A 72089-nucleotide genomic window follows, 5' to 3' on the forward strand; every position below is an offset into this window, starting at 1 on the left:
ATATGCATATGAAACGTTTTACTTTCTTGCCTCTATGAGCTGAGACAGGACTAAAACTAATAAGATAATTTATATTTGAAACAGTGAAGTTCTTGGTTTGAGCTTTATATCAGTCCATATCAGAATCCAGGCCTGTCCGGCTTTGTTTAGTAGACTAATAGGGCAGCCCACCAGGAGTCTATTTGCATAGGGACCAGAAGGTGCTAGGGTGCAGGAATCAGTCAGGAGAATGAATAAAATGGAATACATTCAAGCAATGGATTATAATTCCAGTTAAAATAAACAATATGTATCAACGTGGATGCATCTCAAAAATTCAACACTGAGCATAAAAAGGCACGTTGAAAAAGGACAGAGCAGAAGTATGATGCTAGTTGTTTAAAATTTAAAAACAAAATACTACATATTGTTTATGGACTTTACTAAACAGTAATACATGTTGTTTATATTTTTTAAAATTATGGCCTAGTAAAGTAAATACCCATTTTAAGAGAGTGATTTTCTCTAAGCACAAGTGCAAACTGGATGGGAGGAATGAGATATCAAATGTATCTATAGTTATCCCAGCCATTAGGAAAAAAAAACCTGGAAAAAAGTCATAGTTTTTTTAAAATCACAGATTTAAAGCATATCATTTCCTCAGTGAGTACTAACAATCTTAATAATGTAGGTCTCTAAACAGTCAGGCAAAGTACAATAATTAAGGTCATTGGCTGTTTGGCACAACAGCTTAAAGGTCTAAAGGCAAAGCAAATGCAATGAAAGCAAAATACATGTTTGAAAGGAAAATATCTTGGGCCCTCAAAATCACTAAGGAAAATTCAATCTGGAAACTTCTTAGGGCAAACCTGCCCCCCATTCTATTCAAAGCTGTCCCTCTGCTCACTGAGATACAGGCATATCTGATTGCCTCCTTTGGAAAGGCTAATCAGAAACTCAAAAGAATACAACCCTTTTTGTCTCACCCATCTGTGACCTGGAAGCTCCCTCCCTACTTCCAGTCTTCCTGCCTTTGCTTCAGGTTGTCCCGCCTTTTCAGACCAAACCAATGTACTTCTTACATATATTGTTCGATGTCTCATGTTTCCCTAAAATGTATAAAACCAAGCTGTGCCCCAACCACCTTGGGCACATGTTATCAGGACTTCCTGAGGCTGTGTCACGGGCACGTCCTCAACCTTGGCAAAATAAACTTTCTAAATTAACTGAGACCTTTCTCAGATTTTCTGGGTTCACACATGGGAACCAAAATGTTTTTAACTCTTCTGAACGACTTTGAAAAATACAAAACACTCATTGCTAATATGATTGAATATTGAGGGGTAATTTAAAATTATTGCAGAGGTAGATTAGATAAAATGCCCCTGGGGTTGTTTGTGAATTTTAATAGAATTTAGAGATGAAATAAATGTAGAAATGATCTAGTCCTATGGTGTGCCTTGACACTTAGGAATTTAAAAAGTAAGTAATGGAGATGAGGGTGGGAGAGGAATGAAGCAGTTTATTAATTTTTTGCAACAAACCAAAAAGCTGAACGAAATTTTTCACTTGAAACTGTCTTTGCAAAATTATACCAGTGAGATAAATCTAACATAACTTACTTTATGTTGCTTCTAACTTCACAAGTGTAGAAAGTAGAAAAGTTCCTCTTCAAAGCTCGTCTTGGTTTAACAATAAAATATCAGACACTAGGAATAATAGCTTCTTACTCTAAAGCCTCCTATCAACTATTAGTTCTTACACTTTAGCCCAGTTAATTGCTTTGGCTTACTCAGGCATATCTGGACAGGCCCAGGCAAGTCTTAGCTCATAGCTTATGCCCCTTCCTTATTTGGAAATGTTATTGCTTCCTTAAACTTTTCATAAGCAACTTCCCCTTCTTCTTTGTTCTCCCTTGCACTTACCTATTTAGGAAAGTTTTAGGTTGTTAGCAAATTGGGTATCAGTTTAGACTGTGAGGTCCAGCTCCAGCCAATAGATGCAGAACACAGCAGTAAGGACGACCCAGATGCATAAGGGATAAATATGTTTGTTTTTCATTTGTTCAGTGTACTCTTGTGGCAAGACTGCTCTGAGTGTACCCTTTCTGCAGAAAGTAAAAATGGCCTCACTGAGAAAATTAAATTCATGTTCAAGTGCCATTTCTTTGCGGCACTGGGGAACAAGCATTTTGCATTTCTAACAACAAGCTAATGATTTTTGCTCATTTCTGTGATAGGCCAAGTTAACTATGGGAGGAATTTAACTGACAGTTTATCTGAGGAATTTAGTTTATAGTTTAACTGTAAGCCAAGGTGGATAATAGTCATTTTCCAAAGGTAATGCCCTCCTTATTTAGGGACTGAAACTGCCTCTGTAAAACAAATAAAAGCCCACAAGGTTAAAATTATAGTAGTGGCCTGGATGCTGTTAAGATACAGGAATAGTTAAATAGTAACCAGTCATTGTTTCATAGCTTGCTTTAACTTCCCCAGTTGTGAAACCTAAGACTGGTCATTACAATATTTTTCAGACTTTGCATTGTGATGAACCATCTGATTCCACAGGGACTGGCGACTTCTACCCAGGAACTGACTTAGTGCGTGAAGACAGTTTTGGCATCCCTGTGATTTCATCACCAGCCCTGCCAATCAGTAGAACCCCTTTCCTAGCCTTCTGCCCACCAAACAATTCTTAAGAACCCAAGTCTCCAAATTCTAGGGGAGGTGGATTTGAGAAATATCTCCTATGATCCTCACTCACCTGCCTTGCAATTATTAAATTCTTTCTTTGCTGCAACACCTGCTGTCTCCAGGTATTGTTTATTTCTGAGCAGCCAGCAAGAAAACGCCAACGAGGTTGTAATACATTCACCTATGAAAATAAATTTCCACTTTTCTTTGATTTTGCCTGAAATTATAGTAATTCTATGTGGTATTACTGATTAGCTCATGCTAATTAAAAGATCAATTTATTTATATTTGATTAATAAACTTTAAGGAAATGATTGTTCTATAACACAGTGTCTATTGCAATAAAAATTTTCAAAACATTGATTTATGTAAAAAGTAAGAGAAAAGGCTCTTGGTAATAAAAAGGTTGAGAAAGTGTACATAGGGTAGTAACTTTTCAGAAGCTGGAAATCTAGAAGTTTGAATGGTCAGGTCTCATAGCTGGGGAAGAGGAGAGAGTCACTGGTTTTCTAGTCCAGGGCACTTTTCATGCTAATATATTATTGTCTTTGTTGTTGAAAGAGAAAATGAGACAGAAATTTCCTAGACTGACAAGAATTTCAAGTAATAAATAACTGTAAATGCAGTATTTCCAAAAAGAAACAAATTGGTAGAGATGTGGTTACTTATCACCTGGGAAAGGCTATATAAGATAGTTACAGAGAAAGCAAAATTGAAAGGAAAGTAACATTTATTGAGTACTTACTTTGTATACATGATGATTCTTCTAATACTTTTACCTTAACTCTCTCAATTTATTATTATTATTCTCATTTCACAAATGAGAAATATAAAGTTCACCAGGATTAAGCAGTTTGCTTGTTATCATGTGGGAAGTTCTGAGCCAGAATTTGAAGTCAGGTCTCTTTCCATACCTTCGTGGATGGTGAATGAGCCAAGGTTGTTAAGATAACACGGCCTCAATCATTTTTTTTTTTTTTAGCTAATTTGTTCCGTGGACTCTTTTTGAGCAGTCTGATGAAGACTACAGAGTCGTTTTCAGAATTATGCATTTATGTGCATACAATAAGATTATGTTTATATTACTTTATACATCATTTTATGCATACATAATTCCTACAAAGGAATGAGTCCCTAGAAGAAAGAAATGAAAGGAATGGTGGTCTCTATGAGAAGGTAAGAATCAGAATTTCTCCAAAATATTTTAAAAATAAAAGTGAGGAAATGTGAAAGGAAAATAAATCTTGGGGCCCCAAAAATCACTAAGCTGAAGGAAGAAGTCAAGCTGGGAACTGCTTAGGACAAACCTGCCTCCCATTCTATTCAAAGTCATGCCTCTGCTCACCAAAATGAATGCATATCCAATTGCCTCCTTTGGAAAAGCTCATCAGAATCTCAAAAGAATGCAACCATTCGTCTCTCACCTACCTGTGACCTGGAGCCCCCTCCCTGCTTAAGTTGTCCTGCTTTTCCAAGAGGAACCAATGTACATCTTACACATATTGATTGATGTCTCATATCTTCCTGAAATATATAAAACCAAGCTGTGCCCCGGCCACCTTGGGGCACATTTTGCCAGAACTTTCTGAGGCTGTGTCATGGGTCCATGTTTTCTGTGATACCTTACTTTGTTGTAATATGAATAGACTCCCTTAGCTAAGAAAGCCAGACAGACTCCATTTGGCTCCTTCATTTGCAAGACATCAAGGGCTCCTTACCCACCCCCTTCCTCAAGGACTTAACTTGTGCAAGCTGACTCCCAGCACATCAAAGAGCGCAATTAACTGATAAGGTACTGTGGTAAGCTATGTCCACAGTTCCCAGGAATTCGCCTGGGTGATAGTACCCTAACCCTCCACGTTTGTGTCAGGTAGATAGCATCCAGAGCCCCCACACCTATAACCTTGTGATGAATTTAAAGCCCCTGCACCTGGAACTGTTTGTTTTCCTGTAACCATTTGTCTTTTTAACTTTTGTTTTGCCTGTTTTTACTTCTGTGAGATTGCTTCAGCTCGATTCCCCCTCCCCTTTCCAAACCAAAGTATAAAAGAAAACCTAGCCCCTTCTTTGGGGCCGAGAGAATTTTGAGCGCTAGCCAACTCTCAGTCACCGGCTAATAAAGGACTCCTGAGTTAGTCTCAAAGTGTGGCGTTTCCCTATGACTCGCTTGGTTACAACATCTCAATCTTGACAAAATAAACTTTGTAAATTAACTGAGACCTGTCTCAGATATTCAGGTTCATCTTTCTCAGTGACAGGATCTGATGGGGAAACTGAAATATCATAAGCCCCAGAAATGTATGCATATGTGCTGTAGTAAATTAAATCTAGAGTAATCCCCATGAGACCTTCACTCAACTCCCCACCAACTCACTCCCCCAGCTTTCATCCCAATGTTCTACTTTGGTCCTTTTTTGTATCCTGGACATTTTGCCATCAGAACAGTTAACACTTTATATGGAATCTATTTCTTTAAAAATGTGCCTTTCCCACTAAAATGGGAAACTCTCAAGGGCAAAGATGATTATTTATTTGCCTGTGTATCTGGGTGCCTACCACAGTACTTAACCCATATCAGACACACAATACATATATTTTTAATTAGTCTGTATTTGTTCAGTTTATTTTTCCATCAAAACAAACTCCCTGAACAATAATCCTTTAATATTGCCTGTTATATATTTTATACCCACTAAAGACATTACATTAGGAACCCTCAGGGATGGAGTTCAGAGAGTCTACAAGATCCCTGGGTACATGCACAAAATGTACCCAGGTGTATATAAAAGGAAAAGTATCTTTTTCAGCAATGCCCCCTCATGGATAGAGCATTCTGAGCATCTCTTACTCAACTGCTGGTGGGAATGTTACACATATACTTAGACATTGTTGACAAGATGAAGGTTCAAACTCACACGGAGCAGAATAAAAGATGGTAGCAGTTTATTTTCGAGAAGCAATTGGATATCTTAATCATGTCATTCTTGAATGGCCACAGTTACTTTTTCCATAATAAAATGTCTAATTGCTTTGGGTTCCAGTCTCCATTTTCAAGCTGGTCGGGGGCATTAGTGTCTGCCTCCATTAGCCTTTGCTGGAAGTTATTTGTATGATACTTTTGGTGCCAGCTGCATTACAAAAATGTTGATGGCCCGTATTTTGGCCCATGATAATTGCATGCTTTCAATGGTAGAACTGCCAAGCTGTTAATTAGCTTGATGTAAGGACTACATATCCACTTTTTATTCTCATTTTGATCTCCCAGCATTATCTTCTTCGTAAGTAGATCTCTGCAAAAGTGTTTGAAAAGTACTTGTTTTCACAAAATAATCATGCTATATTAGTGAGTTATGAACAGATGCCTGTTAAGAGAGCTGATTTAGTCCATTACTCAAAGCATGAACCAAAACATCATTGGTGCACAGAGAATTTATGGGAAATCCACTTTTGCCACGCTCTGACAACAGCACAGCAAATCAAGGTAGTACTCTGGGACTAAAACAATTTCACTATTCATGGAACTTTGATATCTAACGGTTTCTTGATTAGCAGAGAAAAGCTACACATATCAAAAATCAAGTCTAATAGAGAAAAGGAAGCTAAGCTGCTTATGACCACACTGCAGACTTACTGATTTTTCTTTTGTTTCCATTTGTCTATTTTAAGATGTTGATAGTGTTAGGTAAAAGTTTGACCATACAACCCTGCCTCACATGGGATTAGGATTTCTAATGCATGTCCCTTCTTTTATCACCCATTTTACTGATAGATTGTAAGATTCTGGACTGAGTTTGCCAAGTTGGCTGCTAGGCAAATAATCATTAAAATTGAAAATGGCTCTGACAGAAGAGTCTTTGAGCACATTTGAAACTCAGAGATGGCTGGAGCTGCCACATGGTGTGATAGCCTGTATTCTGAAGGAGACAATCTATACAGCATAATGCCTAAAGTAGGTAACAATGAATGCTATATATTATATTTTATAATATAATCCTCATCAATGATTATGAAAATAGAAATAACAATGATAATATGGTTGTCATTGATTTAAAAAAAGAGAGTGTAATGCCTGATTCTCAGATTTAATTGTTGTTAGATTTCATGGCAGAGAGCGTTGTACAGTATAGTCAAGTGGGTTTGGACATAAAGGATGTCAGTAGTCTTGAGTTATAGACCTGTTTATCACACTCATTTCTATGGCCATTAAGAAAGTCAAATAATTTCTCTGGGTGTCAGTTTTGTCAATCACAAAACAGGGATAGGAATGAGGATTAACTGTAACTGGACACAAGGAAGCTTATGGGAGTGATAGAAATGCTCTAAAAGTGAATTGTGGTCATCATTGTGCAACTTGGTCCATTTACTAAAATGTATTGAATTATACACTTCAAATGGGTAAATTTTATGGCATGTAAATTATCTCAGTGAATTTGTTAAAAAGATGAAGGTGGTTTGTTCATTCTTTCACCAAAGGTACGACATATTCTATTATCAAAAAACTCACAATCTGAAGTAGGAGATAAACAAATCAATTTGCAGTTATTATTAAACAAATACATTTGCAATTATTATTTCTTTCCCCATAATATAACATTTATTTGGTGCCAGGCACAGTTCTTTGTTTGGCCAACTCTTCATTCTTAAGCATATATTTCTAGCTCCTTTGAAAGTCCTTTCCTGAACGTTTGAGGTTGTTGCCTGCCTTTCCTCTGTAACTATCATTAACACCTTGTGTTTTTACGCACATTACCATTGAGAAGCCCCTGATTATCTGCACATCTTCTATGAGAAGGGAAATAGATCATCAGAGGTCACATATCCATTAAGTGGTGGAGCTGAGGTTCAGACCCAAGCCTTTTTGGCTCCAGAGTATGTGTCTTCATAGCCAGTACCCCAGCGTCTTCTCATTTATTAATTATGTTTTATATCATCTCTGTTTTATCAATTCACCTATCTTTTTGGTTCCTATTTCAGGATCATTTGCTTTTACTTTTATTTCACCTTTGTTTCTGTATTTTTGTTGTGCACTTTTCTGAAATTCTTGTATTTAAAAAATATTAATTCCTTAATTCACTTTTTTTCTGATTTGGCAATTAAAGCTTGTAAGGTAATTTACTTATCTTTCAGTGTAGTTTGGCCACAATTTTAAGTTTTAATATAGAGTTAATTGTGATTAATTTGATGAGTAGTATCCACAGTGAGACATAAACATATAGTCACAACTCTCCATTTTGTATCTTTTATTGGCATCATGAGCAGATTTTATATTATTTTGTATTACTAAAATTCAGTTCAGTTTTATATATATTAGGTCATTCTAATGGAAACTTGGTAGGAAGAAGAGTAAAATACATCAACTCAAATAATGATTTTGTGAAAGTGACAGAACATATCAACATAAGGAGAAGAACCTTTCATGGAAAAGGGCATGCAAAACTATTCAAAATAAATTGTGTTTAGTATGTTCTAGCTTGCTGTATGAAATTGATAGGAGTATCTATGAAATAAGATTTTTTTGAGGGAAAACATGCAAGTTATTCAAAATAAATTCTGATCACATTCTAGATCAGTGTTCTGCAGGTGTTTTCTGCAAAGAGACAAATTGTGAATATTTTCAACTTTGTGAGCCATATGGTCTCTGTAGCAGCTACTCAACTCTGCCCTTGTAGCAGGAAAGCAGCTATAGAAAATAAGCAAACAGTTGTGGCTATGTTCCAATATAACATTATTTACCATAATAGGGAAATAAGATTTGACCCGAAGGCATAGTTTAATAGCCTTGTTCTAGATTATTATATATGCAAGTGACATGAATATTAACAAATGAAAGAATATTTGAGGGAGGGGAAGGGCACAAAATTATTCCAAATAAGTGAGTGCTGATTCTGTTCAATTCATTTCCCTTTGAATTGATGGGACTCTAGGACTTTGAATCCACTGACATTGAAAGATTTGCTTCCCACTTAACTCCCTGACCATGAAAGAATACCAGCAATGTCATTTGCATCTTTAGTGAAGCCTGAAAAATTTATGACATTGGGAAAAAAGTACATTCCTTAGAAAAAAGTGGGGCAAACTCAGCTTTGAGCAGAAATAGTACTGACCATTCTGAATGGAAGATAGAACCTAAGAAGGGCAAGTAGGAAATATTGTCTGTATTGAAACTAATAACTGGATTCACAGACAATAGTTGGTTAGTTAGAGGAAAGAAGATTCAAGGATATGAACCCCTGCCTCTCTTGTTTCTGTATTTCTAACCAAATATGGCTTCTGTTTCATCAACTGTCGCGGTGAAGTGCCCATTCCCAAGTAAGCAGGTGACTTTAAAATGTTTGGATATTATCTAAGCTATACCGAATTCATATGGACACCAAGGTAGTCATATGAGGGTAGAGTTCACTGACCCCCATATTTCACATCTTCCATCTATTTTCTTAACAATATATCTTGACACTATTTATGATGCTGCAGAGGTGTAGCCTGATTGAAATGTGGATCCATGCTTGGTTTGATGTCGCTGTTAGTACACTCTGAGCAAGTGTGATAAATAGGTTTTGTGTTTCCTTAGGTGCCTCTCCATGTAAATTGATGACTGCTGCCCAGGGGATTGATCTGGGCCTGAAAACACAAAGAGAGATTAGTTTAAGTGTGACAAGGCCGTAATCTGTAACAAGGAATGTCTATCATACTCACAAAAGAGAACCACAGTGCCAGGAAGACCCTCTCTGCTTGGCAAAGGTCTCCTGCTCTGTGGCTGACAGTTCAGGTCTCCTTAGCTCAACTCCACTTGTTCCCTCCAAAAAACTCTTTTTTATTCAAATTTGACAAAATAATTACTGTTACCATTTGGCTTTGAATGACTCAATTATGGCTGCAGTCACTTGGTTTAGTAATTACTAAAATTATGGTTTGGGCTTAAAGCCAGTTTTATCTTTCCTCTCTTCCCCATGGAAGCAGGGAGAGGCACTTTTATAGGGAAATAGATTGTCATTCAGGAGCCAGGTTGTAACAATTCATTTTAAATGACCTCAGTCTATGGGAAGATAAAACTGAACAGCCTGGCTGAGAGTAGGGCTACATTTTTTTCTTGCTCTTTAAGAAACCTAGCACCCTGAAACTGTATGCTTGATTTTCACGGATAATACCAGTCTCTGTGAAGAAGCAAAAATTCTGTTTTTCCATTTTGCTCTTGCTCTTATGCTAACCATGTTAGAATTTGTTATTCACTGGCTTTTATTTAATCTATGGTGTTTTGGTTTAACTAAAGCAAACATTCTGGGTTCTTAACATGTTCCTAGGTTGGTTTTGGAGAGAAAAAACCTTGGGAGGCATGTAGATTTTAGAAATTTTAAGGGCACAGTTTTATGTGGTTTGGAAGCTTTATCAGAGTTTTATTGATGAGTTTACCGAGTATATGATAGATAATGTTTTGTCATGTAAAGAACACTCACAAGTTTCAAATTCTTGCTGTCATTTTTATTGTATGTAACCTTGGTTACATCACTTTATTTTAATAACATTGGTTTGTTTATCTCTAAATGGGAACCGATCCAAGATATTTCCCTCATGGAGTGTTTGCAAGACTCTGATGAAGTACCAAAAAAGTTAATTAATTAAATGAAATAAGGAAAAGACAAATGCAATAAATAGAAAACAGTTAAAATATGATAGCTATTAATCCAACTATATCAATAATTACTTTAAATGTGAAGGGTCTAAAAACACCAATAAAAGACAGAGACTATCAGAGTAGTCCACATTCTACAAGAAACTCATTTTAAGTATAAAGATTTAAATTAAAAGGAAAAGGATGGAGAATGATATATCATGTTAACACTAATCAAAAGATGGCTGAAGTAGCTATATGAAATTTAAACAATGCAGATTGCAGAACAAGAAAAATTATCAGAGACAAAGAGGGATATTATATAATGATAAAGGGGTAAATTCTTCAATAAGACATGCACTTAACAACAAAGCATCAAACTACATAAAGTAAAAACACATAGAACTGCAAGGAGAAAAAGAAAAATGCACTATTATAGTTGGAAACTTCAATACCACTCTTCTTTCAGTAATTGATAGATCAGGCAGGCAGGAAATCAGTAAGGTTATGGCTGAGCTAAGCCACACTATCAATCAACTTGATCTAATTGATATTTATAGATGCTTCATCCAACAACAGCAGATTGTACATGCTTCTCAAGCTCACATGGAACATTCAACAAGATAAACCACACTCTGACCCATAAAACACATCTTAACAAATCTAGAAGTGTAGAGATCAAAGAATGTATGCTCTCAGACCACAGTGCAATTGAACTAGAAATCAATAACAATAAGATAACTGGAAAATCCCCAAATGTGTGGAAAATGAGAAATCACAAGGAACATAGAACGGGAACAAAGCATTCACCCAGGAAGTTGTAGTCCCTGTTTTCTTTTGTGTGTTGGTAAAGGGGGTAACTTGGTGAGAGAAGCCATATTCTGTTGTTAGATAGAAAGAGGAAAATACCATGTTTGGGTTGAAGTTTCATTAATCTCCCTGAGAAATAAGTTAGTAAGAATTTTCTTGTATTCTTTTGCAGAAGTTGACTTTGTCCACAAATATAGTTAATCCTTATTATTTGTGGATTCTGTATTTACAAATTTGTCCACATCCCAGAATTTATTTGTAACCTCCAAATCAATGATTGTGACATTTTCATGGTCATCTATGGACATGTGCAGAGTGGCAAAAAATTTGACTCACCAGGGTATGTATTTGCAGCTGAAATAGAACAAGGTGACATTCTGCCTTCTTGTTTCAGCTCTCATACTGTAAATAAGTGTCCTGTCCATGGTGTATTCATGCAGTGTGACAGGTCCCCACCAGGTCATTTAAAGGCGTATGTCTGCTGTCTTATCCCTGAAGGCTGAACAGTGAGCCAAGACCGTGGTGCCCAGCCAAGAAGCAGGTGTTTCTGAGAACCCAACATCCCAGAGAGTATCTGAGAACCTATCAAGAAAGACAGTCTCCTCACTCAAACACAGCAGGCAAAGGGCCAGAAAATGAGCTTGAAAGCAGTTTAGAGATGGGTGGTGCCACAGATCTCTTGAGCTGTCCTGCCACCATCCAGGAGTGCCCTGTATGTAAGTCCTATTAAACTCATCTACTCACCAAGCTGGACTTATCCAACTCACTCCGTGGTCTCTCAGCAACTTTCAAGTATGGGGGGAGGAGAGGAAGTTGAGTCCCATGTTTTTCTCATAACAAGTTAGTACCATGTTTTTTGCATTTTTATGCTTTTTTGTTAAAGATTTTGCTCTTTCAAATGGTCTCCAAATATAGTTCTGAAATGTTGTCTGTTTTTCCTAAGTGCAAGAGAAATCATACATAATGTGCCTTCAGAGAAAACACATGTGTTTGATGAAGTTAGTTCAGGCATAAGTTATAGTGCTACTGGCTGTGAGTTCAATGTTAATGTATCAACAACATATATAAGACATAATTCTTCAAACAGACACAGATAAAACCATGTATATATTATTCTATTGATGAAAATGTTACCAGAAGCCCAAGGGAACCCAACCTCATATTTCCCCTAGGAGCAGAGGTTTAGTAGTTGCTTAATTCAGTGTTTGTGATGACATTATAGAACATAACTACCATGAATAATAAGAACCAACTGAAAGTACAGTTGTTGATGCCTACTATGTACTAGACATAGACTTTGTGCTACTTACAGAAAAATTATTAAACACGTACATATGAGGCCTTCCTATATGCCTGACTTATTCTAAGCAATGGGGACACAGTGGTATATAAACCAAAGACTCTACCCTTCTTTCCTCATGAAGCTTGTATTCTAATAAAGGCAGAGAAAAAAATAGACACATAGTTGGTGGTAAGTGCTATGAAGGACCTTCCATATTCTAGTACATAGATGAAGTAAATAAAATACAGAGAAGTTAACTAAGTTGCCTGTGAAAAACAAATACAAATGAAAGATGTCAAAATTCAAGCTTAGATTTTCTGGCTTCAAAGCTCATGCTCTTTCAACTATTTTGCACTTGATCATTCCCATGAATTCATATACCAGAGCTTTGTGGTAGGAGAACTGCTCCAGCTCCGGTAGGGAAAACTATCTCAAAACACAATAATTTTATGCTCTAGAACAGTAGATCTCAACTGGGGGGCAATTCTTTCCTGCCAGGACATTTGACAATCTCTGAAGATATTTTTTGTTGTCATACTGGGGTAGAGGAAGTACTAATGACATCTAGTGGGTGGAGAATAGGGATGGTACTTAACAATCTATTGTACATAGAAAAGAATTATCTGGCCTTAATAGTGCTCGGGTGGAGAAGCCAGTGTATCCCTCTCCCAACAACCCTTTCCCTTCTAAGCTGGTTCATAGTTTGGGGAACTTAGGAATTGAAGAAGTAAAAATAAGAAAAGGAAAGGAAGAAAGTGGTAGAGGGGAAAAAAATGAAGAGACAGACTGAAATATAAGCATCTCAAAGAGAAACTTGGCCAACAGGTGTATGAAAAACTTCTCAACATCACTAATCCTCAAGGAATGCAAATCAAAACCACAATGAGATATCATCTTACCCTAGTTAGAGTGGCTATTACCAAAAAGTCAAAAAATAACAAATGCTAGTGAGGATACAGAGAAAAGGGAACTTTCATATATTATTGGTAGGAATGCAAATTAGTACAGCCATTATGGAAATCAGTATGGGGGTTTTACAAAAAACTAAAAATAGAACTACCACGTGATCCAGCAATCCCACTGCTGGGTATCTATCCAAAGAAAAGGAAATCAGTATCCAAAAAAAGAGGTTTGCACTCCCAAATTTACTGTGGCACTACTCACAATAGACAAGATAATGAATCAACAGATGAATGGATAGAGAAAATGTGGTATATGTACACAAAATGGAATATTACCCAGACATAAAAAAGGAATAAAATCCTGTCATTTACAGCCACATGGATGAAACTAGAGATCATTATGTTAAGTGAAATAATCCAGGCACAGAAAGAAAATATCACATGTGCTCAGTCATATGTGGAAGCTAAAAGAATTGGTTTCATGAAGATAGAGAGTAGAATAATAATTACTAGAGGCTTGGAAGAATGTGGGTGGGGGGTTGGTGAAGAGAGGTTGGTTAATAGTTACAAACATGCAGTTAGAAGGAATAAATCCTAGGATTTGAATAGCACAGTAGGATAACCATAGTTACAACAATATACTGTATATTTCAAAATAAGCAGATTTGAAATGTTCCCAACACAAAGAAATAATAGTTGAGATGATGAATATCCCAAATACTCTGATTTGATCATTACAGATAGTATGCATGTATTAAAATATGACAAGTACCCCATAAGTATTAATTACTATGTATGAATAAAAAAGAGAAACTTTAATGTCCCTCCCTTATGATTTTCCTTTTGTTTTTCCCTCTCATTCTCCTTACAGCTCTACCCACTCCTTCTTTCTTTGACAGATATTTACTGAGTATTTTTTACTGTGCTAGGCACTGTCTACAGGGGACTATCTCCTGAGTGCACTTTATTACTAATGAGTATTGTATTTTACAGAGTATTTACAGTGTATTTTTACCTATTATCTTGTTTAAACCTTTCTTTTTTTTTTTTTTTTTTTTCTTTTTTGAGACGGGTCTCGCTCTGTAGCCCAGGCTGGAGTGCAGTGGCGAGATCTTGGTTCACTGAAACCTCTGCCTCCTGGGTTCAAGCAATTCCCTGCCTCAGCCTCCTGAGTAGCTAGAACTACAGGAGCCCGCCAACACGCGGTCTTTTTTTTTTTTTTAAGTAGAGACGGGGTTTCACTATCTTGGCCAGGCTGGTCTCGAACTCCTGACCTCGTGATCCACCTGCCTCGGTCTCCCAAAGTGCTGGGATTACAGGTGTGAGCCACCGCGCCTGGCCTGAACCTTTCTACAAGCTTCATTTCACAGATAAGTAAGCTAAGGTTCAGGGAGCATATGTGTATGTGCTGGGGGTACTGTTAGAACAAAAACTCACTTCTGTACTGTTCTTTCCTCTACATACTGCTGACATAGGTATGAAGATATGTGGTTCTGTTTTGCCTAAAAGCTACAGGGGTAGCAGAATTGGTATCAATTTTGGGTTAAAAAAAATCACACAAAACACAATTTTTATAAAAGATGATGTACAGTCTTGGGCATTCTCAATGAAGCACACTAAAAATAATATTAAAATGGCTGTTCTATTGAACTGTTGTTAGATGCCAAGCACTAACACACAGTAGCTCATATAATCCCTCCAAATATCCTGTGAGCTAAATTGGTTTTGTTCTGGATCTGAGTGGGGTTGAATAACCTGGGTAAGCATGACTAAACTTCAAGGGAGTTTATCAGTCATAAAAGCAACAGGAAAGAAAAATGTTCTATTTTGAGTGACCTTCCAATTGTGTTTTTTGTATTAACTGGTATTTAGCCATGGATGAGTAAAGGCCCTGAAAAATAATCAACAAATTTGTACCATTTTGAGTCCAAAATGTTGGTACACAAACAACCAAGATGTTGATTAACTCACTTCGCATACATGCTAACAGGTTTATTCGTATCTTTCATTTAAATAGAAAGTGACAATTTTCTTATTAAATAATTTAAATCCAAATATTAATAGGACACCAGCAACTTTTACTTTGGAGAATTCATTCATCAAGAAAAGTGATATTCCACCAAGCACTGTTGCTCTCTTCTGAATCAGACTGCTTGTTAGAACATTGGCTCTGATTGGTCTACTAAAACAAAGAGTTCTGGCAACCTCTAAGTCATGGATTTGAATCCCATTTTATTCAGGATTGCGTCTTAAACACACTTGGGACAGTGCTGGGAAACAAAATATGCCAAGCTTCATGGAAATCTTGGAGCTCTCTTTGCCTAGACCAATAGCAGAACTTGCCCTGTGTTCTAAGTTCTGTCTCTAAGGCAAACGAAACAGAGGTGATCCACTACAACCAAACTAATCCAGCAAGCTAAGGCTCAAATGACTGTGGATACCTCCAAATCCTCCATGAGGTAAATTTGCTAAATAATGTAATTTCTGTCATTTTTACTTTCAAGGTGAACGAAGACTTGGTGAAAGCATTACCTCTGGAAAGGATGGCTTGAAACCTCAACAGAAGGGATGGAAGTTAGGCAATCAGCTTGGCTATATTTGCTTAAAAGTTAATAATTCACTAAAACTGTTTAACTTGGAGGGATCTAGACACAGGCTATTTTTAATCTGGCAACTTAGTATTAGCAGGAATTAGATTAGCTATCATAAAAATGAGCTTGAAGGCAGTAGAAATGAAAAGATTGGAAAATTAAAAGTTTTGAGAGTAGGCTTGCTCTTAATATTTGTGGGGGGTGAGGTAAAAGTACAAATGGAAAACCTCATTATCTGCATCCTGTCCCTTTTATATGTAGCATCATAAGTAGCCTTTTGCACTCCAGTCTCCATTCACAAATTCCATCCACTCACCTCATGTCCACGTCTCTAGTCTAGGTTTGTGTACGTTGACCATGTGGTCTGCCCTTGAGAATGGACCTGGAATGAGGTTAGCACAAGCCCTAGAAGGAGTGTTTAAGCAAGAAATTTAGGAGTTCTAGAAAACAGAAGGATCATCTATGGGGAAGAGGGAGTACAGATAGCCTAAACTTTTGGTTTCATGAGCTCCTCCCCTCTGTGAAAGGGCACAGATGGAAGAGGTCCTAAGGTAGTTTCAAACTGTGGAGGCCAGGACAGAGACCCCAGCTGCTAGGGTCAGAGGGTTGTATTGTGTGGGGCCATAAGCTAACTGCCTTCACATGTGAGAGGCTGTCATAGTTTGGTGGAAGGGATTAGTGTGGCTAGGGAGATGAACGGGAAATTAGAACCAGGACACATTTTGGGCTAATAATTTGGGGTTATGTAACAAAAGATTTTAGCTAGCAGCAAGGAAAAACTTCTTTATCCTTAGACCAAGCTGCAGTGAAACAGAATGAACCATATCTAAGAATATCTAAAATTGTGAGGAAGAATTGGAACAGAAACCAGGTAACAATCTGCCATGGGGTTATATAAGAGATTTCTGCACTAGTTAAATGTGAAGTAGACAAGAGTTTTGTAAACCTAAACTCCACGGTGACCCTAATAATTTAGTGGAGCTATATTGGAGAACCATGCATGGGGTGAGGTGGGCAGTGCTGAGGGAGTTGGGAGGTAGAGATAGGACTGAATTATGTTTAATGTGTTGCACAGTGTGATTTTATTACAAGAGTTCTTTGCCTTCAAAAGTCTTGAAAACTACTACACAATATGATCTCTGAAGTTCTTTCCAACTCTACTATTCTATGAGTTTAAAAAACTAGAAGTTTTCCAGGTGCGGTGGCTCACACTTGTAATCTCAGCACTTTGGGAGGCTAAGGCAGGCAGATCACTTGAGGTCAGGAGTTCGAGACCAGCCTGGCCAACATAGTGAAACCCTGTCTCTACTAAAAATACAAAAATTAGCCGGGCATGGTGGCAGGTGCCTATAACCCCAGCTACTCAGGAGGTGGAGGCAAGAGAATTGCTTGAACCTGGGAGATGGAGGATGCAGTGAGCCAAGATGGTGCCACCACACTCCAGCCTGGGTGAAAGAGTGAGACTCCATCTCAAAAAATAAAAATAAAAATAAAAAAACTAGATTCCGTCATGGAAAAATGTCAAAGATAACGAGAAGTCAGACTAAATGAAAAATATTGACTATTAAAAATGTGAGCAATTTTTCATCAAACATGCCAGCCCAAAATGCTCAAAATGTGTAGACTAAGATTTCAAGATGATTTTATGTGATATATGATTTTATTTTTAGCTAGTTTTTTAATTAGGAAAAGATACATGTGAATGGTTTAAAAGATTACATTGTGAGTATAAATTGGAAACTACTTGTAAGCTTTGTTTTCCTGTCCTTACATCAAATTCAACCACCTATATCTATACTGGCATCTTTTGTATAGCTGTCCAGAAATTTTCTTTGTGTATCCAAACTTTTGCTGTGTATATCTTTCTTGAATTAAAAATTTAATTAAATATTAAATAATATGAAAGATGTGTAACATATATAAGTTTTAAATAGTAACAATAAAGTAAATGCATAATACCCACCCCCTTGGCTAAGGAATAGAACACATCTGCCACCTTTGAAGACCTCTGCATGTCTCTTCTTGATGGCATTTATCTCCCTCTCTAACACCTGGTAGGAAACACTATCTTCATTTCAGGGTTCGTCAATTCCATTGCTTTCTTTACAAATAGTTTTGCCCCATAAGAATGTCCATTTAAATTTTATATTTATTATTTTAAAATTTACATATGAAATTCTATTTTATTCATTATTTGATTTGCTTATTTTATTTTTATATTGAATTTCATTGACGTTTTCCTCTTTAATTCCACTGTCTCTCCTTATTACAAGTTTGAATATAGCCCATTTCTATTATTTTAGTGATTATTGTAGACATTTTAATGTACATATTTAACTGTCTAAATTTAATACATATCTTAAGCTTTCTTCATAATAAAACAAAAACTTTAAAATGTTTTGAGTTCAATTACTCACCTTCCAACTTTTATTTTTTTAATATTAGAGCTTTATTTTCATCTTAATCCCACAATATAGACATTTATAATATTGTTTTATACATGTCTTGCTTAGATTGATCCATATGTTTACCATTTTTGTTTATCATTTTGTATTTCATCTCATCAATTCCTTCTGTAGTCATTTTTGTATAATTTTCCTTCTGAACTACATCTTTCACATGTTCTTTTAGAAAGAGTTGGTTGGTCTTTAACTTTTTATGGGTTTAGTTTCTCACAAATGTCTTTCTCTCAAAATTCAAATTTTGACCTAATCCATGAAAGGCACTTTCACTGGACATATATTTCCAGGATGACAAGTTTGCTTTAATCAGTACTTTGAAGATATATTCTTTTTTTGTTTGATTTATGTAATTACAACTGGGCAGTCACTTCATCTTTGGTGTACAACAGTTTTACTTTGATCTTTTTTAGAGGAGATTTCTTTTTAGTTATTATACTTGGAATTTATCATAATTCTAAAACTGATGATTTACATATTTTACACATTCCAGAAAGTTGTTAAATATATCTGTTTGAATATCACTTTTCCTTCATTTTCTCTGTTATTTCCTAAACATCTTAAACAGTCTCACTTAAAAGTTGTCTTTATCTTCCAAATTTCCATCTCTTTTTCTCTCCGTGATGCATTCTATGCATTCTTTCAGATCTCCATCTTAATGCACTAATAACTCCCTTCATCTATGTCTATTTTGTGTTTATTTCATCCATTCATTTTAAAATTTCAATATTTATATTTTTATTTCTTGAAATCCTATCTGGTTATGTTTCAAATCCCTTTTGTCATGTTTTATACACTGTTTTTTGATAACACTTTCAAAACACCTTTATTTGTTTGAACATATTCAATGTATCATTTTGCAATTCTTTCAGGTGTCAAATTTGCTCTCTGTTATTTCTGTGGACTTATGCATATGATGACCATTTTTTTGTTGTTGGTGGTGATTTTTGATTATGAACTAATTTATGGGAAATGTGTCATGAGACCTGGGTTTAAGCTGCATTCCTCCTGAGAAAATTTGGGTTTGCCTATACCAGTTGCCTGGGATCAGTATGGAACTCAAAATAAATTATCCTCTTGAGATTTTAAGAAAACTGATTGTTTAAATTTAGTCTGCAAACACACTTACTTGTTTCTAGTTATAGCTCTTCTAAGATTTCTTGTTGACTCTTTTGTGGGGTATTTTTTTTTTTCAAATTCATCTTTTTGTGAGGCTGTAAACATTTGGATACACAGACTTATGGAGGGGTTTCCTATTAAATATTTAACCTTCAACAGAGTTCATTCTTTGTCTCTGATTATCTACAACTATCAGTTCTATCAGAATTAAAGCTCAAGAACACCAGATATGAGTAACTAGCGGTATTAGAACTCACTTCCTTTTCTGGATTCCTATTTGTCTCTGGTTCTTTGATGTCTGGCAATTTTGCTTATTTCCTCTCAACTTAGCATACACATACATGCACGCACACACGCACACTTTCACACACACACTCACATATATGTGTGTGTGTATATATATACATAATTTTTACAGCTAGCATTATTTTGTTATTCCTAATAGAAAAAATTTTCAGGTTTTGAGTTCACAATACTAACAGAAATTAATGCTTACTGTTTAAGAGTTTATAACAGTCTTTCATACTTCTATATAAACTTTTTCATTTAAAAATGTAATAGCATTAGGAGATATACCTAATGCTAAATGACGAGTTAATGGGTGCAGCACACCAACATGGCACATGTATACATATGTAACAAACCTGCACATTGTGCACATGTACCCTAAAACTTAAAGTATAATTTAAAAAAAGAAAGAAAAAAATGTATTCAGCAATCTTCTTATATTAACATGTACTTTGCCTCATGTTTTGAATGGATGCGTAATATCAAATACTATCAATGAAACATCATTTATTTAACAAGTCCCCTACTGATGGATATTTTTTTTCAGTTTCTTGTTATTACAAAAACAAAGTCAACATATACACACACACACACACACACACACATATGTTGCATATATATATGGTTCCAACAGCTAGATTAAGTTTATAGAATTAGAATTGCTAAGTCAAATAATATACTACTTAAATTTTGATGTTTATTTCTAATTTGCTTTTCAGAGTTTGCAACAACTAATTTGAGAGAGAAAATCTATGCCTGTATCCCCATTACCTTATCTACATTGGGTTTTATGAGCACATTATTATTAATTTGAGGAATAGTTTGTTTCTTAACTTTATTCTAGCATTTATTCCATGGAGATAAAATGTATTATGAAAACATGAATGGAGTGCTTTTAGAAGACATTTTTCATGGCAAGTGAGGAATTGATTTGAGCTAATTTTTCTCATATTTGACTGTGAAATATAGTCCAATATAACAGCAATGTCATTAGATCTCTCATCTGACTGTGAGTGTCCTAATTGTTTGGAGGGTCCTCAGAATGAGTCTGATTGGAACCCCTGTTCCAATGAGAGTGGTAATGGCTCTTTACCTTCAAGATCAAGAAAGAAATCCATGCTTTCTTCTAGCATGCAGTGCTTTCCTTCTCAGTGTTGTCCCACCAAGCCAGAGAGTGGTAACAAAGAAGACTCAGCAGTTCTTCCCTCAGATGAGGAAAGCTATGTGGGGTCTTCTCAAAACAATCATCTAATTTTGAGCCTTGAGGATATCAAAAGGAAAATCAAGCCATTGAGAGAGTGGACTATCCACGAGTTACTGAGGGAGTTTGGGAAAAGTGGGAAGTTCAAACCAAACTCCATGTCCCTGAGCTACTTTAGAGATCAGGTGGTTATGAAGTTCAGAAGAGCTCTATATTATTCTGGAATTTGGGTGATGCATATTCGAGGCTACAAACCTCAAAAGCACTTTACAGCTAATTATTTTAAAAGAAACCCTGGTTGCCTACACCGGCTGGTTCCCTGGCTGAAACGGGAACTAACAGCTGTTTATGGAGATTATGGCTACACAGTGAAGAACATCCTAACCACCATCCTCCATCACATGACAGTATATGACTTGGACAGTGAGTCCTTCATTCACCTCCTGGAACCTTATCTCTTACAACACACCCACCATTTCCTACATGAGTTTATTAGTTTTGTTCATCCACCTTACAACATCGAGACCTATGACCAGTGAGCCATCTATCAATGCTCTGCTGCTTCACCATGTGTAAACAAGAAGCCCCTTGTCTCAACTCCTGTTTCACCTCTGCCTAAGGATCACACTCTACTGATATCTCAACATAATACAAAGCAGTCTAAAAATACCCAGGGTCAATGGAATAAAGAGAAGAGGCCCCTGTCAGGCTTGAAACAGTTTCCAAATGGTAACTCTTCCTTGAAGAAATCTGAAATCCCACCAGTCTGTGATAAAACAGTAAGCAAAATCTATGGTGGAATCAAAGACAAAGCAGAATCAGGTGACCACAAAAGCATCATTTCTATGAATAATATACTCCAGAAGTGGGCTACTCCAAGGGAAACGTGCCCAGGCTTACTGAATTGCAAAAAAAAAGTTCAAGAGAAAAAGACAGAAGGGATAAAGTTGTTTCCTGATCATGTCCACGATCTGGGAAAGAGTGACACAACTGCACACACCTTCAGTACCCCAGCAATTTCTAATCAGGTGCAACCACAGAAATATAGTTTAAGAGAAAGAAAGGATTTGAGCCTTGGCCAGAAGATAAACTTTCAGAAAAAAGAAGAAGAAAATAACAAATACTCAGATTCTTCACCAAAGACCTTTCAAAGATTGTCCAGAGAAAGATCCTTGAAAAGTTGCAAATCCAGAGAGAAAGACCCCTCTTGGAGTTGCATTTCAAAAAATGCCTTTTCTCCTAAGAGAGATGGCAGGAAACTAAGTTCTTTCAGAAAAAAGAGGATGAAGTGTAGACAACCCTCCCAATTTGTAGAAATTGGTTCACACTCCAGGAGAAGAATCCAAAGAAGATCAAGGTCCAATACTCACAGATCCAAATCCTGGTGTGTTGGATCTAGAAAGAAATCTGTAAGCAGAGAATCGAGTAATCTCTCTCTGAGAGGAAGTCACAGAAGTGAACACTTCACCCAGAATATATGCTGTGAGCCCTCAAAAGAAAAGCATGCCCATGGCAATGAATCAGACTATGGGAGGCCATCTTCAACCACAATCCAATACGTGAAGCTTTCTTCAACTGCTGGGAAGAGACCCAAGTGTCCTTCTAAAAGTGAAGGTACTTCCCAAGCAGGAAGACGCTGTAACAGTCCCACATGCCTACAGCTCCAGAAACACAGATCCCCAAGTAAACAAGAGATAAAGCAAGAAACTACATTTCCTAGAGCTAGAAGAACCAGAGCAGTTAGTCACAGAAAAACCAAATGCCATTATTCAGACATACACACCACAGAGGATGTCAGTGATGAACTGGGCAATCTGGATGATATAAGACAAATGAGTGGTCTCAGTGTGCACCCTCCTGCAGGAGGCAAATCCACCAAAAACAGCATTTGAATCTTCAGAATATTCACTGGGTCAAGAAAGAATAAAAAAGAGACATACTATCAGAAACATAGGTGCAAATTGTTTTAAAAGTCAAATCAGTCTACTAAACTAGCCACCAAGCTAGTTATTCATACATTCAAAGAATATGAATATAATCTAAAAACATTACTGAAAAGATTTATCACATCACTTTATAACTGAAAGTAAAAGCCTGGTTATTAAATTCAAAGTTGACTTTGGAGACAAAGGCAAATCATTAAATTGGTCATTTATGTAAATATTTCTCCCTACTTTTTTTCTTGTGAAATCAATTATTAAAATATTTGACTTATGTTTTGTTCCTAGATTTAACTGTAAAGATTGACTGCTCAAAGTTCCAAACACCCTGAAGATTATACTAACAATAAAAGCATAAGTTTCCTAACACAAGTTATTCATATGTTACTAAACATATGTCTTATTGTATTAGTTTGTTCTCACACTGCTATAAAGAACTGCCTGAGACTGGATAATTTATCAAGGAAAGAGGTTTAATTGACTCACAATTCAGCATGCCTGGGGAGGCCTCAGGAAACTTACAATCATGGTGGAAGAGGAAGCAAACACATCCTTCTTAACATGGCAGCAGGAGAGAGAAATGCAGAGCAAAGGTGGGGAATGCCCCTTATAAAACCATCAGATCTCATGAGAACTCACTCACTATCATGAGAACAGCATGGGGGCACTGCCCCCATGATCTATTCACCTCTCACAAGGTCCCTCCCCCAACATGCGGGAACTACAATTTGGATTACAATTCCAGATAAAATGTGGATGGGGACACAGAGCCAGACCATATCAGTTATTTAAAAAATATTAATATCTACTGAGGTCTATTAAGTTTTAGACCTAATGCATGTTTAGTCCCTAGAAAATAAAGGCAGGGTCACCGTCTTAAGGTATAGGCATTGCCTTAAAGTATTTCACAGCCTAGTTAGCAAAACAGATGTAAATAAATAGGTAAAAATGAGCATTTATGGAATTTTTGGCACACCTTTTACGATCACCCTCTCTCAAAAACTGCACCTCCACATGCCCTGACATCCAGATGCCTTCATTAGATGCCATTTTTTTTTCTTTTAAATAACTCTGATTCTCCATCTATAGTACCATGGCTCAATGATGGTGGCTACTTAAGCCAAGCTAATCAGTATTTCGCCCCTCTGGCCGCACAATATAGTATTTCCCTGGTATTTCTCAAAATGGTTCTGAGAAAAAGGGTCATTCTTTTTCCCTGTTAGCATGTGGTGAGAAATTTAAAGTTTAGATATTAAGTTGGTGCAAAAGTAACTGCAGTTTTTGCCATTGAAAGTAATAACAAAAATTACTTTTGCATCAACCTAATACTATCAAGAGCTGTATTTCTCAATATGAGAAAGTCAGTTTGAGGTAAGACAGGAGAAAGCTAACAGAGTAAAGTGAGACAAGTCAGGTAAAGATAGTCTTGGAAGTAGGATGTGGGTCTTCTAGAACCCGAGCTGTCATTCTATCTTTTATGTGGTTGTATTATTTTAACCCTCCCTAAGTATTGTGTCAGTACATTTCCTGTACGCCTCCTTTATTAAATCAGGATTTTTATTCACTTTCAATCAAGCAAGGCACTGGGAATTGGCACCATGGAAGTCTGTTAGAGAATGAACAGGTAGCAATAATTGTCTTGGGGAAGTTTCTGAAGACTTTTTGGAAGTCATATATGGGTATGGTCCTAAAGGGTGAGTAGGAGTTTACCAGGTGAATTTATTGGCGAGGGCTATCAAGAAAAAGGAGAGACTTGAAGAAAAGGAAGAAAAATGAAATTTTCTAGAACTGCACTTTTAATGTAGCTGGAAAATGGTGAGAGATATGCTGAGAAGGGAAGCTGATGCCAAGTTGTAAACAGGCATGAAACCAGGCTGAGTCTACAGCAGTCACAAAGCACCTAAAGTTAGCACAGAACTCAAAATCCAAATTTGTTATATTTAAACAGTATTTTATTTACTTTCTTAACTTTTAAAAAAGAAAAAAGACATGTTTCTAAAGAAATCTTAGAAAACCCGTGTAACAGAAATATATGTGTTCCAGTAAATTTAGTTGTAAACATTGCCATATTTCCTTTTTTTGGTATGTAACCTCTTATCAAATTAGGTGAGTTTTCTACTATCAACCATTAGCTAAACTCTTCATGGTAGAGACTCATGGAAATATATGCAAAGCCCTGAAATTAGAAAAAACAGGAAATCAATTATAGTAGTTCAGAACACTACAATTTAGCAGCAGTTTATAAAAAAGAAAGTAAAACTGTTATTGTAGTCAAAAGTATACTTATGAGCCAGTAATGCTAGGCTGCATTCAAGACATAGAGAATTTCTCTTGGTAGAGAAAAGCAAAGTAGACATATCAATGTCTTCAAATATGCAAATGATTGTTCTCTAGGAAAGTGTATTTTTCTAAATAATTTGGAGAGCAAATCTGGCTTCTTTTAAGGGTAAAGTTTCAGGAGGGTGATTCTGCTTAATCAAAGAAAGCCTTTCCTATTAGACTAGTCATATGGTTCCTTTAAAAGTGGGAAAGAGGCCAATAGAGAAAAGGAATTCTCATCCTTAGAAGTGTTCATGCTTGGCTGGATTCCAATAATGTGAAAAATTCGACTGGATGTTTTCTAAATTCCAGTCTATCTCAAAGATGTCAAGACTCATTAGAGAGTCAAATAAATTTTCTAATGAATCAAAAATGTCATACCCTTAAATATGGAAACAGCATTTCATGGATGGGAATATGTATTTAATGATAACACAGTAACAATAACAAATATTGAAAGTTTACTATTTGTGATATGCACACACACACATAAACTCTATGAGGCAGTACTTTAATCCACATTTTATCAATGAGGAAAGCTAGTAAATGTTGTGGCTTGAACTCAAACCTACATGGCCCCAACTCGAGTAAATGATCTTAAACCACAACCTGGTACTACCTACTTTTTAATTGTTGTTGCCATTTGTATTTATCTATCTTTCACATCCTCTGGTGGACACATTCACAAACACTATGTCGTTTTACTATTACAAAAAGTGAGTAAGGTTGGTTTAATTACGCTCATCTTCTCAACAAGGAAAATGCATTTCAAAGAGATTATATCATAACAAGCAACAGAGCTGAGAGTAAAACTGTAGTTCTAACTGCCCATGCTTTGTGTTTTTATAGCTTATTCTGGTTGACCGAGTTTTTCAAATCTAACTCAGAAATACTTACGACCCTTAAACACCTAGTCCTCTCTGCTACTGAGAGCACTTTTTCATTCAAAATCCAGAATACTAACATAATCATACAGGATGAGGTGCCAAAGGGTCACTTCTATTTATTTATAAGAATAAAAACCAATTCCTCCTTCCCAAGTTCACCCTGAATTGTCCTTTTGATGCCAAAGGGTTCATCTCAGCCAGCTGGGAGTAGGCAGGTGACTGATTTTCAATACACATGGCTCAGTTCACACAATATCTTCTATGGCATGTGAGTCGGCTGAAACCTTGGAGGTCCAGGGCCAGTTTTTATCTCTGTCCTTGACTCTCTAGTGCTCTTTGGAGTGATACTCCTTGAGGTATATTTTATCTGTCTAATAAAAAGCAGGTAAAGAGAAATGAGATGTCTGAAGATACTTGAAAGTCATTGTCAGGAATGAATATAAAAATGAATGAATTATTAATACTTATAGCTTTCCATTTTGCATCTTTTAACTAATGAGAATTTATCAATCCCCACAGATACATCTTAGAGAAGGCTTTCCACCTTTGCACAGTGGAACACTTACAGTATCCTCCTAACTTCTTTCCCTGACTCTGGGCTCTCTTTCTCCAGGTAAAAATCCACACTGCTACTGTCATTTTATATATATATATATATATATATTTTTTTTTTTTTTTTTTTTGAGATGGAGTCTAGCTGTGTCACCCAGGCTGGAGTGCAGTGGCGCAATCTCGGCTCACTGCAAGTTCCGCCTCCCAGGTTCACGCCATTCTCCTGCCGCAGCCTCCCAAGTAGCTGGGACTACAGGCGCCCACCACCACGCCTGGCTAATTTTTTTTGTATTTTTATTAGAGACGGGGTTTCACCGTGTTAGCCAGGATGGTCTCGATCTCCAGACCTCATGATCCGCCTGCCTCAGCCTCCCAAAGTGCTGGGATTACAGGTGTGAGCCACCACGCCTGGCTCTGTCATTCTAGTATTACACATTTACTGATGTAATTTGCCTGCCTAAAATTCTTCACTGGTTCCCTGTTGCACAGAGAATCCTTTAGCTTCAATCCGTTCCTCCATCCATTTTTCCTGGTAGACAAACACACAAACACAGACATACATACATATATATCATGTACAGAAACACACCGTTATCTGCACACATCATTTCTTACCAATAAAATAGACTATAACTTCCTTGTCTTAGACAAAATGCATCTCCATCACAACACTTACTCCAGTGTCCTCCATGTTGTTGTTCAATAAACATATTTTCTCTAATTGGTTTGGTATTATTGAACTGTATGATATTGGATAAGCTAACTTCTCTGCATTTCAGTTATCACCTCAGTTAAATGTAATTTGTTCAGTCCCTTTTTGAATCACTGATCTGATGTTCTGTAAAACAATGCTACTGCCTTGCATCTGAGCTTTCCTCACCATTCTCCATGCCAGTGGCTTTGACTGGGCTCATCTTTCATACTTATCTGGACTTTTTTGTCACATTATTGGGGTCTATAGTGGATTTTAAGTGGTTTACTGGCCTGTAATACAATTTGGACTTAGAAACACTCTGCTAGAGGATCTCTAGATTTCTTTCCATTTTGAATATGCTATAAATCTTTGATTTTTGATTTAATTAAGTTAGTCACATCAAAGTGACTATTGAGCTACTGGAAGTATTTTACAATTAAGGACTGATAAGAAATTTTGTCACATTATTAAGTGCTCCAATGTAAAATTTTAAAACATTGTATAGAAATGCTGTCACGTGCAGTTTTGTCTCATTGGCATATGGTTTATTAACATAAATTAGAAAGTATCTGAACACAGCTTCAACAGTTTCAGTAATGTTCAAAGTATAAAGCTGCATAGTGGGTTGACAGGTATATTTTTATATTACGCTTCGTAACAAACATGTTATAAATATTATTTTGTATATTAAATATTACATAAAATCATATTTTGAGATATGAGGATTATGCATATATACTTATTGTTTATATATACTTATAATTCAGAAGAATAGGTGCATAAATGCAAGGCAGTGATCAACCACTCCCCTGATTAACCCTTCAATACTTTCCCAGTCTCTACTGTAGCAGATTCTTTGCTTTTTTTCTTTTTAATTTAAAATTCAACAATACCAGTAGCAAGTCAGTTTCTCAATCAGGTCAGGCCATTGCCCATCTTCATGCTAACTTTTTAGCTTGCAAAGTCTTTGTTCCTCTGTTGTTTAGAGAAACTTTCTAGAATCCATTTAAGGGACACAATCTTTTTGAAGTTTTACTTTATATTTTCCCAACTGTCAAGCTGTTAGAAGTTTCTTTGTATCACTTTCTTTGTACCCTCAAACTTCCTTTTCTTTCTTTCTTTTTTAATTGAGACAGGGTCTCATTCTGTCATCCAGGCTGGAGTGCAGTGATGTAAGTACGGCTCACTGCAGCCTTGACTTCCTGGACTCAAGTGATTCTCCTGTCTCAGCCTCTAAAGTACTGGAACTACAGGAATGTGCCACCACACCTGGCTAATTTTTGTGTTTTTTTGTAAAGATAGGACTTCGCCATGTTGCCAGGCTGGTCTTGAACCCCTGGGCTCAAACAATTTGCCTGCCTCGGCTTCCCAAAATGTTGGGATTTCAGACATGAGCCACCATGCCCAGCCTGTACCCCCAAACTTCTATTGTAAAACCAAAAATACTTATTTTGCCATTTTTATCTTACATGTCTCAGTTCACTCTCGCCATATCCCTCCCATAAGAATGAGAACTTCTTCAAGAAAAGGACCAGCCTAGCACACAGTAGGTGCTTAGTTAATGCTGACTGGAAAAATGGATGATGAAGGATACAGAACAAAATTTACATATGAATTGAATAGGATCAGTGGTTGTAGGAGGCATCATGAGGAAACAGTGACTCAAGAAGGAATCTTGCCATGAAATCGAACGTGATTCATTTCAATCACTCTTCTGTATTACAACCTAAAAGTCAATCAACTGTGCTCAGGCAAAGTAAAGCCCAAGGAGATTCTAAAGGATGCCCTTAGATAGATAATCACTTACAGGTTAACATTAAAATCTTTGTGTACTGTATCAAAAGATACTTGCTACTTGATAAAAACTCAGAATCATGGGCCCCAATGCAAACCAGAAATTGAATTGTAATATTATCCCCTGGAGATTTATATGCAGAATATTTTGAGAAGCACTTCCTTAAAATAACAGTTTTAGGACTGAATGCCAGCCATAAATTATTATTCTACCAAAATTTTTAAATACAAGTTTGTTATCATGTAGTAGCCAACAATGGTGACTATAATAAATAAGATTTCAGGTCAAACAAAAATTTGAGGTTGACAGCAGTGTAAATAGAATCTAATTAATAAATTTAAATAGTTATTCCTTATTTATTACTACTGGAATGAGTTTCTTTTTAGAAAAAATATACATATACCATATAACTTTTACATTATATGTGTAAAAACAGATGGACTATTCCATACATGAAACACACATGAATGCATATACCAAGGCAGAAATGCATTGGTAGAGTATGTTTATGAAGTCCATTAAGATTTTGTAAAGCATTTAGAGAAGCAGAATACTACAGTGGCTAAAAGCACAGACTCCAGGGATAGACTGCCTGGAGTTAAATCCTTACTTCGTGCTTATTAACTATATGACCTTCGTCAAGTGTTGGAACCTCCATTGCTCAATTTCCTCATCTATAGAATGGAGATAACAATAGTGTCTGACCCAAAGGGTGGTTATGAGGGTTCAATAAAGTGTAAAATTCTTTAAAAAGTCTTAAAACACTGCCTGGCACATAGTGGTATATATACACACACACACACACATACATACATTTATATGTGGGGGAGAGGAGACAGTGAGAAAGAGTATAAGCAAGCTATTATTACTATTGTCATTATTAAAGGTTTACCATATGAGAAAACACAGGTCGGTCTGAACACAAGAATTAACCCGCCACAAATTAAGTGTATTAATTGAGTGTATTAATCAGAATTCTCCATATAAGAAAAACCAGTAGGATATACATGGATATATAAGAGGAAATTTATTATGGGAATTAGCTCATATAATTTTGAAGGCTGACAAGTCCCACATTATGCCATTTACAAGTGGGAAACCCAGGAAAGTCAGTGGTGTAATTCAGTGAAACTTCAAAGGCCTGACAACCAGAGGAGATGATGGTATAACTCCCTGTCCCAAACCAAAAGCCTGAGAATCGGGGAGTGGGTGCTTGTGCAAGTCTCAGAATCCAAAGGCCAAAGAACCAGGACATCCCATGGCCAAGGGCAAGGGATGATGGATGCCCCAGGCCAAGGCGGGAAGAGAATTTTCCCTTTCTCTGCCTTTTCGTTGTGTTCCAGCCTCAACAGATTGGATGATGCCTGCTCACATTGGCGAGGTAGATCTTCTTTACTCAGTCTATCAAGTCAAATGTTAATCTCTTCTTTTGGAAACACTGCCCCTGCCAGACATACCCAGAAATCAGCCATCTGGGTACCCCTTAGAGCATTCAAGGTGACACTAAAATTTACCATCACAAAGAGGCAGAGAAAAGAGGGCAAATGTGAAATTGTGCAGTAATGAGCATGATTGGAGCTCAGAGCATGAAAAATCAGGAAATGCAAGACATTCAAGAGAGTCAGGCTACCTTCAAGGACACAGATACAGGGAAGAGGAAGAAACCAGCAACTATGAGCCTATACAATGTGCCAGGAACAGTGACATCAGGCTTTAAACATATTCGATGGTTTACTCTTCACCTCACTTATGAGATCTGTATTGTTTACTTCATATCACAAATGTGAAAACTCAGGTGCACAGAAGCTAAATGAAATGTTAGAGAACAAAAAACAGTGGGCTGGGCACAGTAGCTCACGCCTGTAATTCTAGGACTTTGGGAAGCCCATGTGGGTGGATCACTTGAGCCCAGGAGTTCAAGACTAGCCTGGGCAACACGGGGAAACCCCATCTCTACAAAAACTTCAAAAATTAGCTGGGTGTGGTTGCACACGCCTGTAAGTCCCAGCTACTATCGAGGCTGAGGTGGGAGGAGGATTGAGCTTGGGAAGTCAAGCCTGCAGTGAGCCATGAGCATGCCACTGCACTCCAGGCTGGGTGACAGAGCAAGAGCTTGACTCTCAACCCCCAAAAATGAAAGGTGACAGCTTGACTTAAACACAGGACTGGTTAGATTTTACACTCCTATACCTCACACTTATCTAAGTAAGTCCTTTTTTTTTTCAGTTAGCCAGTGGGTAATGGGTTAATCCTTTCCAACATGACTAACCTCTTTAATGAAATGAAGGTGATGAAGATGAGGAGGAAGACCACTGTGATAATGGTGAGCAACACTGGTGTAGTGCTTACTGTGTGCCCAGCACTATTCTGAACATATTTCATGTGTTACCTTTTTTAATCCTACCAAAAGCTCTATGAGGTGGGTATATTATTATTATCATAATTCCTATTTTATAGATAAAAATATCAAGGCACAGAGGACTTAAGAAATGTACCCTAGGTAACATGGGTAATAATGGAGGAAGGAAAAAAGAGGAAGAAACCAGCAATTAATGAACATAGACAATGTGCCAGAAACAGTGACATCAACCTTTAAATATATTAGCTGGTTTAATCTCCTGGGCTCTGACCCCAAGCATAGAGCCAGTTCCCTGTTCTTTACCATCACACTGTACTGTTTCCTTGTAAAACAACAAGAACAACAAAATGTTGGTGGAGAGGCAATGAATTCATGTTTTTGAGGATCTATTGTGTATTAGAGAACAAGCCCCCATATTTAATTCTAATCACTAAAATGTGAAGTGAGAAGAAGTTTTGATGTGAGACTTTAGACAATTGGGAAACAAAATGGGCTATATAAATGGGAGAAATAGAAGACCCTGAAAAATCCATGTTTCAGTTGAATTTGAATTAACAAAAAATGAAGCTTTTAACCAGGAATCAGCAAAAAGGTTATGTAAGGGGCCAGATAATAAATATTTTAAGCTTTGGGAAAATATACTCTCTGTCACAACATGCCACCTCTGCTGTTGTAGCATGAAAATGGCCAGAGATGATACATAAATGAAAGGGTTTGGCTGAATACTAATCAAACTTTATTTACAAAACAGGTAGTGGCCAGATTTGGCCCAAAGCCCATAGTTCTCAGACCCCTGTTCCTAATCTTCAGGTAATCAAAAGAGCACAACGCTTTTCTTTGATGGTTACCAGGCAGTACGATTCATGAGAAAGGAAATATGGTGTTAATTAGGATTCTGTTTCTTAAAAGTTGAAATCACAGTGATGAAACCTGAAGAGTTGCTGAAATATGGAAGAGCAGAGCTAGAAAGGGCTGACTCTGCCAGTGATCTATTTTTGGAAAGGCAAAATATTTTAAGGATGTGGATGCTTTGCTTTATGCCCCAAGTTACAGGTAAAGCATGAATCATTCCACCAGCAATAAACCCTGGAGATCTTAAAATTATGAAAATAAGGTAAAGGTCATTTTCTTCAAAAATAGCTTCTAAAGTGAGGTGTCAGATTGAAATCACAAATTGTGTTCCTCACTTTTTTCTTCTCTGCTTCTCATCCTATCACCAGGGATGTATACTACCTCTATGATGAAAAATTATGGTCATTTTGTCTCGAAAGATATATTGCATCCACATGTGGGCCAAGTGATTTAATCTTGATTCGTGCTGTCTGAAGTCTTGTCAGATGGGTTAGCAATTGGTCATGTATTTCACAGCACTGCTATTAAATCTACTGGGAATTAACATGTTAAATCCATAATCATGCTTTATTGCCTGTATAATCCTGGGTTAACTGAGAAAGAAGTTGATTCATTTTTCACATGTTCACCAAAGTGAAGTCATATTTTTCCCTTAACTAGTAATTAACCTTTATGGCTTTATTAACTGCTTTATTAAATTTAAATGAAATGTTTATTGGAAAGAGTTCATGGGAAGTATATACCACATGACACTGTGACCCTGGTGATGTCCTGTTTCTTGGAACTTCTCTATTAAAAATGTTCATATTACAAGTAGCCCATTTTTTATCAGAAGGTACTCATGCTTGTATCTTAATAGGCAGTGTCGTATAACAAAAACAGCAATGGCTTTGGAGTCACACAGACCTGGGTTCAAATCATATCTAATCACTTACAAGTTGTGTGACCTTAAGCAAGTTACCCAATATCTCTGAGCCTCAGTTTCCTTACATGTAACTTAGGAATAATAATAGCTAATTCAGACCATTGGTAATAAAAGAGGCGAATGAATTAGTAGGGAAGATTAGAGAGGTAGTTAATTTACAAGGTGTAATTTTTATCAGTCTATTTTTGGTTAGAACAAGATTTTTGTATTACGCTCATATAGAAGAGAGAGAAAACTGGAGGCCATAGAATAGTGTCTGTTTCTAAATTCTCCCCAACTTTCCTCAGCCCCATGGACTAGACATGAACCCTATGTACAGACAATCTGTGACACAGACTGCTAATATATTTTATTAAGAGTCTTCAGAACTGCCACTAGTCTAAATAGTCCCCATGTACAAGTGAAACAAAGGTGCCCCTTGGGGCAGAGATAAAACCCTGTGGACACATGGCTTGACAAGCAGATGAGGTTTTGTGTAAAGATGATGGGCTGAGGCTCATAGCTTGGTAAGCAGAGCATGGGTTTGGTGTCACCTCCCCTAGGCTCTCCGCAGGGTGCTCTTGCTTAGATCCCAAAACACATCTGCACATGGTACTCTGAACCCCAGAGTTTTAACTTGACACCTGATTATCCAGTCGAGACAAATTTCCCAGTCTCTGTCCCAGATAGGTGAGGTTATGTGAATTAGTTACAGGCAGAGGGATGTGTATGGAAGCGAAGTCTATAGTAGCTTCCAGTCATCTCCTTAAGCAAAGACTCCCTTTTTCCTCTGTCTAGGAAATAGTAACAAGGTAGCCATTTTGGATACAAAGATAAAAGCCATATTTTGAGGATGGCAGGAGCTAATTCATTAAACTGGGTGAGACAGAACAACTAGCATCAGCCCCAGGCTTCTCACTTCTAGAAAACACATCGACAGGAATAAACTTTTATCATGCTGAAGCCAAAATGTGTTGGAATCTTTTTGTTATATCATTCTAGCTCATATTCTACCTAATATGGGGCTTTTAGACCTGAGTTAAAGGAGTATTTTTATGAGGGTCTGATTTCCAGTGACACAAGTAATATTGCTTGGGTGCCAGGTGAAAAGGGATGATGAAGTATAGAAGGGAGCATGTGCAATGCTTTGGCACCAGAGGCAGTGCCTAGAAAAATTGCAGCAGAGCAGTGATTGTGAGTATAATACATGATAGGAGATGACAGATGCCCAAGAACCTGGGCATTGCAGTGACTCTACGCAGCTGAACTGACACATAGATCTTCTTACGGACTCCCTATTATGCTTAGTGAGAACAATGTCACAGGTGCCTAAGATCTGTACAGCAGATAATGGCAAAAAGCAGACATTTGGGACCATTATTGTTACTCTGACCCCACCTGAAATCACACGCTGACAGGACTTTGAGTCAATCAGGGACCAATCAGGAAAATAGAAATCACATTATTTATTTCAAACAGAGGTACTTTGATAGAGGATATTTGTGTCAAAGTGTTTGAAGTGTTGAGGAAGATAAAGGAAAGGTGGAGTAACACAGAGATTGGAAACTACAGGAAGGTCCTAGGATTGTAGGGACAAAAAAGAGGAAATGATACTAACAAACCCAGGTGAGTACTCATTACTGATGGTGGTGGTGGAGACCACTACAATGATTGCAACTGCTTCTCCTAGAACTATTGACTTCTCTGGGGCTTGTAAATCCTAGCAGACATTGCCTGTGACCCATTACTACTCTTTCTAGAAACTACAAAGGCCACTGGAGATCGAAGTTTCCTGATGCTACAAGATGGCGAGAGGAGAGAGAGAGAGAAGACAGAGAGAAACCTTCAGAAACTAGGGTTGTTTGATTCTCTTGTATATTCTCAATACTATTTTTTTTTCAGATGAGTAGCTTGCAAATATTTTCTCCCATTCAACATGGTGTCTCTTCACTCTGCTGATCATTTCCTTTGTTTCATGGCCTGTGCTTTTGTAGTCTTAGCCATAAAATCTTTGCCTAGACCAATATCCTGAAGTTGTTTCACTCTGTTTTTTTCTAGTAGTTTTACAGTTTGGGGTATTATGTTTAAGTCTTCAATCTATTTTGAGTTGATTTTTCTATATGGTGAGAAATAGGGCCAAGAACTCAAACAACTTAACAGCAAATATGTATATTTATATATATATCTCCCATTAAAAAGTAAGCAAAGGACCCAAATAGACATTTCTCAAAAGAAAATGGGAGTGGCCAACAGGTATATTTTAAAAATGCTCATCATCACTAATCATCTGGGAAATGCAAATAAAAACCACAGTAAGTTATTATCTTGCCCCAGTTAGAATGGGTATAATCACAAAGATGAAAAATAATAAATGCTGGTGAGAATGCAGAGAGAAGGGAACTCTTATACACTGTCCATGAGAATGTAAATTAGTATAGCCATTATGGAAAACAGTGTGGGGTTTCTCAAAAAACTAAAACTAGAACTGTTCTATAATCTGGCATTCCCACTACTGAGTATTTATTCAAAGGAAAGGAAATCAGTATATTGAAGGGATGCCTGCACCCCATGTTTATTATGACACTATTCACAATAGCCAAAATATAAAATCAACCTAAGTATCCATCAACAAATGAATGTATAAAGAAAATGTGGTATATATGCACAATGGAATAATATTCAGACATAAAAATAATGAAATTCTGTTATTTGCAGCAACATGGATGAAACTGGAGGCCATTATGTTAAGTGAAATGATCCAGGCACAGAAAGTTAAATATTGCATGTTATCACTCATATATGCGAGCGAAAAAAGTTGATCTCATGGAGGGAAAGAGTAGAATGATGGTTCCAAAAGGCTGGAAGGGTAGAGGAGGGTGGATGAAGACAGGCTGGTTAATGCATAAAAACATAGAGTTAGAAGGAATAAATTCTAGTGTCTAACAGCATAGTAGGGTGAGTATAGTCAACAAAAATTTATTGTGTGTTTCAAAATAACCAGAAGAGAAGGTTTGAAATGTTCCTAACACAAAGAAATGATAAATATTTGAGGTGATGAATATCCTAAATACCCTGAGTTGATGGTTGTATGCATACAGCAAAATATCACATGGACCCCATAAATAGGTAAAATTATGTATTGCTAAAAATAAAGTTAAGGTTGGAATACATATTCATTTTATAAAGGGAATTCTCACATTAATGGGGAGAAATTAGAGGCCAGAGAGGCCAGAAGCAGGGAAACCAGATTGGAGGTTGTGCCATACCAGAAGTGTCCAGAACAATGCAGGGCAGATGATGAACCTCTAATTTGTATATGTGATCAGGATATTAAATATAAACCTTTCTGTTTCTTTAGCATCTAGTATTAACTTCTATCTTCCTTTTAAATACACCAGAGTGAGTTCATGGCACATAAACAATTCTTTAAGCAGAGAATAATATCATACTGTACCTGACATATACTCCCATTGCTCCACATTTTGTAAATTTTTCATAGCAGGAAGTTTATTTCATAGCAAATTATGAAACACTGAATTAAACATAAACCTGAATGCTGAAGGAATAACAGCAGCATGTCAAAATTTCCTCTGCTCTTGGTTAAATTTTAATAAAATTTGCTGGCCTTCAGACATGGGCACTTAAGGCTTGTCACTGAATAATTCTAATAAATGAATGATATACATTCTCAAATATTTTTAAATGTGCTGATTTTTGTGGGAACATTGATGCCTATTTACTGCAATTTGAAATTATTTTTTTTTTCTCAAATGGTCATTCTGTCTCAGGTTTTGATACTTTTGGTACACAAATTTTATCTCCATTCTTTCCATGGACCAGTACCTCCGATGCCTAGCCCACGTGAAGACTAAGGAATCCTGCTTATTGGGATTGCAACAACTATTTAACTATGACAGAGCAGGCCCATAAGATCTGACCCTATTTCTATCTCCTCATACAAATGATGGAGCTTCATTTATCACATCATTTCAAAATGATGCCTTTTACACCTGACTGGTTTTCCTTGGGTCAATATTACTGACAAATGACTATCTCCTTCAATACCAACCGGTGATAACTCTTAATGTGTCTTATACTTGCAAAAGATTAATCTAAACTCAGAGTGTACTTGAAAGCCAGGAGAAGTCACACCAAAGAGTATTTCTAAGTTTCTTGAATGCCCGACACTGTGCTACATACAAAATATGCAAACTATGTAAGATAATAATTACCATTCTTTGAATGCCTGGCAATAGGCTGAGCATTTTACACACATTATTTCAGTTAGTCCTCTCAATTATGCTGAGAGGTAAGTATTTTCATGCCTGTTTTATAAAGGAGGAGACAGAGAGTTGGTGACTGTAAGCAATTTGCCAGGGATTACAGAAATAGTGAACAGTAGAACTGGGATTCAAACTTAGGTCTGACTAAACCCAACACACATGCTACCTGGCATAATCTCAGACAATATCACAGTGTTTTAGGGTTAATCATCTCCTTTAGGGCATTAAAAAAAAAAGACCCACGTGGCCATTTTATTATTGATATCGTCTCATGGGCCTCTAGCTACACACACAAATTTTAATGGACATACCTTGCCCAAGCAAATACACAATCAGCAAAGCATTGGCCTTTATCTGCACTGATGAGTCTGCCATTTGCAGTGTTCCCATGTCTCTCTAATCTCATCCATGGCTTTTACCTTATATGTGTGAGTCCTCTAGACCCTTCCCCTGCATATCTTTTGGCATCAGATCAGCCTTCACTACAACAGGGGATCAGGCAGTGAGGCTCCAAGGCCCCTTGACCCTTCTCTGTCCCATACTGGTCCCCTTGAGCCCCTTGTTTTCCTCACTCTACAAACCCCGAGATTCTCAGATTTCCTTTTTTTGTCTAGTACACTTCTAGGGCCTGCTGCACCCAATAGAGTAAGAGTCAGTCTGCCAAGCTCTCCTCTTTTCACACTACCTACAAGCATAAACCACCAGGCCTTTTGTGTGTGTGTTTCAAGAGATTTTAACCCTTTTTAAAAACAGGGAAAGATACAAATAAGCAAGGAGAAGAGACAGAAGTGCAAAAGTATATTATTGCTTCTGACTCCATTAAGTTGGGGAGCATTCATCTTAAAATCACTGATTATGCTCAATCCTACCTAAATAACTGATGACCCTTCCATGTCAACATGAGAAAGTTCAAACTCCTTATTAGGGCTTTTATGGCCTCATACAATGTGTTCCCTGCTGTGCTGTCCAGTGCCAACTCTTATGACCCTTACCTGTTTATCTCACCTCCAGACCCAGAGCACTGCAATCCATGATCCTTTACACTTACCTTCTGTGCACCTGCTATTGCCCCTGCCAGACTGACTGCTTCCCTACCCAGACCAGGAAAATGCCATTGTCCTGCAAATATTAGCTCCTATTTCATTTCCCCATGAAACCTTCCCCGATTCCCTCAGGCATCATGAATGGCACTTTCCATTCTGTTCACCTGAGAGTGCTTTGTGCCTGACTCTCTTTCAGGCCCTTGTCTCACTGCATTATAATCATGGTTATGTGCCTGTGTCTCCTGCTTGAATTAGATGTTATTAATGGCAGAGACTATATTTTGTTGACCTCTCAGTGCCTTAGCACTTCCTGAAAGTGCCTGGATTTTGCCCCCAACATTTTCTGAATATATAAATGAATAAGTAAATGGATAAATGAATCAATATGCTTGAGATGAGGGCAAGTTATTATCATAACCATGTGCCATGCATCCCAAGGCTAGAAAGGTGAATGACAGTTACAACAATTCCTGTATTTATAATGTCCCTATTCACATCACATTGCTACAGGAGTTTAGCATTTTATACCAATTTTTTTCTACCTAAGAGTGTAGAAGAATTGTTCTTTCCCATCAAGGAGAGGCAGTGTGTCAGTCTTATGTGAGTCCTGTGACCAAGCAGTATCCTCCACGAAGCGACTGCATGTCAGCTAGTGACATACTATGGCAGGCGTCACTGCAAGCAGCTCCCTCTGGCACAGAAGAGAGTTAATGAAGGGATAGGAGAACATCTTGAAAGATTCAGGAAGCCTGGCTGGGAGCTGGGATGCAACAGAAACAGAGGCCTTCCTCTCAAGCACATGGAACAGGGTCCATCTGTGGACTTGGAGGGGAGCAAGATTATCAGAGAAACCTTCTGTCACCACCTTCTCAAGTTGCTACAGGCACTTCTATGTGGGGCTTTTCCCTTTTTTCTCCATGTTCTGAAGCAGGAAGCCAAGGTATTCCTAGAGATCATTTTAGTGTCAGGACCATCAAAGATGGGTGCCTGTCCTCATCTGTTTTTGGGGAAAAGGAACAAATGGAATGTGGAAAAAAGGTGGACATTCTCTGATCTTTTGAGGTCTATTTTTCCTGAGAAAGGATTCTCTCTCCTTCTACTTTCTAATCTTCACGTAATATGATACCTCCTATCTGGAAAATAAAGGTGCTCCACTGATGAGAACATTTATATCTGTATTTGGTATTATTCAAGATTAAGATATGGGTCCAGCTCTCAAGAAAAAACATGAAGAAACATGAGCTAATCAATGATGACTCCGTGATAAGCATGTTTTACGGAGCACATGAGAACAGGACACTGTAAGGACATACTGGGGGACTTCTAATCATTCTCTCTATGGTTAAATTAAAGCATCCTGGGGGAAGCAGGACCTGAGCTATGAAAAATCATCTGAAGTTTAATAGACTGAAAAGAGTAAAAAAGGCTTTCAGGTCAAGTGAGCAACATATGTGAAGGTAGGGAGCAACATAATGTCTCTTTTGGGAATTATAACCTGACATGACTGACATACACATTGGGAAGTAGAGAATGGGAAAAAATGACGCAGGAGAGTTAGGTTCAGGCAAGGGTGTGATGGGCTTTGTGAGCAATGTTGAAAAGCCGAGACTTTATATTAAAGCTTCAGGTGGGCAGCTGAGGGCCACATTCCAAGAGGTCAAATCAATTAAGAAGATACGGCCATGAAGAACCTAGTAGACAGAGCTGTTGCTTTCCATATCTGATTCCCAGTATGGAATGCAAGGGGTTGGGTTTCCTTAGGCTCTCACAGCAGAAATCATCAGCCTATGCACTATGAGAACAAGTGCCTCAAGTACCCAGAGGTAAAGCTACTAGGAGCTTGGACAGGATATAGCTAATTGCTTACACATTTTTTTTTTTTTTTTTTTTTTTTTTAGATGGAGTCTCACTGTCGTCCAGGCTGGAGTGCAATGGCGAGATCTCAGCTCACTGCAACCTCTGCCTCCTAGGTTCAAGCAATTCTCCTGCCTCATCCTCCTGAGTAGCTGGGATTACAGGCACATGCCACCACACCTAGGTCATTTTTGTATTTTTAGTAGAGATAGGGGTTTCACCATGTTAGTCAGGCTGGTCTGAAACTCCTGACCTCGTGGTCCGTCCACCTCATCCTCCCAAAGTGCTGGGATTACAGGCGTGAGCCGCCGTGCCCAGCCTTGCTTATGCTTTTAATCAAATCATTTCACCTCCATGAGCCACCACTTTTCTTTTTTTTAAATCTGCAATGTAGATATAACAATGTCGTTCCCACAGCCTTTTTGAGTATTAAGTAAAACAACACATGGGAACAGTGAAAAGTGCCTAACACAATATCTAACACATATTCAGTGCTCAACAAATTGGTTAAACTTAGATTGTGACATATTTAGAACTTTACACCAACACTCACCAACAGAACTTTCTGTGGTGATGGAAATATTTTATATTTGTGTATTGTAGTATTATATTGCATTGTAGCCACTAGCAACATGTGACTATCAGGCTTGAAATGTGGCTACTGCAACCAGAGAACTGAATTATTAATTTTATTTCATTTTAATTTGTTTAAATTTAAGTAGACACATGTGGCAAAGTGCTAGTATACCAGAAAACACAGCTTTATTTTCTACAAATTCTTTACATAAATAAAATATTTTGATCTAAAAATATTTTTAAACCCCATAAGTTTGTTGATTACCAATTTTGATAACCTAAAAATAATTATAGTATCTGTACTTAGTATTCTACTCTATTTACCAGCCTGAATTTTGAAATATCTTTGATAAAATTTTTTTAAATCATGAGAATAACTTTGATTTTGACATGTCTACATACATATTATAAAACAGATGAATACTGGCCGGACACGGTGGCTCATGCCTGTAATCCCAGCACTTTTGGGAGTTTGAGGCCAGCGGATCACCTGAGATCAGGAGTTCAAGACCATCCTGGTCAACATGGTAAAGCCTCCTCTCTACTAAAAACACAAAAATTAGCCAGGTATGATGGCAGTTACCTGCAATCCCAGCTACTCGGGAGGCTGAGGTGTGTGCTTGAACCCGAGAGATAGAGGATGCAGTGAGCCGAGATTGCGCCATTGCATTCCGGCCTGGGAAACGAGTAAAACTCCATCTGAAAAAAATAAAAAAATAAAAATAGATGAATACTATAATTAATTTTAAAAAGAAGATTACATAACAGCATATATAAAGTGATACCATTTATTTTTTAAAATATATATGTGAAAATTGTAACACTTTATCACAGGAACACAAAATTACATGTGATATTTTTTATCTCCTCTCTGAGTGTTTTGTATAGCCAAATCTTTTTCAATGAATAGAGGTTAATTTTATAATTCGAACTATTTTGCTTTTGTTTCAAAAATAAAAATGCGCTAACTGAAAAGATTCTGGAAAACAGAATAAAAATGTATTCACAGAAAGACAGCCTATGTTTATGTCTCCATTTAAGGCATTTAATCTTTTATTTCTATCATAAGTAAAGGACTAGCCCATCTTGATTAAAGTTAAGGAAGGCTGGGCATGGTGGCTCACGCCTGTAATCCCAGCACTTTGGGAGGCCAAGGTGGGCGGATCACGAGGTCAGGAGATCGAGACCATCCTGGCTAACATGGTGAAACCCCGTCTCTACTAAAAATACCAAAAAAAAAAAAAAAAAAAAAAAATAACAGACGTAGTGGCGGGTGCCTGTAGTCCCAGCTACTCGAGAGGCTGAGGCAGGAGAATGGCGTGAACCCAGGAGGCGGAGCTTGCAGTGAGCCGAGATCGCGCTACTGCACTCCAGCCTGGGCAACAGAGCCAGACTCCGTCTCAAAAAAAAAAAAAAAAAAAGTTAAGGAAAAGGGAGTTGAAGCTGCTTGTCTCAGATTCATTCACTTCCTTTATCAAGAACATGCTACTAAGAAAAAGCAAATAGGTCAGGTCACCCTGTCCAACTTTGTTAACATGATAATTAGACCTCTTGGCAAATAATCTAATAATATTTGCTGAGATAAGTGTCTTTAATTATTGGGCACTCTTAACAGGATGTCTCTGGTTATGTACTGTAGAAATTAAACCCAGAATCTCTGGGTTTATTAGTATGACCCCCCAACCCCTTGGAAAATGGCATGTAAGCTGAGGTAAATAAAATATGAGGAAATGTCAAAAAGTTCATGAAAAAAAAGAAATTAAAAGCTAAAAATAAAAAAATGTATATAAACTTTATTCCTCAACATAAGCGCCATCAATATTTTTGTAAGCAATGAAACCAGCCACTTACTACATTCCTAAAGAATTGAGGTAACCAAGTCAATGCAGTCTTTACATTATTAACTAAAGAAAGCTGAGTGCCTCTTAAAGATTTTTTAAGATTAGGAAACTAAAAGTCAGAGGACCAAAATCAAGACTGTAAGGTGGATGCCTAATGATTTCCCATTGAAACTCTTGCAAAATTGTCTTTGTTTGATGAAAGGAATGAGCAGGAACATTGTTGCAGTGAAGTGGGACTCTCTGGTGAAGCTTTCTCAGGGGTTTCCTGCTAAAGCTTTGGCTAACTTTCTCAAAATCCTCTCATTATAAGCAGATGTTACTATTCTTTTGCCCTCCAGAAGGTCAACAAGAAAAATGCCTTGAGCATCCCCAAAAATCTGTTGCCATGATCTTTTGACCAGTCGCTTTTGCTTTGACTGGACCACTTCCATCACCTCTTGGTAGCCATTGCTTTAATTGTGCTTTGTCCTAATGCCATGTTTCAACTCCCCGTACAATTCTTTGAAGAAATGTTTCATGGTCTTGATCCCCCTTGTTTAAAATTTCCCTTGAAAGGAGCTGGAGGCCATTATTCTAAGTGAAGTAACTCAGGAATGGAAAATAAAATATCATATATTTTTACTTATAAATGAGAGCTAAGCTGTGGGTATGCAAGGGCACACAGAGTGATATAATGAATTATGAATACTCAGAAAGGGGAGGATTCGGAGGATAGAGGGAGAAAAAACTACATACTGGATATAATGTAAACTACCTGGATGACAGGTACATTAAAATCTCAAACCTCACCTATATGATTCATCCATGTAACCAAAAACCATTTGTACCCTAAAAGCTATTGAAATAAAAAATACATACTTTTATTTATTTATTTTTTTAAAGAAAGCTCTGCTGTCATCAGCAGCTCATCTGGGCGCGATGATTTTGGAACTCACGGATTATTAAAGTTTGCTCAACTTTAATTTTTCAGTCAGAATTGGGCAAGCTGAACCACTGAGATGTCTACAGTGTTGACTATTCTTTTGCTGTTAATTTTTGATGCTCTTCAGTTAGGCCATGAACAAAATGAATTTTTTTCTTGAAAATTGATGTGGATGGTCAGGTCAGCAGATGAAACCTGCTGCAGGTTCCATCTTTGACATCATCTCATTCCTTCTTAAAATGAATTATCCACTTGTAAACTGCTGATTCCTTTGGGGCATTGTCCCCATAAACCCTTCATGGAGCATTAATGATTTCATCATTCTTCCACCCAAGCTTCACCATACATTTGATATTTGTTTTCCCCTCAATTTTAGCTCTGATAGGGGCTCTTTCCAGACTGATGTCTAATTTTTCTCAGTGCCTCAAACTAGATCTTGTTCAGACATGTCATAAAAAGTTAATACGAATTTATTATGGTGCAAACAATTTTTAGCAATTGATGCATAGATTTTTCATAATACACATTTCCCAAGAACTTTTTGAAGACACTTCATAAAATGTTTTGTAAACAATTAACAACTGCTTCCCACTGTATGATTCAATAAGCTATGTATCTTACTCACAGACTTTGTCTACTCTGAGCCAGAGACTATGTGTCCAGTGCAGGAGGAAGACCTGGGGCATAGTCCTCAGAGTCCCAGACCTCTCCCAGTTTTGTCTTAGCCTCTTGAATGCCCATATTCTTGAAATTATTGGTAATGTTTGATACTCTGAAAAATCTCTGGTTTATGTGAGTCTGACAATCAGATTATTTGCATTGACTCAAAGCTTATACAAACCTCATTTATTGTCAGCTCCAGTAAATTCTATTCCCTGCATAGAAGAGAGACATATGTAAAAAGAGCAAAGATCTCCACTTTTTCCACAAGTTCTTCTCTTCCTTTTCAGTAGCCTTACTGGTGCAGAGGCAAGTATTTGCTATAGTAACAACAACAGCAGTAAAATAATAGATTCTTTTGTTCATACTCTGCCCTAACAAAAAGAATTTGAGATGCCTACCTTAATTGTGTACATTCAACATTTAATTAATTAATTGTGGTTTTGTTATCACACTATGCGTTCCTCAAGGCCAAGGGGTATGTTCATTTTATATCCTTAGCAGGTATGCTAAACAAACATTTTTGTTTGCCAGTGTGTTTCTCTTTATTAAATTTCACCAGGTACACCCGACCATTTCCAGATTTTCTTAGATTTTTTTGGTAAATATAGAATTTTAACCCAATACGTTTAGCATTTGAGCTCAGTCAAGTCTACGTTTTATGCTCCCACCTCTCTCTCTTTCTGGGTGCCATCCCAATGCAGTGGGCTTACATGTATCATGACAAAGGGAAAAAGAGGTAGTCTATTGTCATTCCGAGTCCTTTACATCTTAGACTGAGGTGTCTTCCCTATTCCCCATGCACCCGCTCCTGCACCTCCCGTGTTGGTGTCTGCTACATAATTTTGGATTTGTCAGTATGTTTATTCACCAGATCTATGCATCCTCACTCCAGCCCTGGGGATACTTGCTGTACATCTGCCCTCTCTCAGACATTTCTGTTCACCTCTGAGAAGTACAGAAAACTTTTGAATGTTTGCCCGTTTGCCATACCCAGGTGTTTAATATTCCCTGAAACTGCTCTCAGACCCATCCATTTAAGTAGCTGACTCAGCTGATACTCCATCTTTCAGCACCTCATGAAGCTTCTCCATGGAGTTGGAATTTTGCCCTGGCCACCATTTGAAAGGTGAAGCACATACTTGGGCTTATTTTCTCAGGTTGCTAATTCTCTCATTCATGCTTGATGCAGGAATTACAGTAAAACATAGGACTTCACTTCTCATAGAACCATACCAGCATCTACTTGTATTGCTTTTCTATGTCAGTTTCCTGTATCATTATATCTCTTCAGTTAAACTTCACCACCTTCCATGTGCGAGAGAAGTACCTCTTACATTACAAAGTATAGTAGCAGCAAGTTATTTCATCTTTTACTATTGATATTACAAGCCAAGTTTTTGAAATGTATCTCAAGAAAGCCTGTAATCTCTCAAAAAGCCCAGGTCCTATAATTCAAAGTTATATCAGACTTCAAGTCCATATCTTGGCCCTGAGTTTGAAAAAAAATCACACCTTTACAACGAACCTAAATAAGTTTTTTTGTTTTTTTTTTTTTTTTTGCTTTTCCTGGAATTTTGACTTTCCTTTTCTAAGGTGATGTAAAGAAGAAAGCAATGAGACAATAAGGGTCACGGAGTGAATGGAATGAATGGGTACACTATTTTTGCAGGAACAAAAAGTAAAATTTCCCTTCACACCGCCAAACTGTGTCTTGTCTTACATCTTTAGTGCTCAGAATAGTTTGATATATAGAAGATAAATAGTAAATATTTGCAAGACCATTTAGTATCTAAAACAATCCTCTGAGTTAGCCAAGGAAGAGAAAACTATCACTCTTACTTTACAGGTGTATAACTAGAAGCTGAAAGTCACTGGCAGAACCAAAATTGAAGCATAGATATTCACATCAAGTCCCGTACTCATTCCTTCATACCACAGCTGCTCTTTGAGCCCTTGCATTTCAAGTATTCCACGTCCTCTAAAGTGTTGACATACAAAGTTTTTACCACGACTCATACTAAGAAATACATTTTACATAGTAATAAAGTAGCCACATACTTGTATGTATAGCACATATAACTGAGACTAAAATTTTATGAAGTAATAATTATTCTTATAACTGCTATGCACTTCTATATTCTCTATTTTTTTTCTCCTGTTCTGTTTTACTTCATTTAAAACAATGCTGGTCATGACCCAGTAAAGTGACTTCATGATCTACTAATGGAAGATGGAAAACACTGTACCAAAACATTACCTTTTCTCTACCTCCCATCCTCCACAAAAAAGAGATTCAAGGCCAATTTTACTATAGGAAAATACCAAAAACCCAGGCTGAGACTTGATTTATGTATTTTATCTCAATACCAAAATTTTATAATCCCAAACAAAATTTCACAAAAAATCCTATAACACTGCATTCTGAGGTTTGAGTCATGGAGAGGGGATTTCTGGAATTTATCTTGGAATTTGGTACTGTGGTCTCAGTGGACACAACTATACCTGGCTATCTGCTGGGAGTCATATTGAAGATGAGATGATCACTCTAAATCTAAATCAAAGGATCTCAACCTTGCCTGCATATTAAAATCACGTAGAGAGCATTTTTTTTTTTAAATCCCCAAATCTGGGCTCTGTGCCAGATCAGTTAAATCAGAATCTCTGGGAGGTAAGAACCAGGAATGGGTTCTATTGCAAACACTCCAGGTAATTTTTAAGTGCTGTCAAGGTTGCGATCCAATGCTCTATGAGAATCAAATCTTGTGGTTTCTGCAGTACAATCTCACATTTTTACAACTATTGCTAGACAGGAAATTATTCTAAAAACAGTCTCTGCAGGATCTATTCTGACATTAGTGTGGGTGTGGTGATACTGTGTTCAAATTTTTCCAAGAAACTATTTTGAATATTGCATTCCATTGTTTCTGAAAGTATATTCATACCTATCATACTATATGCATTTAGGAAACTCTGGTTCGGACATTACTATACTCTCTATTACTGGTTTTCTTATTATACTATATATAATATAGTATATTATAATATATTATACTATAGTATAATATAGTGTTAATATAGTATATATAGTATATAGTATATACTAATATAGTATATATTAATATAGTATAATATAGTATAGTATAATATAGTATACTATAGTATATTATAATATAGTATACTATAGTATATTATATAATATACTATAGTATACTATAGTATATTATAATATAGTATACTATATATAGTATACTATATTATAATATACTATAGTATACTATAGTATATTATATAATATACTATAGTATAGTATACTATATATAATATAGTATACTATACTATAGTATATTATAATATAGTATACTATATATAATATAGTATATTATAATATATTACATATAATACATATTATATATAATATATAATATATTATATACAACATATAATATATAATATATAATACATAATATATTGTATACAATATATTATATATAATATGTATTATATAATATTAATATAATATTAGCCATATAAATGTATATATGTATTTTATATATAAATATTTTTGAGATGGAGTCTTGCTCTGTCACCCAGGCTGGAGTGCAATGGCGCAATCTCGGCTCACTGCAAGCTCCATCTCCTGGGTTCACGCCATTCTCCTGCCTCAGCCTCCCGAGTAGCTGGGACTACAGGCGCCTGCCACCGCACCCGGCTAATTTTTTGTATTTTTAGTAGAGACGGGGTTTCACTGTGTTAGCCAGGATGGTCTCGACCTCCTGACCTCGTGATCTGCCCACCTCGGCCTCCCAAAGTGCTGGGATTACAGGCGTGAGCCACTGCGCCCAGCCATATATTAATATTATATATATATTATTTTATATTACACATAAAAACTACCTGGAGAACTCATTAAAACACAGCTTCCTATGTCACCTCCGGTGACCCTATCTAGTACACCTAAAGAAGGGTCTTTAAATTTGAATTTTCCACACACTTTCAGAGATTCTTACGCTAATGCGGGCTTGGTCATTACACTGTGTGGCACTGTCGCCCAGTCCTACTTTAAGCTTTGGGTGTTGTGAGACCAAACTTTAGACACAGGTAGCACCCCATACCTAAGGCTACATGATTAGGCCCTGAATAGGAAATATGTGGAGGTGCCACAACTGCTTTATGAGTTATTATAATTTTAATATATGAACAACCATGAAGGTGATCTGTGAATTATCTGTGGACTAAAATAGCTTGTTCACAAAAGATATTTCAAGTAGATGATAACTTGCCTGAAAACACATAGGTCACAGAACAGGGTCCTGGGAACAAGCACTTCTGGTCCAAGGACACTAAAAGAAAGCCACTGACTAATTCAGCAAGAAAGTGGCCCTTCTATAATATCACTCATTAGCAAAAGTTAATTGTGCTACCAGGCTCTTTCAGGCACAATCCTTGATAATGATTACTCAGAGGTCAAGACATAATCTCTATCCTCAAACTTCTCACAGTCTAAAATGGCTCACACAAATAAGTAATACACTATTACCAATGCTAAGATATAGATAAACACAGGTGCTGTATTAGCACAGACAGGAAATAATTATGAAAGTTCTCTTTGAAGAGGTAGTGTCTTGAACTTAGCTTGGCAAATGGCTGTTTGACATTCTGGGGAGCTCTGAAAAGATTGATGAGCCTGTTGAATCAGAAACTACATTTTATCAAGATTTCTGTGACTCCTATGCACATTAAAGTTTGATTTAAATAAATTCCAATTTTCTCAACTATAAAAATTAGATTTAATACTGACCACATAGATTTTTGTAAAGAACAATTTATAAAGTGAAAGTAACACTGATAGGGTTTGGATCTGTGTCCCCACCTAAATTTCATGTTCAATTGTAATCCCCAATGTTAAGAGATGAGGCTTGGTGGGAGGTGATTGGATCATGGGGGTGGTTTCTCATGAATGGTTTAGCACCGTCCGGCCACTGCTGTTCTCCTGATAGAATTCTCACAAGATCTGGTTGTTAAAAAGTGCGTAGCACCTATCCAACCCCTCTTCCTCCTGCTCCAGCCATGTAAGACATGCCTGCTTCCCCTTTAACTTTCACCATGATTGAAAGTTTCCTGGCCAGACGCGGTGGCTCATGCCTGTAATCCCAGCACTTTGGGAGGCTGAGGCGGGTGGATCACGAGGTCAGGAGATCCAGACCATCCTGGCTAACACGGTGAAACCCCGTCTCTACTAAAAATACAAAAAAAATTAGCCAGGCATGGTGGTGGGTGCCTGTAGTCCCAGCTACATGGGAGGCTGAGGCAGGAGAATGGCGTGAACCCAGGAGATGGAGCTTGCAGTGAGCCGAGATTGCGCCATTGCACTCCAGCCTAGGCGACAGAGCGAGACTTGGTCTCCAAAAAAAAAAAAAAAAAAAAGCTGCCTGGGGCCTCCCCAGAAGCTAAGCAGATGCTAGCATCACGCTTCTTGTACAGCCTGCAGAGCTGTGGCCAATTAAACCTCTTTTCTTTATAAATTACCCAGTCTCAGATATTTCTTTATAACAGTGCAAGAATGAACTTATTTGAATACCAATGTGTATTATCTCTTGAGCCTATTGTTCAATGCAGTAGAGTTGAAAGAATATAAAAAAGAAAAGCAAATACTACTTCTTGCATTATTTCTTTCTCAAATTTTGAATTTACAAGGTGAAACTCTCTTAAGAAATAAACAATAAGGAGGGCAGTACCTAGATGGCCTACTAGAAGCCATGACATTTGGAGGCTCCCATCAGAAAAAAACATGGTAAGCATGTGAATCCTTCACTGGCAACCAAGGTATCCAAAGTCTCTCATCAAAATTGACTCGAAGGCTGGCGTTACCCATGGAGAGAAGGGAAAGCAGCGTGGTGCAGCGGCCCACCTGAGAGCCACACGGGGAAGGGAATCCCCTCCCCCCAGTCAAGGGAGGCAGTGAGTGAGCGCACTACCTAGCTGAGGAAACTGTGCTTTTTCCACAGAACTGTGCAACCCATGGATCAGAAGATCCTGCCCCCGAACCCATGCCACCAGAGCCTAGCGTCCCAACCCCGGAACACGCAGATCCTTACAGCCTCTCAGCTGGAATCTGCTTAAGCCTACCAAACTCCCGCGGGGAGGGAGCCACAGCACCAGCTGTGGCTGCCTGCTGTCTAAGCCTTTTGAGTTCCTTCGGGGAGGGGCAGCAGCCAACACTGGGACTGGCAACTGCCTAACAAGATAAGCTCCCTGGGCGGGGGAAGGGCAACACCCATTTCTATAGCTCCAGGCTGTGCTTTTCCCCTGCTGGGAACAAGGGAGGCTGGATGACCTGGTCCCAAGACTTGTCCCCACAGCCCAACATACCAGCAGTGGAAGTCTGCAGCCAGAGTGCCTCTTCAGGCTTATCCCCAACCCATCCTTCCTCAGTGGTGGGGGGCTTCCCTGCAGGATCCTATAATAATTCCAGTCAGAGGCTCGGGAACAGATTTTGGATCTCCCTGGGCCTGAACCCCTGGCGGAAGGGGTGGCTGCAGTCTCTGTGGACCAGCAGACTTAGCCTCTCCTCCTGGTAGTTCTGAAGAATCCAGGCAGTTCAGATGAGTGGGTTTCCCTCCAGTGAAACACACCCTCTCCACCAAGGAACAAAGTGCTTCATTAAACGAGTCCTGCCACCCAACTGGGTAAGACCCTCCAACAGGGGCTGTCAAACACCCTATACAGGAGCCATCCTGGTGGCATCAGGTTGGTGCCTTTAAGATCAGAGGTCTCAGAAGAAGGATCAGGCACCCATCTTTGCTGCTCTCCAGCCTCCTTGAATGACATCTCCAGGCATGGAAATGAATCAGATGAATAAGGCCTGAAGTGAACCCCCAGGAAACTGCAAAAGCCCTACAGAAGAGGGACTGGACTATTGAAATTAAAAAAAAAAACAAGCAGAAAGTGACAACAGCATCAACAAAAACAACAAAAAGGCCCCCACAAAAACCCCATCTAAGGATCAGCAGCCTCAAAGACGAAACTAGACAAACTCATAAGATGAGAAAGAATCAACAACAACAACAAAAAATGCTGAAAACCCAAAAGGCCAGAGTGCCTCTTCTCCTTCAAATGATCGCAACATCTCTCCATCAAGGGCACAGAACTGGATGGACAGAGGATCAGATGGACGAATTGACAGAAGTAGGTATCAGAGGGTGGGTAATAAAAAACTATGATGAGCTAAAGGAGCATGTTCTAACCCAATGCAAAGAAGCTAAGAACCTTGATAAGAGGTTAGAACAATTTCTAATAGAATAACAAGTTTAGAGAGGAACATAAATGACCCAATGGAGCTGAAAAACACAGTTCGAGAACTTCATGAAGCATACACAAATATTAACAGCCGAATCGACCAAGAAGAAGAAAGGATATCAGAGTTTGAAGACCACCTTACTCAAATAAGACAGGCAGACAAGAATAGAGAAAAAAGAATGGAAAGGAATGAACAAAGCCTCCAAGAAATATGGTGACTTCATAAAAAGACCAAACCTACAATTGACTGGAGTACCAGAAGGAGATGGGGAGAATGGAAACAAGCTGGAAAACACCCTTCAGGATATTATACAGGATAACTTCTTTAACCTACCAAGACAGGCCACCATGCAAATTCAGGAAATACAGAGAACATCATTAAGATAATCCACGAGAAGACCAACCCCAAGATACATAATAACCAGATTCTCGAAGCTTGAAATGAAGGAAAAACTGTTAAGGGCAGCCAGAGAAAAAGCCAGGTCACCTACAAAGGGAAGCCCATCAGACTAACAGTGAAACTCTCAGTAGAAACTCTACAAGCCAGAAGACATTGGGGTCCAATATTCAACATTCTTAAAGAAAAGAATTTTCAACCCAGAATTTCATACCCGGACAAGCTAAGCTTTATAAGCAAAGGAGAAATAAAATCCTTTCCAGACAAGCAAATGCTGAGGAATTTCATTACCATCAGGCCTGCTCTGCAAGAGCTCCTGAAAGAAGCACTATATATAGAAAGGAAAAACTGGTACCAGCCACTGCAAAAACATACCAAAATATAAAGATCAATGACACTATGAAGAAACTGCATCAACTAGTGTGCAAAAGAACCAAACAGCATCATGATGACAGGATCAAATTCACACATAACAATACTAACCTTAAATGTAAGTGGGCTAAATGCCCCAATTAAAAGACACAGAGTGGGAAATTGGATAAGGAGTCAAGACCTATCGGTGTGCTATATTCGGGAGACCCATCTTACATGCAAAGGCACACACAGGCTCAAAATAAAGAGATGGAAGAAAGTTTACCAAGGAAATGGAAAGCAAATAAACAAACAAAAAGCAGGGGTTGCAATCCTAGTATCTGACAAAGCAGGCTTTAAACCAACAAAAATCAAAAAAGACAAAGAAGGGCTTATATAATGGTAAAGAGAACAATTCAACAAGAAGATCTAACTATTCTAAAAATATATGCACCCATTACAGGAGCACCCAGATTCATAAAACAAGTTCTCAGAGACCTGCAAAGAGACTTAGACTCTCACACAATAATAATGGGAGACTTTAACACCCCACTGTCAGTATTAGACAGATCAACAAGACAGAAAATTAACAAGGATATTCAGGAATAGAATTCAGCTTTGGATCAAGTAGACCTAGTAGATGTCTACAGAACTCTCTACCCCAAGTCAACAGAATGTATAGTCTTCTCAGTGCCACATGGCACTTATTCTAAAATCAACCACATAATTAGAAGTAAAACACTCCTCAGCAAATGCAAAAGAACTGAAATAATAACAGTCTCTCAGACCACAGTGCAATCAGATTAGAACTAAGGATTAAGAAACTCACTCAAAACCACACAATTTCATGAAAATTGAACAAACTGCTCCTGAATGACTTCTGGAAAAACAATGAAATTAAGGCAGAAATCAAGAAGTTATTTGAAACCAATGAGAACAAAGAGAAAACATGCCAGAATCTCTGGAACACAGCTAAAGCAATGTTTAGAGGGATATTTATAGCACTAAATGCCCACATCAGACAGCTAGAAAGATCTCAGATCAACACCCTAACATCACAATTAAAAGACCTAGAGAGGCAAGAGCAAACTAATCCAAAAGTTAGCAGAAGACAAGAAATAACTAAGATCAGAGAAGAGTTGAAGGAGATATAGACACAAAAAACCCTCCAAAAAAAAAAATAAATGAATACAGGAGCTGATTTTTTGAAAAAATTGACAAAATACATAGACCACTAGCTAGACCTATAAAGAAGAATAGAGAAGGATCAAATAGACACAGTAAAAAATGATAAAGGGAGGCCAGATGTGGTGGCTCACACCTGTAATCCCAGCACTTTAGGAGGCCACGATGGGCGGATCACGAGGTCAGGAGTTTGAGACCAGCCTGGCCAATATGGTGAAATGCCATCTCTACTAAAAATACAAAAGAAAAAACTAGCTAGGCATGGTGGCACATGCCTGTAGTCCCAGCTACTTGGGAGGCTGAGGCAGGAAAATCACTTGAACCCAGGAGGTGGAGGTTGCAGTGAGGCGAGATTGTGCCACTGCACTCCAGCATGGGCAATAGTGGGAGACTCCGTCTCAAAGCAAAAAAAAAAAAAAATGATAAAGAGGATATCACTACTGACCCCACAGAAATACAAACTACCATCCGAGAATACTATAAACACCCCTACATAAATCTAGAAAATCTAGAAGAAATTGATACACTCCTGGACCCATACACCTTCCCAAGACTAAAACAGGAATAAGTCTAATCCCTGAATAAAATAATAATAAGCTCTGAAATTGAGGCGGTAATTAATAGCCTATCAACCAAAAAAAAGCCCAGGACCAGATGGATTCACAGCTTAATTCTACCTAAAATACAAAGAGGAACTGGTACCATTCCTTCTGAAACTATTCCAAACAATTAAAAAGAAGGGATTCCTCCCTAACTCTTTTTATGAAGCCCGCATCATCCTGATACCAAAACCAGGAAGAGACACAACAAAAAAAGAAAATTTCAGACCAATATCCCTGATGAACATCGATGTGAAAATCCTCAATAAAATACTGGCAAACTGAATCCAGCAGCACATCAAACAGCTTATCCACCACAATCGTGTTGGCTTCATCCCTGGGAAGGAAGCCTGGTTCAACATACGCAAATCAGTAAACATAATCCATCACATAAACAGAGCCAAAGACAAAAACCACATGATTATCTCAATAGTTGCAAAAAAGGCCTTTGATAAAATTCAACACCCCTTCATGTTAAAAACTCTCAATAAACTAGGTATTGACGGAACATATCTGAAAATAATAAGAGCTATTTATAACAAACCCACAGTCAATATCATATTGAATGGGCAAAAGCTGGAAGCATTCCCTTTGAAAACCGGTACAAGACAAGGATGCCCTCTCTCACCACTCCTATTCAATATAGTATTGGAAGTTCTGGACAGGACAATCAGGCAAGAGAAAGAAATAAAGGGTATTCAAATAGGAAGAGAAAAAGTCAAGTTGTCTCTGCAGATGACATGATTTTATATTCATAAAACCCCATCATCTCAGCCCAAAAACTTCTTGAGCTGATAAGCAACACCAGCAAAGTCTCAGGATACAAAATCAATGTGCAAAAATCACAAGCATTCCTTTACGCCAACAATATGCAAGGAGAGAGCCAAATCATGAACGAACTCCCATTCACAATTGCTACAAAGAGAATAAAATATCCAGGAATACAGCTAACAAAGGATGTGTCGGACCTTTTCAAGGAGAACTACAAACCACTGCTCAAGGAAATAGGAGAGGACACAAACAAATGGAAAAAAAAAATCCATGCTTATGGATAAGAAGAATCAATGTCGTGAAAATGGCCACACTGCCCAAACTAATTTATAGATTCAATGCTATTCCCATCAACCTACCACTGACATTCTTCACAGAATTAAAAAAAAAACTATTTTAAATTTTATATGGAATCGAAGATTCTGTACAGCCAAGACAATCCTAAGCAAAAAGAACAAAGCTGGAGGCATCATGCTACCTGACTTCAAATTATACTACAAGGCTACAGTAACCAAAACATCATGGTACTGGTACAAAAACAGACATATAAACCAATGGAGCAGAACGGAGACCTCAGAAATAACACCACACATCTAGAACCATCTGATCTTCAACAAACCTAACAAAAACAAGCAATTGGGAAAGGAGCTCCTATTCAGTGAATGGTGCTGGGAAAATTGGCTAGCCATATGCAGAAAACTGAAACTGGACCCCTTCCTACACCTTATACAAAAATTAATTCAAGATGGATTAAAGACTTAAATATAAATCCAAAACCATAAAATCCCTAGAAGAAAACCTAGGCAATACCATTCAGGACATAGGCACAGGCAAATCCTTCATGACAAAAATGCCAAAAGCAATCACAACAAAAGCCAAAATTGACAACTGGGATCTAATTAAATTAAAGAGCTTCTGCACAGCAAAAGAAACTATCATCAGAGTGAACAGGCAACCTACAAAATGGAAAAAAATTTTTGCAAACTACCTATCTGACAAAGGTCTAGTGTCCAGAATTTACAAGGAACGTAAACATATTTATAAGAAAAAAAAAAAAAACAACCTCATCAAAATGTTAGCAAAGGATATGAACAGACACTTCTCAAAAGAAGACATTTATGCAGCCAACAAACATATGAAAAAAGTTCAACATCACTGATCATTTGATAAATGCAAATGAAAAGCACAATGAGATACCATCTCACACCAGTCAGAATGGCAATTATTAAAAAGTCAGGAAACAATAGATGCTGGCAAGGCAGTGGAGAAATAGGAATGATTTTACACTGTTGGTGGGAATGTAAATTATTTCAACCATTGTGGAAGACAGTGTGGCTATTCCTCAAGGATCTAGAACCAGAAATACCCTTTGACCCAGCAATCCCATTACTGGGTATATACCCAAAGGACTTTAAGTCATTCTACTGTAAAGAAACATGCACACATATGTTTATTGCAGCACTATTTACAATAGCAAAGACATGGAACCAACCCAAATGCCCATCAATAATAGACTGGATAAAGAAAATATGCTACATATACACCATGGAATACTATGCAGCCATAAAAAGTAATGAGATCGTATCCTTTGCAGGGACATGGATGAAGCTGGAAGCCATAATCCTCAGCAAACTAACACAAGAATAGAAAACCGGACACTTGCATGTTCTCACTCATAAGTGGGAGCTGAACATTGAGAACACATGGACACAGAGAGGGGAATAACATACACCGTGGCCTGTTGGGGAGTAGGGATAAGTAGACAGAACTTAGAGGACTGGTCAATAGGTGCAGCAAACCACCTTGCACATATATACCTATGTGACAACGTGCACATTCTACACATGCATCCCTTTTTAAAAAAAACAAATAAATTTAAAAAAAGAAATAGACAATGAATGCTTTCTGCTTTTTGGTGAAATCTGTCAATATTCCCCAAGTGATCTGAATTAATTCTCTCAGGTTCCAGCAGAAGATATGTGGACCATTTGAGAAATGCCAGGGTGAAGCCTGTTGTATGTGTGAGTAAACCTAGCAAACCTATGTACATGGATGGAATGACAATTACTCATTAGGTGTAGAAAATTGTTCCTTGCTGCTTTATAACCGATATTTCTGAAAACTCACACACTAATACATACATGTGTGTGCATGCCCACCCTTCTGTGTTACAGTTCATTGTTCATCCATTTCAGATTCATCCAAATCTTATTTATTGAGTAGCTATTCTGCACCTGGCATTGTCCTAGGCTAGAAGTACAACAATGTGATTATTTTCCCTTACAGACTACAACCTACAATTGATCGAACACTTTGAATACCAATTCAGTATTGCTTAATTAATTCACTCATTCATTAATTCATCATTTGCTCAAATGCTTGCCGAACACAAACTATTTGTTAAGCACCATCTAGAAGCATCACCCTTGACTATAATTTGACAAACTTAGAACTAAAAAATGTGACAATTTCTAGTTACAACAACCTTCCAGTATGATTTGTTTTGAAGATAAATTCTCTGAGGAGTGCCATACTTAAGGTTACCTTAATCACAATAGTGTGAATAACGTTTTGCTCAGTAATTGAATGAAGAGTTTTTATTTGAAGGCTTTGCAGCTTCCCTAGAATTATCTTATTTGAATTTCCAAGTTCTTGCCATTTTTCCTCTTCTACTTTGATTTCTTCACAAGGTGATGTGCCACTGAGGTGGATGTGAATATTCACTTGTCCCTTCAATTAAAAGTGCAAGGTTATCCCAGAGTTAAATAGTATTATATATCTGTGGAATATAGAGATCTAAAAGCCCTTTATGTTATTCTTCTCATAAATTGTACTAATATTTTGATGAGAGGCCAATTGGGCCAAGTTAAAATATCAATTATTTATTATTAATTTTATTTTATGAAAAAAAGTCGGGAGTGAGTTTCCACTCAACTGAGGCAACATAGGACCCAAAGACAGAAGCCTGACAGATGCAGAACCATGTGACGATCCCAGGCTCAGAAGGAAGGGAGGAAGAAAGGAGCTTGGAAAACAATGACAAAAGTTAGAGAGAAAGTAGCTTCTGGGTCCTCCTTAGCAAATCCAAAAAGGGCAGATAATTTCTGCATGTGAACTAGAAAGTATAAGAAAGCTTGCGAGTATTAGAATTGGATTCTTTTGTAATACTGCAATATGACAAGTGGTTTAAATAATTTTACCTTCCAAATGTAACGTCATATAGATAGGAAAAAGGCTTTAAAGAAATATTCCACAATGTTATCTTTGTAACTAACCCAGAAAGATGAGATCACTAGACAGTCTCCCTTACTCTTGAGTTCTCTGTTGTCCACAATGTGCATGTTTTGATCTAATAAGAAAAAAAAAATCAATACCCATTTTAAAATGAAATGCTCTCTTCTTTTCCTGTCTTCAGAAATAATCACTTTCCAGTTTTGAGTAGGACTAAGTTTATTGCAAAGGAAAATTTTTTAGTTTTAAGTGAGCTTCTAACTGAAATCATGCCTTCCATTTCAATTTCTCTCCTAAAAATGGAATGCAGAGCTTTTTGATTTGGAAAATGTATTTGTCAGCTATTCCCAAGACTAAGCACTTGTGGTGCCCCTCCCTCTTTAACTGCAAAATAATATTAACACTTCCTAACAGCCCGTTCTTATCAGGGATTAATTGGCTTTACCCCCACTACCACCAGGTCCTGGTAAACAGAAAAACAAGTAAATAAATAAAAATACCAATAATTCAGATACGTAAATACCACCTACCTCCACTACAGGATGTGCTATGGGTGACAGGATAATTTTACAGCCTGTAAAAATGCAGAGGATATAGCTAAGAAAGTATTTCACGTGCAAAACATTGAAAAGGTACAGGGGTCTCAATGGACTAGGGCAACTGTTACCCAGGATATGGCAGTCTGGCCCCTAAATCTCTTCATACTAAGATAACCATACAAAAACATCTGGAGATAAGCACATTGCCTGCTAGGTCCCACGGGAAGGATCCTACTCATTCTTCAGTATCATGACCATGGGTGCTGATACTCTTGACAACCCGCCCTGGCTCTGCTGTCAATTACCCTCCCTGCTGTATTACTTCTGTGCCTTATCCATGCTTCTGTTGCTGGTTTTACTCATAATCATTTCTTTATGTGACAATCTCTCTATCCAGCTGTAAGCACCCCACATTTAGGAAAATACATTTCCTGTGTCTCTGTCCTCAGAGACCAGCTCTGGAACTGCAACCTAATGATAATCAGTACACATTCATACAGTTGAGCTAAAATCCCTGAGGACTACTTCTGGCCTCCAGGACTGCAGGCCTACAGGCTACCACTTATTTAATAAGCTGTTGTACTGAACAGATGGATTTCAAACCCTAGAAATCTAGTTCTAGAGTATCGCTTTTAACCACTAGGCTAGCCCGCCTCAAGATTTCCCCTCTTAGGAAAAATAAGTAGAAGGCTTTGAAACATAATCTTTTTAAGCTACACACCTAGGACTTCTCTTAGGTCACGTTCTCTCACTGGAGATATCTTTATATTTTCAAGGATTTATCCAATTCATGCTGGTATTGATAACACTGAATCATAATTACTAGTGCCTGCATTTCAAATCTTGACTATTCTCTCACCTTCCTATGAACCCTCTATAAGCTACTCACTGTGTGAGGCTCCTGCCTTGCAGCCTCACAACACGAATCCTTAGCAATCCTTGTAAGTGTTATACTTACAACAAAACTACAACAGTCCAGTCACTGTAATATTCACACAGTAGGGATCTCAGAACATAGCCATAAAAGGCTGACTCTCTAATACTTTCTCACTGTGATGGCTGACTCAGGACTGTCCCATATGGTCTTTACTGCCTCATATTCCAGCCACATCCTAAGACTTCAAGGTGGCACATGAATTAATGTTCCTTCCAAAATCCTATTAAATTGTTAGTATATTAAGGATAATCCATATATAGCCCCAATCTGAGAATGGGGCTATCAGTGATCAGATATATTAAGGAATTTTTATAATATGGAAAGTAGTATCGATTATTCTGATAAAACCAGAACAGAGAAAGCAAAAAGCCCAGAACACAAGTAAAGGAATCCATAGTTGAAGAGGAAGCTATAGACAAAGACCTCCAACTCGGTCATGATGCAGAAGTTTAAGTAATTAGAGAACTGTACAGAACAGCCAGACCAATTATCCCTCTACTACCCACCCCACCACACACACACACACACACACACACACACACACACACACACAGTGAGTCAGGAATAAAGGCCTTCTGCCAAGGCAAAGGTAAAATCTCTAATAATAGTGTTCCTGCCCCAGAGTTAAAGCTCTCTTTAAGGTATCCGGTGTGTGTTTTCCCATTCATACAGATTGGGACAGGTTGACACACGGTGTCCATGAACAAAGAGTTCAAGTCATTACCCTGAGCAGTCTCATCTGGGAACATTTACATTTGATGTTCCCTCGCTTGGCATGTTCTTTACCTGATTTGCACATGGCTTTCTTCTTTCTTCCTTTGGGCATCTGCTCAAACTGTCATCATACTAATAATGCCTTCTATGACCAACCTATATAAAAGAGTCACAAATCTTTCTCCATTCACAGCAGTATCTAGCCTCCTTACTCAGCTTTATTTTTACTATCTGAATTATTATTTTTATTTATTTGTTTACTTGGTGTCTCGCTCTACTAAAACATAAGCTTCGTGAGTATAGGGAGTTGGTTTGTTCACTGCTGATTTTCTGGTGTTTATGACAGTATCTGGCATTCAGTAGGTATTCAACAAATAATTGTTGACTATATGAATGAATGAACCCAGGAATATGACAAGAAAGCTCAAGATGCCAGCTGTTTTGTGGGTAAAACAAAAGGCCTAAAATAGTGTAAAAATTCACAGGGTTCTGAGAATAATGTCTTCCTGAAAAGTGGATTCCATTAAACTTGGAGCAACCAGAAACTCTTAATATTTTGGAGGTATATAGTTGTTATGCTCACCTAGAAAAGCAAAAGCATTTAGAATCTCCAGAAATAAAAAGATATATGCAAGAACATCATAGTCCAAATATAAACTAAAATGCTAAATGCATTTTAGCTGAAATGCATCATGATTGAGCAATAAAGAGAGTGAAATAAAAAAGACTCTGTTTGACTTTTATGCTTAGAATATTCAGCCTCCAGTAGCACAGGTTTAGTGTCACAGAATTGTTGACTCTTATTTTCTCCTATGTATCCCAGCCCACCAAAGTAAGAAGAACCTCCTAAGTAATAGCTGAGCAGATTGCTTCATTCTCAGACCTGACTATAAAGTTCCCAGTGGTGCAATCTTTATCTTTCCTAGTCCATGGCTTCTGCAGGAACTGCACTACGAGTATGTACTCACTAGCTGTGTGTGGCTATTTAACATTAGTGAAGTTAAAATTATATAAAGCTAGTTCCCTTTCTAGTCACAATAGCCTTTTTTTTTTTTTTTTTTTGAGACAGGGTCTCACTGTGTCACCCAGGCTGGAGTGCAGTGATGCCATCTTGGCTCACTGCAACCTCTGCTTCCTGGGTTCAAGGGATTCTCAGGCCTCAGCTTCCCAAGTCACTGGGATTATAGCTGTGTGCTACCACGCCCAGCTCATTTTTTTTTTGTATTTTTAGTAGAGATGGGGTTTCACCATGTTGGCCAGCTTGGTCTCAAACTCCTGACCTCAAATGATCCACCTGCCTCAGGCTCCCAAAGTGCTGGGATTACAGGTGTGAGCCACCGCACCCAGCCACTAGCCACATTTTGAGTACTGAATAGCCACAAGTAGCTCATGACTACCATCGCATAGATAGATAGATAGATAGATAGATAGATAGATAGATAGATAGATACATACATACATACGTACATACATACATACATACATAAAATTGAACAGTGAAAAAATAGAACATCTCCATCATTGAAGAAACTCCTATTATTCCAACAAATGATGGAGAACAGTAGAAAAAATGAGTCAAAAAAGATACGCAACAGTGCATCCTAGTATTTACACATGATTGGACAAGCAACATGTCTGCAGTTGCCAATACCTTCTCAGGCAGGAAAGCCTGGATTTTACATGTTTATACAAAATCACAAGCCCGTCTCCCCTTTCTTTCACACCACTGAAATTCTTGCTTAGAATCTAGCTCCATATTTATGGTATTTTATGAGGCATTTTAATATGGATGAGAAATCATCTTGTGTTTCTGTTCTATTTTGGGTAGTAACCCTTAATAATGCTAAGACTGCAGGATGTCCTTCCAAGTGTTTTGTAAAACATATTTCTGTGATCAAAATTATGTAAAAGTAGTGTTTATTTTCTAAGTGTTGCTCCTGTTTCATTGTATTATCTTTTGAATTTTGGAAGAGGCATATTCTCCTTCAGATTGATAGATTTAATTATTTCTAAAATACAATTGGAACTTGAAAATTAGAGCTTATTTTATTATCGACTTTATTTCCCATCAAGATACATTTCTTTCTCTGCTAGGAATCACAATATTTGGTTCTCTATTGAATAACATTTGCATAATAATAATTTTGTAAATGCAGCTTATTAATCTTTTAAAAGCTAAACCATAGAAAAAGCATTGAAGGTAATTATAATTATAGAAGGGAATTCAAAGTCAGGCTGGTAGCTTAAAATCATCCACAGAAATAGTAAAATGCTACAGATCAGCCCTCTGCTTCCTCCACCACCGAGTCAGTTTATCATCAAACCACTGGGCCTGAGGCTCTACAAGTTTGTAAGTTTATGATCTAAATGGTAAATATCAAAGAATAACCTATATTATGACAAAGACAGAAACAGAGATTTACATATATATTACTTAGAGTAAGAAATGAAACCAATAGAAGAATTAAGTAACAATATAAACAACAAAAGTAGGAGGGACATAGTAATACAAGTCAACCAAATTCCTCATCTTTCATAGGCAAAGTTTATAGTTACTATGTAAAACTGATAAATTGGGAAAAGTAGATTTCAGCATACTGTTTAGAATAATTGTGTTAACAGAAGTTTTAGGGAAAGAAGACAGAAGTAAATTTCTTTTCTTTTAATAGTGCTTCACACTGTCTGAACTTTTATCACATGCATATGTAATTTTAACAAATGTAAAATTTCCAAAATAAGACACATATTAAGTACCATATCGACCTCATTCCACCAAACCTTCCATATGAATATGTAAATTGTGACTGATCTTAAACTGTTAAAGGAAAATAAAGGAACAAAAACATTTATCAGGTATATGCCAGTGTACTGTTCTAGGAGTTTCTATATTCATTAATTCTTAACTGTTAAACCCTCTCATGTCCCTGTGAAGCAGATATTATGCAAGAGCACTCTTGAAATGTAGCAACCTGCAAAGAGAAGGGGTTATATTTGGGGCAGATTTTTATACAGTCCCTACAATAATGGGGACACTCAATGTTAACTGTGTATAAAACTGACTTATCAGTGATGTTAGATGTGGAACTACATTTCCCATTGAAGATTCCTTCATTCTTGTTAAAGAATAAAGACTGTGAGATGTGAATAGAAGGGGAAAGTATATTATTGTTTGATCACGCTTGCTTGGCCACAGGTAGGCAAGCAGATTGACCTGTCCATCCAAGCTGAGTAATTCTTCACTCCTTCACTTTTTGTTTATGACTTTATTTCTTCATCCTTGGCAAGAGCAGAAAGTAAATCATGGCATTTCTTGGCTGAAAGGCAGTGAAACAGCTGTGACCCTTGAGATATTGTTTACTTTACTGCCTCCTGATACACACTCAGTCACTTTTGTTGGACATGCTTGATGGCTTTCGTTCATATAGTTGGCTGTTCCGTCTGCTCCACCAATTGATGAAGAGGCAGAGAGCGGCTGCATTAAGCTACATTTATTAGTTCATTCATTAAAAATTTATGAGCACTTATCGTCTGCCAGATACTGAGGCAGCTGCAAATAGGAACAAATCAGGAATCCTACTATTAAGGACCTAACAATCTAGTAAGGGAAAACAGACATGTAAATATTAATCATTACACAGTGAGAATGAGTACTAAAAGAGGTACGCATAATATAAAAACAGAGAAAAAAATAAGTTTGTATGGGAGAAAAGTGGAGAGAGGCAACCTCAGTTGCGAGGTAATTATGACAGGCCATCTGACTTCCAGAGCTACCCATATGTGGGAAGCTGAAAAATCACCCCCTAAAGATATTACATCCTAATCCCTGGAACCTGTAAATGTTATTTTATATGGAAACTGGGTCTTCACAGATATGATTAAATTAAGGGTTTTGAGATTGGGAGATGATCCCGGATTCTCAGTGTGGTTCCTAAATGCAGTCCCATAAGGAGAAGGTGATTTGAGGACAAAGGCAGAGATCAGAGTGAGACAGCCACAAGCCAAAGAATGCCAACCACCATCAGAAGAGGAAAGGAATGGCTTATCCCCTAGAGCCCTTACAGGGAGGATAGCTCTAGCGACACCTTAATTGTGATTCAGCGATACTGATTTCAGGCTTCTGGCCTCTAGAACTTTGAGAGAAAAAAACTGTGTTGTTTGAAGTCACCCAGTTTGCAGGGATTTGTTACAGCAGCCACAGGAGACAAGTATACCCTGGGATCAGCTGAGGCTTTCTTACAATTGCATTTCAGTTCAACTTCTCTTTCTGCCAATCCTGTGAAACAAACTAAGCCAAGTCTAAGTAGTCATTCTCTTAGGGTCTAGCTTTTTGTGGCTTAGGTCAAAACTTTAGGATATGTAAGAATTTGTCAAGAAGAGGAATGTGATAGGTAAATGTATATATCAATTTGACTGGGCTAATATGGGATACCTGGATAGCTGGCAAAACATTATTTCTAGGTGTGTCAGAGAGGGTGTTTCTGGAAGAGATTAGCATTTGAATCTGCAGACTGAAAAAGAAAGATTGCCATCACCAAAACCAATGGGTATCATCCAGTCTGTTGAGGGCCCAAATAGAACCAAAAAGGTAGAGGAAGAGCAAATTTTCTCTCTCTGGTTGAGCTGGGACATCCAGATTCTCCTGCCCTCAGACATCAGCATTCCTGAGTCTTAGGTCTTCGACGCAGACTGAGACACCATCATCTCCCCTGCTTCTCAGGCCTTCGGTCTTATACTAGAACTCTACTGGATTTCCTGGTTTTCCAGCTTACAGATGGCAGATCTCAGGAATTCTCACCTGCCACAATCATGTGAGCCAATTCTTCATAATAAATACTTTTCTATATACAGTACCTATATATATTCTATTGGTTCTGTTTCTTTGGCGAACTCTAGAGAAAGGGGAAATGGTCAGGGAAGGAACAATGTGTAAAAGCATGAGAGAACCCAGTGAATTTGAAGAAGCTCTGGGTCATTTAGGACATAGATGTTACGGTGAGCCTCACATGTTGTAGCTGTGCTCAGGGTATCCTTATGGCCTAATATCCTGTTTTGTTTTTTACTTCTATCAAGCCCAGACCTGACACTAGAAGAGTGGGCCCACCTCATGCAAGGCTTTTCATTTTATGTTTGGATATTATTCTTAAAGCAGTGGGGGTAATATTGAGCAACTGTTTTAACATGATCAGATTGTGTGTTTCAAGATCATTCATCTGCAGTGTGTAAATAGGAGTGAAGGAAAGAAGAGCAGAGGTAACAGGAGTACGATGAATGACAAATGCAAAGGGGAACAAGGACACATGAACTCGGTATGTGTTTCGTGGACTTTGAAAGGAAACAACTTCAGAAAACAGCTGTGATCAGTTAGTGCTGACCTTGAGCCTCATAACTAAATGTTTAGAGGCTAAAAATGTGAGAGGGAGACAATAGTTCTGAGGGCAATGTATATTTGATTATGGCTGGCAGAAAGTTGTAGGGATCTGGAACATTTGCCTGGCTTTGAATAAGATCTGCCACTTATTCATTCATAAAATATCGTTAAGCAAGTTTTATGAACTATGTTTGCATTTTTCACATCTATATCATAAAGATAGTGATGACACTTATTTTATGGGGGTTATTGTGGGAATTAACATATGTAAAGCACTGAGAAGAATACTTGGCACATAGATAATGCTTAATAACATTAGGTATTATTAGTCCAGTAGTTGCCTCAAATGTTTTACAGTAAGGAGAGCTGCTGTTCATTTATTAGAGTTCTGAAATCTCAGGAACTGGTAAGGAGAAAATAATATGTTTATTAAAGTTGCTGATTAAAGTTGGAAGAGATACATCAATACCAGAAACTTCACTTCCTGCCCAGCCCCCATTCTAACTTCCTTCTCCTCCTTCCCCAGTGAGAATGGTAAGCTAGGCAAGGAAATGCTATTTGCTTAGAACTAAATGGAGTATCCATTGTCATCTTGGCAAATCACCCATCTAAAACTGAGTTTATACTACCGCCAGTCTCATCCTTTGGTTCCAGCACTGGACTTGAACACCTCCAGTAATCGGAAGCACAAACAGTCCTTATCCTCATAAATTCACAGTCTAGTGAAGGACACAGCCCAAAATGAACAATTATGTACTTATATAACAGCATAATAAATGGCATAATAGAAGCTGACTTGAGGGTGCTATGGGAGCGAAGAGGAAAGAAGAAGTAATTCACCTTGGGGATGCAGGCCAGGTTTCACCAATACAATTTAACTGTGATGAATCTTAGAGAATGAAGCTTTTCTTGCCAGGCAGAGAAGTTGGGACAGGCATATTTGATCAAAAAAGGAACAGCCAACAAAGTCACAGAGGCTGGAAGGAGCCCAGCTTGTTTGGAAAATGTTGGTAGCTGGAACATAGCTTGAGCAGTGCGAGGAAGGGTGGCAGCTTGGCAAAGGAAGTAGATTGAAAATTCTAAAAGCAATGCCAAGGTCTTCACAACTACCCTGAAGTTAAAGAGAGAGTTGAAGATTCCTAAAAGAAGAGAAACACAATCAGATTGGGGGTTAGTAAATTTCTCTGGTGGTACCATGGATGGAAAAGAGCAAAACTATTGCAAAGCCTCCTGAACAGAATGAGGAAGTAAAGGCTCTTTGAGACTCAAAACTTAAAACCACGGTGATAGAGCCAATATTATATTAATATTTAAAATGCAAAACCCAAAATAAAAGGCCACTAAATGCTCTCCTCAGGATTCTGCATGTAACCAAGGAATTTTTCACTTGCTCCAAAATTTTCTATTTATTTATATTTTCTTTATGTTTATTTCACTCTGAAGCACCATTTTATAGACACACAACTTCAGAAGACATGCTTGCCTTTTAGGCCAAAACAAAGAAGTGAAAAGATCAAACCAAGAAAACTGGTCTTGTTTTGTTTATAGTGTCAATGGCTAGAAAGGCAAAGTGTATATTGTCTGAAAAGAATTGCACTATCAATCTCTACAAATGTTTCTGTTCCTGTGAAAAGTCAGTGCACGTTACTCAACATATGTGCCCATCAGTCTCTACTAGCTTGAGCTGAGGGTGGTCTGATAAAGTTTCCCAAAAGAATAATACGTGCTAAAATGTCACTTCCTAAAACTGAGGATTTTAATTCACAAAAGCAAATTTAAAGCACAAATTTGGAATTAAAACAAAACAAAAACTTAGTCAATATGCAATATATTTTGGAAGTAAACTGTATTAATAGTGTTTCATAGGTTTTTCTTTTCCTGAAGTTATTAAGTATTCAAATACTATTTAGTGCTTTTTTTGTTATAAGCGGATTGCATGCTTATAGTAAAACACTCACAATTAAAGTATAAAGGAGAAAATAAAAAATCATTCATAAAGGCCAGACCCAGAAATGTCCATCATAAATATTTTATACAATCCTTCCATTCACACACATATATAATATTATATATTTATCACTTATTTCTATTCGTTTAAATTATGCCATGAGCATTTTCCTATAATATTCAATATTCTCTGAAAACAATATCTTAATAGCTGTATAATATTATACCACATTTCTAGTCCATAAATTATGTAACTATTAACTTACAGTTGAGCATTTTGGTTGCTTCCAATTTTCTATATTTTAAGAATTCTGCAACGTTCATTCTTGAACATAAATCATTCTTCACATCCTTACATCTCTTGTGATTTCCTAAGGGCAAAATCTTAGAACTTGCATTGTTAGGTCAAAGTATAAGTTACATTGTTAAAACTTTTGCCACTTACTGCCAAATTGCTTCAGGGGCAGGTTTAGAACTGGAATTGTTGGGTCAAAGTATAAGTTACATTGTTAAAACTTTTGCCACTTACTGCCAGACTGCTTCAGGGGCAGGTTTTGCTAATTTGTAGTTGCATCAGGAGTGCATAGCTTGACAGACAAAAAACATGGTATATAATTAAGAATTACTTTCCCTTATTAAATGTAAAGTGGGATGTTTTCATAATATTTACTGGACAATTGTATTCTGTGAATTGTTTCCCCATGTCCTATTGCAGGTTTCCTATTGAAATGTTTGTCTTCTTCATCTGCTTTCTCTTTTAAACTAAGGGAGAAGGGGAGTTTTCTTTGTATTATAGATACTTGGGGATGCTCAGGAATGCCCCTAAAGTGGAAAATTTGGGCTTTCCTTTTTCTTTGCATGCTGGTTAGGGTGTTTGGTCTAGACTCTAGATCATGTTGCCTGTGGACACCCACCTAAGGACACCTTGGTTAAGATCAAGACCACCAAGCACAGGATAATCATATTATGCCCATATTTTAGTCTCCTTGTCATATTTGTTTGCAATATTTTCCCCATATTTCGTTTGCCTTATTTTATTATCTTCTTTGGAATACAAATATACTTTATATTGCAGTGTAATAAAATTAATATTTCCTTTAGAATATACGCCTAATATTTTTGTTTCCTTGCACAAATTATAGCTATATGTATTAAATATATATCTCTCATCCTAAGTAAAGGAAATAATCACTAATGCACTAATGTTTCTAGCATAATTGTTTTATGCTTTACTTTTTGTTTTACTTTGTAGTTTTTGCTTTATTTAAATAATATTTATATTTGGGGTTCACTTTGGTTAACTGTATAAATACCTTTTCTTCACACCTGTAATCCCAGCACTTTGGGAGGCAGATCACGGGGTCAGGAGATCGAGAACATCCTGGCTAACATGGTGAATCCCCGTCTCTACTAAAAATACAAAACATTAGCCAGGCGTGGTGGCAGTCGCCTGTACTCCCAGTTACTCAGGAGGCTGAGGCAGGAGAATGGCGTGAACCCAGGAGGCGGAGCTTGCAGTGAGCAGAGATCGCGCCACTGCACTCCAGCCCGGGTGACAGAGCGAGACTCCGTCTCAAAAAAAAAATGCCTTTTCTTCAAAACACTTAAACATCTTTTTCAACACCAAACTTCACTGACTATACTTATTGCCATATTTAAGGTATTTGCTGAAGGTTTTTGGAAATTGTTCTAAAATTGAAAGGAGAGTGGTAGTGTTGATAAAGACATAATCAGGGAGTGGGATTCTTTCACTCCTTGCTGTAGCTAGTTTTCCCCTTGAGTATGGAAAATTTAAAAGGTTACACAAATTTTGCCACTTCAAAGATTATATTCATTCTGAGGACCTCTCCTACTTATTTTGAAATTCATATTACTCTTACTAAGATTTCTAATTAACTAGTACCTTAGCTGAATTATGCTGAAAGAGTTTTGCTTAATCCATGTTTGTGGTTGTATTACTAGACATCCTGTGTTAACTTGAAAATAAATTTCACCTAATATTAATTGCCTCTCTCTGAAGAATTAGTGTAAGAGTGTGTTCATTTTGGGAGCAGAACATTCTCAGTTTACCCCCTACCCTACACTTATATTATGCCTTTTCCTGGGTTATTCCTTTTAGTTCTCTTGGTTACCCTAACAATTTTTGAATAGTACTTTAAGTAGCCGATGAGGTAAATACCCCTTCATTTTTTAAATTTAACTATTTCCTTCAGTTTACTCTTAAAATCTATAATTTTGAGAAGTCAGTAAAGTCCCTAAAGGGTATTGACTCCAACATATAAATTAATTTATAAAAAATAACAAAAACCTCTTTACATTATGGAGTTTTCTTATGTAGGAATATAAATTCAAATATTTCCTGGATAAAGTTTTGACAGACCTTGATACTGGACTTACATTTTTTTCAACAGCAAAATTGCTCACTTTTATTTAAAATAAATGTTACAAATAATTGTGAAAAAATAAATTTCACGACTAAGTATACAGAAAAGTTAACATGTATAGTTTATATGGAAATCCACATTCAAATTTAGTAGATTAGATGCCAGCAATGGAACTGGCAAAACTGAGAACTTGGTGTTATGCATATTTCAAATGTTTGCAACCTGAAATCAAAAACACAAAATTCAGTCTCTTTAATGGGCATGTAAGAAAATTAAATATATCCCTGAAACAGTACAATATAGAGCTCACAAACTATTGTAGTTACCAAATATTTTTTAAAATGCTATGTGCCTTTCATTCTCAAAAATGCTAGTGTGTAACTATTTTTATAAATGGTGGGGAGAGAAAACTATGGTGAGAAAGATAAGTGGAAATGACAGACTAAGGCATTATGGCATTATGCTGTTATACTAAAAGACATTGCCAGAGGACACCTTGGGGTATCACTTGTTGAAAGAGATTTTGAATGTTTCTCTTCATATACTGTAACTTAAATAACATTTTCTACCATGACTAATTTTTAAAGTCTGTGCATAACTTTGTTCCCTACACATAAAAGAGAAATTTAGTTTTCACTCACAATTAAAGCAGATTTTCCTCATTCTTGAAACCCAGTCATACTGTGTCCGGAATTTGTGGGTTCTTGGTCTCACTGACTTCAAGAATGAAGCCGCGGACCCTCGCGGTGAGTGTTACAGCTCTTAAGGTGGCGCGTCTGCAGTTTGTTCCTTCTGATGTTCGGATGTGTTCGGAGCTTCTTCCTTCTGGTGGGTTCGTAGTCTGGCTGGCTCAGGAGTGAAGCTGCAGACCTTCGCGGTGAGTGTTACAGCTCTTAAGGCAGTGCGTCTGGAGTTGTTCGTTTCTCCCGGTGGGCTCGTGGTCTTGCTGGGTTCAGAAGTGAAGGCTGCAGATCTTCGCGGTGAGTGTTACAGCTCATAAAAGCAGCCTGGACCCAAAGAGTGAGCAGTAGCAAGATTTATTTCAAAGAGCTAAAGAACAAAGATTCCACAGTGTGGAAGGGGACCCAAGCGGGTTGCCACTGCTGGCTCGGGCAGCCTGCTTTTATTCTCTTATCTGGCCCCACCCACATCCTGCTGATTGGTAGAGCCAAGTGGCCTGTTTTGACAGGGTGCTGATTGGTGCGTTTACAATCCCTGAGTTAGATACAAAGGTTCTCCACGTCCCCATCAGATTAGTTAGATACAGAGTTTGGACACACAGGTTGTCTAAGGCCCCACCAGAGCAGCTAGATACAGAGTATGGATTGGTGCACTCACAAACCTTGGGCTAAGCACAGGGTGCTGATTGGTGTGTTTACAATCCTTGAGCTAGATACAGAGTGCCGATTGGTGTGTTTACAATCCCTGAGCTAGACATAAAGGTTCTCCAAGGCCCCACCAGAGCAGCTAGATACAGAGTGTCGATTGGTGCACTCATAGACCTTGAGCTAAATACAGAGTGCTGATTGGTGTGTTTACAAACCTTGAGCTAGATACAGAGTGCTGATTGGTGTGTTTACAATCCCTGAGCTAGACATAAAGACTCTCCACGTCCTCACCAGACTCAGGAGCCCAGCTGGCTTCACCTAGTGGATCCCGCACCAGGGCTGCAGGTGGAGCTGCCTGCCAGTCCCGCGCCGTTTACTCGCACTCCTCAGCCCTTGGGTGGTCAATGGGACTGGGCACCATGGAGCAGGGGGTGGTGCTCGTCGGGGAGGCTTGGGCTGCACAGGAACCCACGGAGGCGGGGGAAAGCTCAGGCATGGCAGGCTGCAGTCCTGAGGCCTGCCCCGCGGGAAGGCAGCTAAAGCCCGGTGAGAAATCAAGCGCAGCGCCGGTGGGCTGGCACTGCTGGGGGACCCAGTATACCCTCCACAGCCGCTGGCCCAGGTGCTA

The 72089-nt window shown here is 37.7% G+C and overlaps 1 protein-coding gene and 1 long non-coding RNA gene across 12 annotated transcripts in view; one reads left to right on the forward strand and one right to left on the reverse strand.

The window, feature by feature from the left end:
* Positions 1 to 15613: 15613 nt before the first annotated feature.
* LOC100435784 (E3 ubiquitin-protein ligase Topors-like) lies at positions 15614 to 35260 on the forward strand. 7 transcript variants are annotated; one of them, XR_008509908.2, is made up of 4 exons: positions 15614 to 15731; positions 16658 to 16734; positions 31344 to 31440; positions 34993 to 35260. XR_008509908.2 is itself a non-coding variant. In XM_054520392.2 (3 exons), the coding sequence occupies exon 3, from the start codon at positions 21776 to 21778 to the stop codon at positions 22820 to 22822; it is 1047 nt and encodes a 348-aa protein (XP_054376367.2). In that variant the 5' UTR covers positions 15614 to 15731; positions 16658 to 16734; positions 20449 to 21775; the 3' UTR covers positions 22823 to 23042. The 7 variants fall into 6 exon arrangements, 2 of the variants coding, with proteins under 2 accessions (XP_054376367.2, XP_063570403.1); XR_010136570.1 differs by lacking the exon at positions 16658 to 16734 and adding an exon at positions 26596 to 26689 and having other exon boundaries at positions 15663 to 15731; XR_010136571.1 differs by lacking the exons at positions 16658 to 16734; positions 34993 to 35260 and adding exons at positions 26596 to 26689; positions 31575 to 31929 and having other exon boundaries at positions 15665 to 15731.
* A 22331-nt stretch (positions 35261 to 57591) lies between these two features.
* LOC129047967 (uncharacterized) overlaps positions 57592 to 72089 on the reverse strand; it is a 14832-nt gene continuing 334 nt past the window's right edge. The window contains exons 1-9 of one of the 5 annotated variants that reach the window (XR_008509911.2): positions 71753 to 72089; positions 70775 to 71140; positions 69063 to 69156; positions 68279 to 68336; positions 68016 to 68133; positions 66643 to 66941; positions 58775 to 58818; positions 58289 to 58362; positions 57599 to 57743 (exon numbers count right to left, since the gene is read on the reverse strand). The exon at positions 71753 to 72089 is cut by the window's right edge and continues 305 nt beyond it. This is a non-coding gene — a long non-coding RNA (uncharacterized LOC129047967). Of the gene's footprint in view, positions 57744 to 58288; positions 58363 to 58774; positions 58819 to 66642; positions 66942 to 68015; positions 68134 to 68278; positions 68337 to 69062; positions 69160 to 70774; positions 71141 to 71752 lie in introns of all 5 variants that reach the window. The other 4 variants (XR_008509912.2, XR_008509913.2, XR_008509914.2 and 1 more) reach the window with 4 other exon arrangements.

The sequence above is a fragment of the Pongo abelii genome, chromosome 13 (genome assembly GCF_028885655.2).
Source record: "Pongo abelii isolate AG06213 chromosome 13, NHGRI_mPonAbe1-v2.0_pri, whole genome shotgun sequence".
Lineage (NCBI taxonomy): Eukaryota > Metazoa > Chordata > Mammalia > Primates > Hominidae > Pongo > Pongo abelii.

Bases quoted from the DNA above. Each gene is read 5' to 3' on its own strand.
- LOC100435784 (XM_054520392.2), top strand. From the start codon at position 21,776: ATGAATAATATACTCCAGAAGTGGGCTACTCCAAGGGAAACGTGCCCA.